Source organism: Heloderma suspectum, chromosome 6, assembly GCF_057233095.1.
Source record: "Heloderma suspectum isolate Gila_16-S chromosome 6, 16-S_ref, whole genome shotgun sequence".
Lineage (NCBI taxonomy): Eukaryota > Metazoa > Chordata > Lepidosauria > Squamata > Helodermatidae > Heloderma > Heloderma suspectum.
In genome coordinates, this window is record NC_139463.1 from 51,306,411 (window position 1) to 51,376,708 (window position 70,298).

Below are 70,298 nucleotides of genomic sequence, written 5' to 3' on the forward strand. Positions count from 1 at the left end.
AGCAGGAGAGAGAAAGAAAGAAAGGAAGGAAGGAAGGAAGGAAGGAAGGAAGGAAGGAGCCAGGGAGAAGGGCAAGGGGGGAGAAGAAAGAGGGTCTGGGGGCAGCGAGGAAGAATCATAGAATAGCAGGGTTGGAAGGGGCCTACAAGGCCATCGAGTCCAACCCCCTGCTTAATGCAGGAATCCAAGTCAGAGCATCCCTGACAGATGGCTGTCCAGCCTCGTCTTGAACGCCTCCAGCATGGGAGAGCCCACCCCCTCCCTAGGGAATGGGTCCCATTGTCGTACTGCTCTAACAGTCAGGAGGTTTTTCCTGATGTTCAGCCGGAATCTGTCTTCCTGTCACATGAGCCCATTATTCTGTGTCCTGCATTCTGGACTGATGGACAAGAGATCCTGGCCTTCCTCTCTAGGACAGCCTTTCAAGTACTTGAAGAGTGCTATCATATCTCCCCTCAGTCTTCTCCTCTCAAGACTAAACATGCCCAGTTCTTTCAGTGCTGAGTCTGACATCAGTCCCTGGGAAAATGCTGGAGCAGATGATAAAGCAATCTATCTGGAAGCACCTTGAAAACAATGCAGTGATTACTCGAAGCCAACATGGATTTGTCAAGAACAAATCCTGCCAGACAAATCTGATCTCATTTTTTGATCAAGTAACCTCCCTTGTGGACCGTGGGAATGCTGTAGACATAATATTCCTCGACTTCAGTAAAGCTTTCGACAAAGTGCCCCATGATATCCTGATGAGCAAACGAGCTCAAAGTGGGCTAGATGAAACAACAATCTGGTGGATCCACGGTTGGTTACAGAATCGGACTCAAAGAGTGCTTATCAATGGGACCTTCTCCAACTGGGGAGAGGTAACGAGTGGGGTACCGCAGGGCTCAGTCCTGGGCCCAGTGCTCTTCTTCATTTGTATTAATGACTTGGAGGAGGAGGTGCAGGGAATGCTGATCAGATTTGCAGATGACACAAAATTGGGCCGCATAGCTAATACCTTGGAAGACGGAAACAAAATTCAAAGTGATCTTGATAGACTGGAGTGCTGGGCTGAAAACAACAGAATGAAATTTAATAGGGATAAATGCCAAGCTCTGCACCTAGGAAAAAGAAACCAAATACACAGTTACAAAATGGGGATACATGGCTCAACAACACTACAAGCGAGAAGGATCTTGGAATTGTTCTAGATCACAAGCTGAATATGAGCCAACAATGTGACGTGGCTGCAAAAAAGGCCAATGCTATTTGGGGCTGCATTGGGGCTAGCATAGCTTCCATATCCCAGGAAGTACTAGTTGCCCTGTACTCAGCACTGGTTAGGATTCATCTGCAGTACAGTGTCCAGTTCTGGGCACCACACTTTAAGAAGGATGTAGACAAACTGGAAAGGGTTCAGAGGAGGGCAACAAAGATGATCAGGGGACTGGAATCAAAGCCCTGTGAGGAGAGACTGAAAGAAGTGGGCATGTTTAGCCTTGAGAAGAGAACACTGAGGGGAGATGTGATAGCGCTCTTCATGTCCTTGAAAGGTTGTCACAGAGAGGAAGGCCAGGATCTCTTTTTGATCATCCCAGAGTGCAGGACACAGAAGAATGGGCTCAAGTGACAGGAAGCCAGAGTTTGGCTGAACATCCGGAAAAACTTCCTGACTGTTAGAGCAAGACAAGAATGGAACCAATTACCTGGGGAGGTAGTGGGCTCTCCCACACTGGAGGCATTCAAGATGAGGCTGGACAGCCATTTGCTAGGGATGCTCTGACTTGGATTCCTGCATTGAGCAGGGGGGTGGACTCGATGGTCTTGTAGGCCTCTTCCAACCCTGCTATTCTATGATTCTATGAATCCAAATCTCTCTCGCCGGCACCACCTTCATAGCCAGTAATTCACCAGTGTATTTTTCTTTCCCTTTCTATCCCTCTTGTAACTACTGGAAGGATGGATGAGAAAACTATCTGGGCCCCAAAGTTCTTGAGTTTCTTTCCGAAAGCTTCAAAGTCTGACGTGATTTCTTCATAGCTCCGCTTGGCAGTATAATTTGTTCCCACATGGATGAGAAGAAAGGGTTACCTATCAGTGGGCTTTATGAGTGCAGGCAACCTTTCAGTCATGTCTTTAATCCGTCCTCCCAGGAGACAACATACCTGGCGAGTCCACGGGTCTTTGTGACATACTTGGGTCTCGATCCCACGCAGCAAGGAGTCTCCCACTCCTCCTCCTCTTCTCTTCTTGTTGTTGTAGGCCTTGGTTTCCTCACCTCTGTTTGACTGACCTTCAGCCTCTTGCTCACTCTCATGCAGGTTCCCCTGTGATTCTTCCTCTGCAGGCTGTCCTCCAGTCTCATCCGCAAGTACCTGGAAACGGTTCCATAGCTCCACTGCTTCCACTGGTGCAGAGTGTCTTCTAGTTCTTCTTCTCCTGTCACCCTTTTCCAAGGAGTATGCATTTTCCTCACCTCAGCATTTTCTTCTTCTGCCTCAGTTTGCTGCTGCTCTTCAAGCTTCTGTTCTTCACTTTGCTGCTGTAGTTCCCCCATTCTGTCCAAGAACTCTTTGTGTTCTCTTATTCCCCAGAGGGTCAACAGTCGCTGCTCCAGTCCACTTACTTTTTCTTCCAGCAGCGTGATCAACTTGCACTTGTTGCAGGTGTAGGCCATGTTGTTCTCAAGCAAGAAAACAAACATGGCACACACCTTGCAGGTCACCACCACTGGAGCATCTTGTCCTTCCATAGTCTCTTTTCCCTTTTTGTGTCTAGCTTTCTGATTGTACTAGAGTAGCCTGTGCTTGGTCCTCTACTCACTACAGGTTAAAAATAGAGCCCCACTGGTATGGAAGTGTGTGTTACAAGAAAAATAAAGTTTAAAAAATGTTTTAGTAATTTTTAAAAAAATGTTAGGGGCCTCCCCCTTGACCTCCCCTGCCAAGCTCCCCTGGCCAACTCCTGTTTGCTCCCCCTGTCCACTCGCTCTGATCGATCGTTCTCTGGGAGCTTGCTTGCTTCTATAGTCCCTGGACCAGCTGGAGCAGCTTCCTCTGCTCTGCTCAGCTGGGAGGCAGGAAACAGACTGAAACTTCCAGCCCTCACAGCTGCTGGGATTACTTAGACCACACCCCCTCAGTTCAGTTGGAGCTCTCAGGAGCAAGAGAGACCAAGAGAGGGAGAAACAAGAGAGAGAGAGAAGGCAGAGTGATGGAAGGAAGGAGAGCTAGAGAGAGAGAGGACCAAAAAGAGAGAGAGAAAGAGGAAGATAATCCAGAGAGGGGGAAGAGAGAGAGGCCAGACTGAGTAGTGGACACACATAGTGTGCGCATTCATGCACACACAAACACTGATAAGGGGATGCACTCCCAACATTTTTGTGATTGCCTCCTACCCCCTAGAGCAGCTAATTTGTGCTGGTGCCTAGAGCACTTTTCAAAATGCCAGACGTGCCCATGGGCCTGAAAAGGTTGGAGACCCCTCTGCTGATGGAACCTAGCCAGCAAACGGCTGCCTTGGTGGGAAGCTGCACCAGCCTATCTGAGGTGTTGTGAGGTGTCCATGGGCATTCATCTGAGGTGAGCCAGGAGCTGTGGAACCAGCCAGTAGTCCGGACCGAAGAGCAAGTCATGACCAAAGGACAAACCAAGAGGCAGGACAAGAGGAGCCCAGGAGGTAGGCAGATGATCCACAGGCAAGGGATTAGTCCTTAAAGCCTGTCTCTGGTTGTATAGTCCTGGGCTCAGATGTCGTTCTAGGCCTCAGTCTCTGTCATTTAGTGGGTTGTGGAGCAGCTGCTGGATGGTCTCTGTGGGAGGGCAGAAGGTGGCAGCAGCTGTTCCTGCTCCTGCCTCTCCTTCATGGTCTTCTCTGTTTTTACTTGACCTACCTCTCCCCTCTCTCAGTCCCTCTTTCCTTCAGAATCTCTTCCAACAACTTCCCTCAGAATCTCTCCTCTCCTCTCCCTCTCGCTCAGTCTCTCTCCCCCTCCCCTCCCCTCCCCTCCACGGAACCACCAACCTCCTGCCCCTTGGCAGTTCCTGAGGATCAGAGGGCGGAGCTCCACGCATCCCACGGGGCTGCACTGCACAGGGTTACACATGCATGGCTGGGGGCTGGCCAGGGGGTGGCAGTATTATTCACCTCTACGGTTGGGGTATGCTGGTGGTATTTCCAGAGACAGTGGTAGTGCGGCTCTGTGGTCTCCTGTTCACAGTGCTGTTTTCTTCGCGGTGCAAAGCTACACGGCTGTGCCACCGAGTACTGTAGAGGGACCACTGGAGCACTCTCTGCCTGAGGGCTAGTGAATGCCATTATTAAGAAGCTCAGTTCTATCCCCTGTGGCTTGAATAATGATAACAGGCCTTTAAACCACCACAGGAGTTAATTAGCTTCTTAATGCCGGGATGTTTGTGTTTTCATCAGCGCTCTTTCTGAACAGTCACTGTGGCTTACACATCCATTTAAGCTTTGACGTGATTGTCACAGTCTGTACTTCTTGAATTTAATTTTCCTCTAACTTTACTGCTTGCAACTGCCCCCTCCCCAACCTGCCAATATAAGGTAACACTTCCTGTGTCTGATGAAGTGGATACATCCACAAGAACCTATGCCATAATAAAAGTGTTACTTTTTAAGGAGGCTAAAGACTCTGTGTTGTTTCTGCAGCAACAGATTTAACACAGCTACGGCTGTGGAATGCGTTGTTTTAGTTGATGACAGGTTACCAGTGTGCCATTGTTCTATATTCTGTTGGGCTTCAGTCAAGACGTTATTTCTCTATGATTCCCATAGGGGTGGTCATGTTAGTCTGTTACAACAGAAATAATAAAGAAGTCTTGTGGCACCTTGAAGACTAATACATTTGTTATGATATGAGCTTTTGTGGACCACAGTCCACTTCATCAGATAGATGAAGTGTTATCCTGCATTCCAAGCGAGAAAGTTTCTGCGTTCCAAGAGAGAAAGTGCAGAAAGTACAGGCAGTGATACCTTATTAACAGTGGCCATTCAAAAAACTGTTGTTGGATGATAATACACAGACATCCTTGCACTGGTGAGCTGATTATGTGTAGTGTGATTTTTAATAAAAAACAAACAAAACCCATGTATTTGTAATGCGCCAGATCACTCATAAGATTGCACAGCCACAAGGAGACTTTTGCTCCCACTTTTCAAGGAAGGCAGAGCTGCCAGCCATCAAAGACCCCAATTATACACCAGGCTGGAATACACTTCCAGGTGCACCTAAACATAACATGGGCGGAACCAAAGCCACAGATATTTTAACTTTGGCTTAAAACTCCTCAGCTTCTTTGCTTATATTTGGTGACTCCTTCAAGACATTTGATTATTTTCATCAATTGTGTGCACAGTCCTTCTGTGATGTTTTGAAACCATTAGTGAATTTCCTTGTACATGCTCCAGGATTTCATCCTGTTGGGTAACAGATCCTTCGGTGGGAGCTCCCATCTTAAGTGCATCACCTGTATGGAATCATTCATGCCATGTCCATGGGAGTGGTGTTTGGAACAAGCTCCCTCCTCCTCTTGTTGCTGCTGCAGGGGAAATGGAAGCACAGCTGGTGACAGACTGCTTGGGTGAGACACCCAGCCACCAGCTGGGCCACTTCAAACACACACAGGTGAGGGCAGTCTGCTGCAGCAGGTGGTTGCAGGTTGGGCTGGAGAGCACCTTCTTTCCTAGGATCCCGAGTCAGGATGCATGCCAGTCCTCTCTCGCCCTCCACTTCCCGGTCTTTTTGCTGGAACTGGTTCCAGTCCCATCCTTCAGCTCCACAGCTCTGGCAAAGACCCGCGCAGGCTGTTGTGGCAGAGAAGGGCAGCTGGAAGAGGGCTGCTGTGCTTTTGCCTGGCCCACACTGCCTGCGTTGCTGCTAAACCTGTCCTGCCAGCTGGCAGGCTCCTCCCTGACGTAGCCAGATTTCTTTGTTTTCCTGTTAGCTCTGTCTTATGATGTTCGCTTCTCTCGGGGCCCTGACTTGCATGTGGCTGTTTCTGATGAGATCACAGCAGAATGGTCCGGCTGCTGCTGCTGCACTTCTATGGGGAGAATCAAAGGGCAGGGGCCTCTTTGCACTGACTGAGGCCAGCAATTAAATGGGTAAGGAGAGTGGGGCTGGGGGAAGGTCTGGTGGTGGAAGCCATGGGCCTGGTACACTTGCAGAGGAAGGAAGGAAGGAAGGAAGGAAGGAAGGAAGGAAGGAAGGAAGGAAGATCCCTATATAAGAACACCATAAGAGTCCTGCTGACCCCAGGGTCCATCTAGTCCAGCATTCTGTTCACACAGTGGGCAGCCAGCTACATGTGGGAAACCAAGCAGGACTCATTGTTACTATTATTGCTATTATTATTTAATATTGTCATTTATATCCCACCTTTTTTCCTCTTGCAAGGAACTCAATATAACACTCTCCCACTCATGTTTCCCAGCAACTGGTATATGCAGGCACACTGCCGCTGATATTGGAGGTATCATATAGCCATTTATTGCCTTGTCCTCCAGGAATTTGTCTAACCGCCTTTTAGAGCCATCCAAAATATAATGGATACTTTTCCATTTGTACAGCCCCAGGATGTGGACAGGATCCTTGGAGAAGTGAGGCCTGCCCTTGTGTGCTGGACGCTTGCCCTTTCTGGCTTATGAAAGCAGTGGGGGCTGAATACCTCTTTATGGCAACATGTGATTCCATCTTGCCTAAAAGAGGTGGTGGTAAGACCTTTGTTTAAAAACTCTCCTTGCACCCCACTGTATTGGATAATTTCTGTCCGGTCTCCGGTATCCCATTCTTGGGCAAGGTGCTGGAGTATGTGGTGGGACTGCTGGATGAGGTAGATTATCCAGGTACAGCAAATTGCATAAGTATTCACCTCCTTTGACTTTTCCACATTTGGTTGTGTTACAACCTGGAATTAAAATGGATTTAATTGGCATTTTTGCCAGTTGATTTACACAACATACTTAACACTTGGAAGGTACAAAATATTTTTATTGTGGCACAAAAGCTTATTAAAGCATTTGGGGTGGGTTACGGTATTTTTAGAAATATCTTTTAATGTAACATTTTATTCTTTTAAAACTGTTTGTATTGATGTTCATTGCCCAGAGAGGCTGGGTGAATGGCCAGATGGGCGATTAAGAAAATAAATAAATAATAAACAAAACCAAACAAACTGGCATTTGTTGGTTGCATACATATTCACCCCCGAGTGGTAGAAGCACCTTCGGCAGCAATTACAGTTGTATTTTGGGGTAGGTCTCTACCAGCTTTTCACATCTGGATCCAGCCATTTCTCCCATTCATCTTGGCAAAATTGCTCAAGCTCTGTCAGGTTGGATGGGGACCATTGGTGAACAGCAATTCTCAAGTCTTGCCACAGATTCTCCATCAGATTGAGGTCTGGGCTTTGACTGGGCTGTTTTAAGAAATTCACGTTCTTGTCTTTAAACCACTTCAGTGTAACTTTGGCTGTGTGTTTAGGGGTCATAGAATCAAAGACTAGTAGGGTTGGAAGGGGCCTAGCAAGACCATCAAGTCCAAACCCCTGCTCAATGCAGGAATCCAAGTCAAAGCATCCCTGACAGATGGCTGTCCAGCCTCATCTTGAATGCCTTCAGTGTGGGAGAGCCCACCACCTCCCTAGGTAATGGGTTCCATTGTCATCTTGCTCTAACAGTCTGGAAGTTTTTCCTGATGTTCAGCCAGAACCTGGCTTCCTGTCACTTGAGCCCATTATTCTGTGTCCTGCACTCTGGGATGATCAAGAAGAGATCCTGGCCTTCCTCTCTGGGACAACCTTTCAAGGACTTGAAGAGTGCTATCATCTCTCCCCTCAGTCTTGTCTTCTCCAGGCTAAACATGCCCAGTTCTTTCAGTCTCTCCTCATAGGGCTTTGTTTCCAGTCCCCTGATCGTCTTTGTTGCCTTCCTCTGAACCATCTCCAGTTTGTCTACATCCTTCTTCAAGTGTGGTGCCCAGAACTGGACACAGTACTCCAGATGAGGCCTAACCAGTGCTGAGTAGAGGGGAACTAGTACTTTCCGGGATTTGGAAGCGATGCTCCTATTAATGCAGCCCAGAAGAGCATTTGCCATTTTTGCAGTCACATCACATTGTTGGCTCATATTCAGCTTGTGATCGACAACAATTCCAAGATCCTTCTCGCTTGTAGTGTTGTTGAGCCAAGTATCCCCCATCTTGTAAGTGTGCATTTGGTTTCTTTTTCCTAAGTGCAGAACTTGGCATTTATCCCTATTAAATTTCATTCTGTTGTTTTCAGCCCAGTGCTCCACACTATTGAGATCACTTTGAATTCTGTTTCTGTCTTCCAAGGTATTAGCTATCCCACCCAATTATGTGTCATCTGCAAATTTTCTCAGCATTCCCTGCACCTCCTCCTCCAAGTCATTAATACGAATGTGGAAGAGCATCGGGCCCAGGACTGAGCCCTGCGGTTCCCCACTCGTTAACTCTCCCCAGTTTCAGAAGATCCCATTGATAAGCACTCTTGGAGTCTTTCTGTAGCCAACTGTGGATCCACCAGATCATTGTTTCATCTAGCCCACTTTGAGCTAGTTTGCTCATCAGGATATCATGGGGCACTTTGTCGAAAGCTTTACTGAAGTCGAGGAATATTATGTCTACATCATTCCCATGGTACACAAGGGAGGTGATGTGATCAAAAAATGAGATCAGATTTGTCTGGCAGGATTTGTTCTTGACAAATCCATGTTGGCCTTGAGTAATCACTGCATTGGTTTCAAGGTGCTTTCAGATGGATTGCTTTATCATCTGCTCCAGAATTTTCCCAGGGATTGATGTCAGACTGACTGATCTGTAGTTCCCAGGTTCCTCCTTTTTACCCTTTTTGAAGATAGGGACATTAGCCCTCCTCCAGTCATCTGGCACTTCCCTCATCCTCCATGATTTCTCAAAGAGAATAGACAGTGGTTCTGAGAGCTCTTCTGCCAGATCCTCTATTACTCTCGGATGCAGTTCATCTGGTCCTGGAGATTTGAACTCAAAGTAATGAGGTGTCCCTTGACCATATGCCTGTCGATCTCAAGCTGCAATCCTGCCCCTTCAGCCTGCACTTCGCCTTGGCCAGGGGGCTCATAGACCCTCTTTTGGGAGAAGACTGAGCCAAAGTAGGAATTGAGCACCTCTGCCTTTTCTTTGTCATTTGTTATCATTTTGCCATCCTTATTCAATAGCTGAACCACCATTTCTTTCCTCTGTCTTTTACTGTGCATGTAGCTGAAGAAAGCCTTTTTGTTGTTTTTAGCATCCCTCACTAATCTCAGCTCGTTCTCAGCTTTAGCCTTCCTGATGCCATCCCTGCAATTCTGTGCTACCTGCCTGTATTCTTCCTTTGTGGCTTGGCCTTCCTTCCACTTCCTATATGTGTGCTTTTTTGTTTTCAGGTCATCTCAACGTTTTTTTGAATCCACATTGGCTTCTTCTGTTGGCTTCCACCTTTTCTTCTTGTTGGAATTGTTTGTAATTGTGCCTTGAGAATTTCCTTTTTTAAAAGCTCCCACCCATCTTGGACTCCTTTTCTTGTTAGAGTCACTTGCCATAGGACCTTACTTATCATTGTTCTGAGGTTATTAAAATCAGCTTTCCTAAAATCCAGGGTACACATTTGACTACACTCAGCTTTTGCTTCCCTTAGAACCAAGATCTCAAGTATAACACAACAAAGTCCACAACAAAAATATACATAAAATTTTTCTCTGAAGCTTGATTTTTCTGCTGGCTGAAGAAGGAAATAGTCTCTATTCTGTTCACTCTAGTTCCGCAGCAATCTTCTCAAAATTAGATCAGGATACAGCAACACAGGAACTTTGTTAAACAGCCCTGTCTTAAGGGTTCAGGGTCTTACAGGGAGATGAAAGCAAGCTTATTCTACACTGCAATTTGGTAACTGCCTAAAATGGTGGCCACACCCAATTTCACTCCTTTACTGAGCATGTGCAGGAATATTTCCTCTCTGAATTCTTAAAGAAAAATATACCAGTGGGTTACAACAGCAAAGGGGGTGAATACTTATGCAATCCAGACTTTCCAATCTTTTATTGTAAATCATTTTGTAAAATATGTAGACTTTCCCCCCCACTTTGACATTATGGACTATTTTGTGTAGATCAGTGACAAGAAATCCTAATTAAATCCATTTTAATTCCAGGTCGTAGCACAACAAAATGTGGAAAAGTCAAACGGGGCTGAATATTACCACAAGGCACCACACATTTCAGTCTGGTTTCTGGCCTGGTTCTGGGACAAAGACTGCTTTGGTTACCTTGGTGGATGATCGGTGCTGGGAGCCAGACAGAGGAAGTGTGTCCCAGTTCATTTTGCTAGGCCATCGTGTGACTTCAGTGGTTAGTGTTGGACTGGGACTCGGGAGGTCTGGGTTCTAGTCTCCTGTAGGCGACTTTGGGCCAGTCACTGGCTCTCAGCTTAGTCTACCTCCTGGGGTCATTCCGAGGCTAGAATGGAGAGGAGGAGGACCAGGCAAGCTGCCTTGGGCCCCTTGCAAGCTTGTCCTTTTGCGGTACTTCTCCTTTTCTGCACCTTGATCCAGAGGAGGCGGCGCCCTAGGAAAGGCTCTCCTAAAGGAGGCCGCATGAGGTGGAGAGGGCTTCTTCGTTCTCTTCCTGTTTACTGGTTAGGGAATTTTCAAAGGAACATTGTAAAACACAAGGGCTGACTCTGAAGCAGGCCTGTCCAGCCTTTACTGCACTGGGACTGTCCTGGTGCCAGGGCTGAAGTGCTGTGGGACATCACAGTGCCACCCTTGCCTTTGCCATGTATAAGGATATTCATTCCCAGAGATCTCCAGATGAGGAATGGGGTAGGGTGACCCTCTAGGATCCCATTCTTCCCTCAGCTTAGGAAAAAAGCTCCCCAGCATGCCTCTTTTGGACTTTTCTCAACCCACCAGGAAAAGGGGCCCACTGTAGGGACTGGGAGAAACAGAAGCAACAGCAGTGCCGAAGCTAAGCAGTGTGGGCCAAGGCCACTGGGAGCCTCATGGAAGATCAGACAGGTTATTAACCATAATAAACATAACCAGGACATTAGCACTTACCAGACGCCCCCACCCCACACCTGGTCTGCAACTAACGGTGATGGATAAAAGCCTGGCAGTTTTAAAACAGGAAAAAGCAACGAACAGAACAGCAGAATGGGGAACTGTGGGGTGCAATCACCACCTTCCCTTGTACGCTGAGCCCCGTAACATTTGGCATATTCAGGCAGAATCTCTCTGAAGGGCTTTCTCTGGAAAGTTCAGTTTTCAGTGAAACCTGATTTTCTGTCTACTAGCAATATTGTGCTGTCCGTCTTTTTCACCCTTAATTTGATTATGAGGATAAGCGGTGAGTGATGTCACACAGGCGCACTAGAATTACTAGAGGCCGAAGGCTGGGGCCTTGCCATTTCCCCTGGTCTGGAGTTTCACCTTGCCTTGGAGGAGGCAGCTGCTGTGCTGCTCAGAAGGCAGAGGGATCGATCCACCCCCCAATCCTGCTCCCCACCTCTGCTTTCTCTTTCAGACTCACAGTTCACCTTCCTATTGAAATCAATGGGAGCAAAATTACTTGCACTGGTCCCAGACTAGTGTCTGGAAAATGAAGGGGTATGGAATTGGCATGACTGTGCCCCACCCATGCCCCTCCCACTGCTATGCCCCATGTGCTCCCACTTTGCTGGTGTAATTTCACAGGTGGGGCATCTGCAGCAGAGTTTTCCTCCACCATATCAGGGAGTTCCACTGACATAATGTCATACTGGCTGTGTAATTCTAGATGGGGTATAGGATCTGGGGTAGAGCACTATGTCTTAATTTAACTAATATTAACAAATCCCCCCCTTCATGGATCACTGCCTTGTTGTGGCGAAGGGGCTTGAGTAACTCAGTGAAGCCATAAGCTATGCTGTGCAGGGCCACCCAAGACGGACAGGTCATGGTGGAGAGTTCTGACAAAATGTGGTCCACTGGAGAAGGAAATGGCAACCCACTCCAGTATTCTTGCCAAGAAAACCCCATGGAACGTATCACAAGGCTAAAAGAGATGACGCCGGAAGATGAGCCCCTCAGGTCGGAAGGTGGCCAATATACTACTGGGGAAGAGCAGAGGGAATTTCCAAGTAGTGCCAGAAAGAGTGAAGCGGCTGGGCCAAAGCCGAAAGGACACTCAGCTGTGGATGTGTCTGGTGGTGAAAAGAAAGTCCGATGCTGTAAAGAACAATATTGTTTAGGAACCTGGAATGTAAGATCAATGAATCAAGGGAAGCTGGAGGTGGTCAAACATGAGATGGCAAGATTGAACATCAACATCTTCGGAATCAGCAAACTAAAATGGACAAGCATGGGCGAATTTAATTCAGGTGACCATTATACCTACTACTGTGGGCAACAATCCCTTCGAAGAAATGGAGTAGCACTCATAGTCAACAAAAGGGTGGGAAAAGCAGTACTGGGGTACAATCTCAAAAACGATAGAATCTCAGTACGAATTCAAGGCAAACCATTCAACATCACAGTAATTGAAGTCTATGCCCCAACCACTGAGGCCAAAGAAGCTGAGGTTGATTGGTTCTATGAAGACCTACAACACCTTCTAGAACTAACACCAAAAAAAGATGTCCTTTTCATCATAGGGGATTGGAATGCTAAAGTAGGAAGTCCAGAAATCACTGGGATAACAGGCAAGCATGGCCTTGGTGTACAAAATGAAGCAGGACAAAGGCTAATAGAGTTTTGCCAAGAGAACACGCTGATCATAGCAAACACTCTTTTCCAACAGCACAAGAGGCGACTCTACACATGGACATCACCAGATGGTCAATATCGAAATCAGATTGATTATGTCCTTTGCAGCCAAAGTTCTAGAAGCTCTATGCACTCAGTAAAAACAAAACCTGGAGCTGACTGTGGCTCAGATCATGAGCTTCTTGTTGCAAAATTTCGGCTTATATTGAAGAACGTTAGGAAAACCACTAAACCATTCAGGTATGACCTAAATCATATCCCTTATGAACACACTGTGGAGGTGAGGAATAGATTTAAGGGATTAGACCTGATAGACAGAGTGCCTGAGGAACTATGGAGGGAGGTCCGTAACACTGTTCAGGAGGCACCAACTCAATCCATCCCAAAGACAAAGAAATGCAAGAAAGCAAAGTGGCTGTCTGATGAGGCTTTACAAGTAGCTGAGGAAAGAAGGGAAGTGAAAAGCAAGGGAGAAAGGGGAAGATATACCCAACTGAATGCAGTGTTCCAGAGAATAGCAACGAGAGACAAGAAGGCTCTTTGAACAATGCAAAGAAATCGAGGAAAACAATAGAATGGGAAAGACTAGAGATCTTTTCAAGAAAATCGGAGATCTCAAGGGCACATTTTGTGCAAAGACAGGCATGATAAAGGACAAAGAAGGCAGGGACCTAACAGAAGCGGATGAGATTAAGAAGAGGTGGAAACAATACACAGAACTAACTATACAGGAAAGATCTGAATGTCCCTGATAGCCATGATAGTGCGCTCACTGAACTTGAGCCGGACATCCTTGACAGTGAAGTGGGCCTTAGGAGGCATTAGTAACAACAAAGCTAGCGGAGATGACAGTATTTCAGCTGAGCTATTTAAAATCCTAAAAGATGATGCTGTTAAAGTGCTGCACTCAATATGCCAACAAATTTGGAACACTCAACAATGGCCACAAGACTGGAAAAGGTCAGTTTACATTCCAATTCCAAAGAAGGGCAATGCCAAAGAGTGTTCAAACTACTGTACAATTGCGCTCATTTCACATGCCAGCAAGGTGATGCTCAAAACCCTACAAGCTAGGCTTCAGCAGTATGTGAACCGAGAACTACCGGAAGTACAAGCTGGGTTTCGAAGAGGCAGAGGAACTAGCGATCAAATCGCCAACTTTCGCTGCATCATGGAGCTATTCATGACTGCTTATTGGAAGGACAGATACTGGAGTTGAAGCTCAAATATTTTGGCCACCTAATGCAAAGGGAAAACTCCCTGGAAAAGACCCTGATGCTGAGAAAGATTGAAAGCAAAAGGAGAAGGGGACGGCAGAGGATGAGATGGCTAGATAGCATCACCGATGCAATGAACATGAACTTGAGCATGGTCCGGGAGAGAGCGTGCTTGAAAGTTAACTTTGCCAAAACCAACAGGATTTATTTCAGTGTAAATATGTTTGGGATGGGAGCTACACTGTAACGAGTAACAGATTTATTTCAGTGTAACGTTTTGCAGACTAGATACCCTCCCAGCAGAGGGAAGAAAGCTCTTGCCTCAATGAATCCGAGCCCTTAAGATGCCACGAGAGTCTTTGTCGGATTTGCTGCAACTCGGCACCCTTGTGCCGGGAGGGGCCTTGGGGGCCTCTGCAGGATGCAGGACCTCCAGCGCCAGCAGTGTCTGCCAGCTTACAGTCCTCCGGCGAGGGAGAACCTACCACCCCTCTAGGCCAGAGCTGGGCACCTTGTGGCCCTCCAAATGTTTTGGCCTACAGCTCCCTCACCCCTCACCATTGGCTACTGTGGCTAGGACTGAAGGAAGTTGTAGGCCGAAACACCTGGAGGGCCACCAGTTGCCCACCATCCCTTTAGACAATTGCTTCTATTGTTGAACTGCTCACCAAGAGGTCTCTCCTAATGTTAAACCCAAATCTACCCTCCTGTAAGACCATTAGATCTAGCGCTGCCCTCCGAGGCAGAAGAGGACAAATCTTTACGCACAGCAACCCCCCTGGAAGGTGAAATCTACCATTCTTTCTGAGAAATCTCACATGGGGCAGAAAGCTCATCTGTGCCCCATCCCAATATGTTTTTCTACCCCCAGGCCTCTTTGTGGCATACAAACTCTCCTGTCCTTACAACCTCCCTTTTTATTAGCTCAACTTGTTGTGTCCTGTTTTTTCTTTTCCTCTTATTCGTTCTCCTGCCTTGAGGAAGAGGGTATAATACTTTGGGGGAGTAGACTGGGGCTGGGGAGAGGGTTTGGAATTTAACTGCATTGGGGAATTAGGTGAACTGGCTGTGACAAAGAACTGCAGAATAACAAGGTCACTGTCCCAGATCTCCTTGAGTTTCTCAAAACCTTCAGCAGATCCAGAGTTCCCCTCTCTCAGTGCACCCCTGCAACAAACAAGACACAAAGCATGCTGCTGTTGTTGCGTCGGCAAACTGGCCTCCATTTCTTGTTGTGCAGGGAACTGCATCTGTTTCTGACAATCAAAAGGAGAGACTTCTCAGCCTTCCATGTCGTTCAGGACTTGCTCAAGAAAAGTTCCTATTCGTGTCCCTGGGGCTTGAGCCTGTTTAAGAGAGGCTCTGGCCACAATCCCCCCTCCACTGCTGGCCCACAGCTTTAATCTGTGTGCAGCACAGCCACAGTAAGCCTCTGGGGCAATCCAGAAACCTGTCTACAGGCCCAGGCCTCCAGCACTGCCCAGGCCACTCTCTGGCTGGCAAAAGCCACACCGAGAGTTCAGTTTCTGCTCTTCACAGCTTCCTCGAAGGCAGGACCAAAACTCGGATGGCAGGTTGCAATGGCGCCTGTGGTTTTCTGCTGCTCCCTCACAGTGGTGACTTCCTGTTAAGACAGCGAAAGCAGCAGCTGCAGCCATGTGTGGCGAGTGCAGCGCTCCTGCACGCGATCAGCACGTTTAAATGGCAGGAGAGACAGCCGACAACCTTCCTCAGGCTCGAACTCGCCTTTGGGGTCAGGGTGCTTGTTCTCTGCACGAGAGCAGCCCATTTCAGGGAGACAGTGAAGAGGACTGTTCACAAAGAACAAACATGACTGACAGAGCCTGACTCTGAGGGACCAGAGCACTTTGCTCCACCGGGCAAGTCTGCAAGTCTTGGGACAAAGTAAACTGGCTGAAGATAAAACGACCAAGTGGGAATCTGGCTGCCACCTCTGCCACAGATCTCCCTTTGTGCGCTTGGGAACATCTGCCTGATCCACTTGGACCGTAGAAGCCCAGGCAAGGGGAGTTTGGCCGACCAAACCGGAGGTGAGTAAAGACTAGATGAAAGGGAAGCAGCTGTAACTGGGGGGAGCGGTACAGCTCTAGGTGCCCCCTCCAACTCCCCCCTCCCCTTGCTGTGGTTGTAGAGCTTGAATACCCACATAAATGACAGGATTTGGAGGGAAAATGCAGCACCTCTTGGCAGTTCGATGGGTCCTTCAAAGTTACAACACAGGGAATTGCTTGGCCCACAACTTGGGGCGGTGTCTGAGCCGGGCCAGCGTTTGCACCAATTGCAGCTTTCCTCCTAGGATGAACAGCAGTTGCAACTACCCCAATCCATATCAGGACCATAATAGACAGCATTAAAGTGCCTTTCCCTGACACCACAGTTCTGACTGGGGTCTCCATTGCTATTATTTAGTAAAGAAAAACATGTGGGCAACCTGGCCAGTCACGTGGTCACACCACATTAACGTCAGCCCTGAGCAGGTAATACAATAAAAATCAGCACAATACTGGTTGCCTTGGACATCTAGGAGGCTCAGATTCAACTCAGCAGAATATTTGCCTCACCTTTTTCCTACTGAGTTGTCTGGATTTATTATTCCACCTGCATTTCACCTGTTGGAATAACTCCTTGTGCAAATCCTAGCATGAGAAGTGGCCGCTGGTGGCTTGCCAAAATTGCTTGACAACTCAGTGATGAAACAAAGGGTTAAATGCAGAGATATCCAGTCCCAAGTCCCACCCCAGTGTCTTTAGCACCACAGCACCCTTCCATCCAGGATGACCCCCCCCCCCCCGCCTTCACTGTGCCTTCACTGGAGTAAAATATGGTGTGGAAGTGTTAAGGAAGTTGTTGTTGTTCAGTCATGTCCGACTCATCGTGACCCCATGGACCATAGCACGCCAGGCCTTCCTGTCCTGCGCTCTCCCCCGGAGTGTGCTCAAGTCCATATTCATTGCATCGGTGACGCTATCTAGCCATCTCATCCTCTGCCGTCCCCTTCTCCTTTTGCCTTCAATCTTTCCCAGCATCAGGGTCTTTTCCAGGGAGTTTTCTCTTTGCATTAGGTGGCCAAAATATTTGAGCTTCAGCTTCACATTATGGTTTACTCTATTAAGGGTGCAATCTTATGCATGGTTAGACAGAAAAATGTCCTACAACTCCCAGCATTCCCCAGCCAGCCGCGCAGATAGCACAATGTCCACGTGGGTTTCTAGACAAGGCTTTTATTGGGCCATCATCCTGCCTCATTCACAGAGCTTTACAGGTGATCCAGACATCATCTTCCACTCATAACCCTCCTGTGTTTTCCCAAAGCTTCTTCAAAATCTGTTAAGGAAAACAAGAATTGCTGCATAATGCCTTTTGATTATCTAGAAGCGAAGAGGTCACCAGGCTGATTAATGAGCAGTGTCAAGGAAGCCATTAGAGAAAAGGCTTCCTTCAGAAACTGCAGGTCCTGACCAAACATGGAGGACAAAAAGGAGCACAAATTTGCACAAAGGAAATGCAAGCAGATAATAAGGGATGCAAAAAAGGATTTGGGGGAACATATTGCTAATAATGTAGGACCAACAATATATGTTTTTTAGAAGCAGGAAACTAGCTAGGGAGGCAGTTGGACTGTTGGATGACAATGGAGTTAAAGGAGTACTAAAGGAAGATAAGGAGACTGTGGAGAAGCTGAATGAATTATTTTCATGTCTTAATGGCAGAAGATGTAGGGCAGATTCTGCTGTGTCTCATTTCTGCTGCCCCACCTCCTACAGATCCTGTGGCATATTTCTCACAAAGCCATTCTGCCCCAGTCAGTCCTTCCTCTCTTGATATCCGCATTGTTTCCCTGGGATGTCTTCCTATTCTAATGCAGGGTGAGCTATAAAAACCCATAGGCATTGTTTCCATTATGATGGGAGGAAGGGGTGGAAACAGTGAATCAGTCCCCACCACCCCTTTCTTCCTGTCTTCACTCCTGTCCTTAAGGCCAATGATTCTGCCCCAGTAAGGCCTCCTCAGCCTCAGGAGCGCTCTACCTCTGCAGGCCCATTTCTTCCTGGCATGGCAGGGGCGGTGGGCGTAACCTTACAGACAAACAGGAAACAGTGTGTTTGCCCCATCTCACTTGCCCAGGAAATGGCACAGACCTAGCCAACAGAGAGCTGTTGGGTAAGTATGTGGTGAAACCTCCGAATCAGTTCTCTTGGGGAAGTAGCTCAGATGGGGCATAAGGCCGTCCCTGGATAATATCAGGACTGAGCTCCACTGTGGGAGCCTGGAAAGCTGAGACCAAGGCCAGGTTGGTACGATTGGGTCCGAATCAGCATGGCAGATCTTTCTGCTCTTCCCAGGGGGCCAGTCCTGCTGTGAACCGGCTAATATGCCAGCATGATCGCCCTGTGCCAGCTTCAGGGGGCCGAGCGAGGAGGGTCTAGCAGAGACCACAAAAAGCAAAGACAACTGCTTCTAAGGCCCAAGCAGCGGAGGGCTGGAAGCTCTGTTGGATCTAGTTCCAATGGAGCGGTAAGAATACATAACCCGATCAGAGCGACCTTCAGGAGCATGGAGCTCAGGCAGCTCAGGAGCATGACCTGCCCCAGAGGCCCACCTGGGGACCGGCACGGAGGTCTGCTCAGGCAGCCTGCCAAGGGAGTTGTCTGTCGAGCTCAGGTGGGAGAAGCCACAGCCGTGAGGTGCTGCAGGCCTCCCCAACATGCAGTTGGGTGAAGAAATTTTGTCCCAAGATCCAGAGGGACCTCTCAGAAAAGATTTCCGGGTGGTTCCACGATGTCCTCTGGCTGGCAACGTTCAAAGAAAGAAACTTGTCTCCAGGATTGCAGCGGGAGCGGGGAATTACGCCCTGTGAACAGGCCCTTGGAGGAGATGCTGGGCGGCTTGACTTTGGGCAGCGGAGGCTCCGTGGGCGCCTTTGGGGCGGGTGAAGGAGGCCACCTCCACAGCACAGGTGATGGTGGGCAGGGGACTGCTGTCTGGCGCAGGCCACAGGTGGCCAGGGAGGCCCGGTGGCGCTTTCTCCCAGGCAGAGGCTGGGTCCTGAGGCTGAGTGCGCCCTTCCCAGGCATGGGGCTTTGTTCTCAGGTCACAGCACAACTCGCTCCCAAATCAGCACTTGGCATCTCGTGTAAGGGCCGGCCGGCCGTCCGTGGAGCAGGAAGAGGCCTGCTGCAGGCAGCCCTGTTGCGGGCGAGGCGGGGGCACGCCGCCCGAGAAGCAGCGCCAGGGCTGCCGCCCCGCGGCAGGGCCCCACTTCGCACGCAGAAGGTGCCGGCTCCCTCTCCAGCACCTCCACGGCGGTCCGGGAAAGAGGCCTGCCCGACTGCAGCCCTGGAGAGCAGCTGCCCGGCACCACGGGCAAGTCCGCAGGGCCGCCCGCGCTGAGGAAGAGGGCGCGCGAGGGCAGCTCGCCCCCGGAGCCGCAGCCTAGCCGGGCTCCTGCCAGCGCTTCGCCAGGCCGCGGGCTCCGCGGGGAGGGAGGGCGCGCGCGGCAGGACAGCCGCTCCCTCCCCGCCTCCGGCGCGCTGAGCGGGGCTGCGGGCCCCGACGCGACTGGAGGCCCGCTCCGGCGGGGCAGGCCGGGGCAGGCCGGCGGGGCAGGCCAGGCCCCGGCCAGGCGCCCCGGCCCTTCCTGGGGGCGGGGCCGCCGCGCAGGCGGCGCTCGCGGGCCGGGGCTCCGCCTGGCCGGCAGCGAGCCGGCGGGCGATGGTGCTCCGCGGCTCAGGCGCCCGCGCGCGAGCTGGCGCGACCCGGCGCCGTCCCCTTCCCGTGGAGCTGCCGCGCGTGGGCCCGGGGAAGCCGCGGAGGAAGCGCGCCCGGCCGCTCCCCGGGAAGGCGGCGAGCCGGCCGGCGGACGGCCGGGTAAGTGGCGGGCCGGAGCGGCGCGCTCGCTCGCGCCCCCTCGCTGCGGGCGGCGCTCGGGAACGGGCCGGGCGGCGGGGGCGGCGGCGGCCCCGGAAGAACGGGGACCGGGCTCCGCTTGCCGCCGGCCTTCCTCGCCCCGCCCCCGCGCGCCTCCGGGGCCTCTGGCGGCGGGCCTTGTCGCGCGGGGAGGCGCCCCCAGCCGCCCCGCGGGCCTCCGGCGGGCTGCCTCCGCTCGCCGCCCCGCGGCCGGCGGCCTGTTGCTGGACGGGAGGCTGCGCCGCGGCAGCACCGCCGCCCAGACTGGCTTTGTCCGGTCCCCCGGCATCGCTTTCTCGGCGGGGAGCAGCCCGGCACCAAACCGAAACCCGAGCAGCGCCGAGTGGCCCCCCGGCTTCCGGGCGCGTCGCCCTCGCGATTTCTCCGGCGCGAGGGCAGCGCTGGTGCGGGTTGTGCGCCGTGCCGCGCTGGCCACCGATTTTGCGGCCATGCCTGGACCCTTCTTCCCTCCGCAAGCTTGGGGGGGCGACTGGGCAGATTCCCTCCGACTTTCGGAAGGGGCCTTTCCCGGAGGTGACCTCCGCGCACTCACGGTGTCTTCGCTTCCGTACGGGGCTATAAGCTTTGTCTTTAGCGCAAGGGTCTTTCAAGTTGTTTTGAAAATTTCTATGCTGCTATTTTTGTTGTTCAGTCGTTCAGTCGCGTCCGACTCTTCGTGACCCCGTGGACCATAGCACGCCAGGTCTTCCTGTCCTCCGCTCTCTCCCGGAGTGTGCTCAAGTCCATATTCATTGCATCGGTGATGCTATCTAGCCATCTCATCCTCTTCCGTCCCCTTCTGCTTTTGCCTTCAGTCTTTCCCAGCATCAGGGTCTTTTCCAGAGAGTTATATCTTCTCATTAGGTGGCCAAAATATTTGAGCTTCAGCTTCAGTATCTGCCCTTCCAAAGAGCAGTCAGGGCTGATTTCCTTTAGGATTGACTGATTTGACCTCCTTGCAGTCCACGGGACTCGAGAGAGTCTTCTCCAGCACCACAGTTCGAAAGCATCGATTCTTCGGCGCTCAGCCTTCCTTATAGTCCAGCTCTCACAGCCATACGTTACTACTGGGAAAACCATAGCTTTGATTAGACGGACCTTTGTCGGCAAGGTGATGTCTCTGCTTCTTACTATGCTGTCTAGGTTTGCCATAGCTTTCCTCCCCAGGAGCAAGTGTCTTTTAATTTCATGGCTACAGTCACCATCTGTGGTGATCTTGGAGCCCAAGAAAATACAATCTGTCACTGCTTCCATTTCTTCCCCTTCCATATGCCAGGAAGTGATGGGGCCAGATGCCATGATCTTAGTTTTTTTTAATGTTGAGTTTCAAACCAGCTTTTGCACTCTCCTCTTTTACCCTCAACAAGAGGCTCTTTAGATCGTCTTTGCTTTCTGCCATTAGGGTGGTATCGCCTGCATATCTGAGGTTGATAATTCTCCTGGCAATCTTAATTCTGACCTGTGATTCATCCAACTGGGCTTTCTCATGATGTACTCTGCATATAAATTAAATAAGCAGGGCGACAATATGAGGCCTTGTCGTACTCCTTTCCCAATTTTGAACCAATTGGTTGTTCCATGTGTGGTTCTTACTGTTGCTTCTTGACCCTCGTACAGGTTTCTCAGGAGACAGGTAAGGTGGTCTGGTATTCCCATCTCTTTAAGAATTTGCCACAGTTTGTTGTGATCCACACAATCAAAGGCTTTAGCGTAGTCAATGAAGCAGACATAGACGTTTTTCTGGAATTCTCTTGCTTTTTCCATGATCCAGCGAAAGTTGGCGATTTGATCGCTAGTTCCTCTGCCTCTTCGAAACCCTGCTTGTACTTCCGGTAGTTCTTGGTTCACATACTGCTGAAGCCTAGCTTGTAGGATTTTGAGCATAACCTTGCTGGCATGTGAAATGAGCGCAATTGTGCGGTAGTCTGAACACTCTTTGGCGTTGCCCTTCTTTGGAATTGGAATGTAAACTGACCTTTTCCAGTCTTGTGGCCACTGTTGAGTGTTCCAAATTTGTTGGCATATTGAGTGCAACACTTTAACAGCATCATCTTTCAGGATTTTAAATAGCTCAGCTGGAATACTGTCATCTCCGCTAGCTTTGTTGTTAGTAATGCTTCCTAAGGCCCACTTGACTTCACTCTCTAGGATGTCCGGCTCAAGTTCAGTGAGCGCACTGTCATGGCTATCAGGGACATTAAGATCTTTCCTGTATAGTTCTTCTGTGTATTCTTGCCACCTCTTCTTAATCTCATCTGCTTCTGTTAGGTCCCTGCCTTCTTTGTCCTTGATCATGCCTGTCTTTGCACAAAACGTTCCCTTGAGATCTCCGATTTTCTTGAAGAGATCTCTTGTCTTTCCCATTCTGTTGTTTTCCTCGATTTCTTTGCATTGTTCATTTTAGAAGGCCTTCTTGTCTCTCCTTGCTATTCTCTGGAACTCTGCATTCAGTTGGGTATATCTTCCCCTTTTTCCCTTGCTTTTCACTTCCCTTCTTTCCTCAGCTACTTGTAAAGCCTCATCAGACAGCCACTTGGCTTTCTTGCATTTCTTTTTCTTTGGGATGGATTGAGTTGCTGCCTCCTGAACAATGTTAGAGACCTCCGTCCATAGTTCCTCAGGCACTCTGTCTATCAGGTCTAATCCCTGAAATCTATTCCTCACCTCCACTGTATATTCATAAGGGATATGATTTAGGTCATACCTGAATGGTTTAGTGGTTTTCCCTATGTTCTTCAATTTTAGCTGAAATTTTGCAATAAGAATCTGAGCCACAGTCAGCTCAGGTCTTGTTTTTACTGACTGTATGGAGCTTCTCCATCTTTGGCTGCAAAGGACATAATCAATCTGATTTCGATATTGACCATCTGGTGACATCCATGTGTATAATCGCCTCTTGTGCTGTTGGAAAAGAGTGTTTGCTATGATCAGCGTGTTCTCTTGGCAAAACTCTATTAGCCTTTGTCCTGCTTCCTTTTGTACACCAAGGCCATGCTTGCCTCTTATCCCAGTGATTTCTGGACTTCCTACTTTAGCATTCCAATCCCCTATGATGAAGAGGACATCTTTTTTTGGTGTTAGTTCTAGAAGGTATTGTAGGTCTTCATAGAACCGATCAACCTCAGCTTCTTCGGCCTCCGTGGTTGGGGCATAGACTTGAATTACTGTGATGTTGAATGGTTTGCCTTGCATTCGTACTGAGATCATTCTGTCGTTTTTGAGATTGTACCCCAGTACTGCTTTTCCCACCCTTTTGTTGACTATGAGTGCTACTCCATTTCTTCCAAGGGATTCTTTCCCACAGTAGTAGATATGATGGTCACCTGAATTAAATTCACCCATGCTTGTCCATTTTAGTTTGCTGATTCCGAAGATGTTGATGTTCAATCTTGCCATCTCATGTTTGACCACCTCCAGCTTCCCTTGATTCATTGATCTTACATTCCAGGTTCCTAAACAATATTGTTCTTTACAGCAACGGACTTTCTTTTCACCACCAGACACATCCACAGCTGAGTGTCCTTTCAGCTTTGGCCCAGCCGCTTCCCTCTTTCTGGCGCTACTTGGAAATTCCCTCTGCTCTTCCCCAGTAGTATATTGGCCACCTTCCAACCTGAGGGGCTCATCTTCCGGTGTCATATCTTTTAGCCTTGTGATACATTCCATGGGGTTTTCTTGGCAAGAATATTGGAGTGGGTTGCCATTTCCTTCTCCAGTGGACCACATTTTGTCAGAACTCTCCACCATGACCTGTCCGTCTTGGGTGGCCCTGCATGGCATAGCTTTTGGGTTCACTGAGTTACGCAAGCCCCTTCGCCACAACAAGGCAGTGATCCATGAAGGGGATGCTGCTATTTTACTGTTCAGTAAAAAATTGGAGGGTAGTGTATAAAATAATAAAAAACGGTAAAGAATAATAAAACAATAAAAACGGTAAATGAATGAAACACCAAAAACATCAGCAGAATCAATAATTAGTAAATCAGCATAAAAGTCAGGTGAATTGCTTGCAAGGGGAGGAGAACTTACATTATATGCTGACGCATCTGGGCAAATAAAAAGGTCTTTGCCTGGTGTCAAACTAAGTTCCAGCCAGAGGCGCTCCTGGGCCCTGGCGTGTTCCGCAGCGGCCCCCATCGCCACCCGCCCAGCCTCAAATGGCTGAAGGAGGGTGTAGGAGGAGCTCAGGCAAGGGCCGCAGCGGTCCAGCAGGTGCTGTTCAGCTCCCAAGCTACTGGGGGGAGCCTTCCCCAGCCCAATGTCTTGGACTTCAACTCCCATCAGCCCAGCCAGCCTGACCAGTGGTCAGGAATGCTGGGCGTTGTAGTCCAAAACCTCTGGAGGGCACCAGTTGGGAAAAGGTTGGTTTAGGGCTTAATCACCAGCACTTTGAATCGTGCCTGGAAATGCCAGAATTAAGAATTGGCAAGACATGATCCATAGCTGGTTCTAGTTTGTAACCTTACAAAATGGCTGCTGCTAACTGGAGGCTTTCAGGACGTCTTCAGGGGCAGCCCCACATAGGTTACGTACACTGCCATGATGGCCTTTTAGGAGATAAGGTGGTATAGAAATATTAATAATAAAGTAAATAAATACTCCGATACAAGGCCCATTATCTTCAGTGAGGCTTACTCCTAGGTAAGTGTGTCTGGGAGTATGCTGCCGGAGATCTGTTTTGGAAGCCATGCAGGTTCTGGGGGGCTGTCTGAGAGTCCCATCCCACAATCAGGAAGGGAAAAGGAGCCGTTGCCCCGTGAGCTAACAGACTTCTAGCAGAAAACAACCCCACAGAGGAAGCATGTGCTCTTCTCTGCAGCTTGCTCCTTCTCGACTGATGTCCACTGGCATAGATGTGTGACGTCTGGCAGCGTAGGTTGCCAGAACTGCCTAATGGTAGAGGGGAGGGGGGTGGAAATGCTTGTGTGCACGTGCACGCCACTCCTATTTTGTGCATGATGCGCCACATACACACCGTTCTAGCCTCGGAAGGGTGTTCATGTTCTTCTGCTGAGGGCTCCTGCTTGCCTGTGCCACTCCACTGCTGCAGCTTTTGTGAAGCCAAGTGCCAGACACTAGGAAGGCTGCGCCGCCTCCGCCCCACGCCCCAACATTTCATTGACTTCTAATTTACTTTAAAAAAATTCTTTGCAGGGCAGTGTATAAAATAATACAAAACGGTAAAGAATAATAAAACAATAAAAATGGAAGTTTCGCTTCCTGCAGCTGGAGATTCCCCACCCCCATGTGTGCCTGGGATATAGCCCCTCTCTTGCAGGACTGGGACAACTGCTGCTATGGTGGGGTTGATCTGGGAAGCCTGTAGAATTCCAGGGGAAGCAGCGAGGATGATGGTGAGGGAGACAGAACCACCATCGCGCTGCCGTTGGGGAGAGTCTTGTGTGTGATGATGATTGGCGCGGTCGTGTGCATGCTGCTTGAGGCAAGAGCCATAAGATGAAATGGACCTTTCAGGGACAGACGAGTATGGACAGCTGTCCTGGCAGGGAGCGCTACACAATAGCGTGAGATGCTCCCAGCTAAGGAGGGCGGCTGTGGCAGGAGTCTGGGCAGGGCCCAGTTGCAACCTCTTGCTGCTTCTTGTGTTAGGCGTGGATGCTGCTGCCTCCAGCTCTGAACACCTGCTATGGGGTGGGGCACCTCCAGCCCCTTGGCCAAGTGCAGGCCTCTTAATCCAAACCTCTGGCCTCTCCACAGGCCATGTCCACTCGCAGCCCTGCTCTGGGTTAGTGATGTAATTTGCTCTGTCCCCGCTACAAAGCTGATGGAGAGCACCTTGCTTAAGTTAGGGAAGGTGAAAGCATGGTACAATGTCTCTCTTTCCTCTTGTATACTGAACAAATGTAAGAGTCACATTAGCAGCTCTGGCCACGCTCACTGCAGGAATGTGGACCCTGGCGGGTCACGCAGGTGGACCTGGACAGGGAAAGCTTCCCTACTCCTGGCCTGGTGTCCAAGGAAAGCACAGAATTTCTGCAGGCAGAGTTTTTCACTCCATGACTCTTCTGGGCCCTTCCTTCCAGCAGAAAGAGTCCCCAGTTGCAGAGCTGCAAAACTCCTAGCTTCTCCCCCAACTGTCGCTTCTTCCTACATTTCATCCTTTTGAAGTTGGATTCTGAGTGAGTCACATTGCTGATGGTTTGCTCTGAGCTCCAGCCACAAATGCTCTTGTAAGCGGCTGAGTTGCCTCTGAGTTTAAATCTCTCAGGAGATTTAAAGCACCAACTATGCAGCCAGAAGAAGAGTGGCTGACACAGCATCTCAAGCCTGGAAAAAGATCCCCCTTTTCATGCCAGCTGGACAGGAGCGGGGAGCCTTCGGGCTTCCCTTTCCTGGCCACAGCTCTTCCGCTGGACCACCAGTCATTTGGTGGGTTTCCAGCTTCTGAGCAGTTTTTTCCCTTTTCTCGGTGGCTGACAGCTTCACTGTTGGCAGCACGAGGTTTAGGCTCAAAGAGCCTGGCGGTTGTGCTATTTTGGCCCCACCTCTTTTGCTTCTGGCCCTGCCCACCACCAAAACACAGCCCCTGAGAGCTTCTCCAAAAAAGAATTCGGCCCTTGGGTGGAAAGAGCGCCCCCCGCCGCCCCCTCAGGAGGAGGGGGCAACTGGGGGCACAGGGCGTCCTGAACGGCTGGTGTTGGGAAGCAACTCTCCCTATGTGTACCAGGAATTGCAGTCGCTGTAGCCTTCCAGGCAGCGGCACGGTGCCCGGCGCCATCTCAGCCCTGGGTTGCAGCGCGTTCCGGTGGCAGAGTTGCCCTGTTACAGTTGGCTCTGCAGCTTTCACATCTCGGGCTGAAGTGCCCGTGATGAGCTGGGGCTTTCAGTCCTTGAAGCCTGCCTTTCCTTCCCCAGCTCCGTGGCTGGATCCCTTTCGTCCCACCTGCTCATGGCTCGTGCTTTCTGTTCTTCTCTTGTGCCCCACCCGCATTGTAATAATGGCTTCTGGATTTAGAGAGAACCCATTGGATCATTTGGATCAGGATATTCTCTGCAGAAAGCTCAGGCAGCTCTTTGTGCAGAACGGGTGTGCCCAAGAGGGGTGTCTGCGTTAGGAAGGGCTGACTCGGAAGGAGGAGCCTGGCCTTCTGCAGGGTGCTAAGCCAGCCAAAGCAGGCCTTTGAACTGCGCTGCCCAGGATTGGCCCCTCAGACCTTTGGCTGTGGTGCAGGGTTGCGGTTTGCTGCTCTTTCTTGCTGATCTGCCTCTCTCTGGAGCCCCAGGGCTGATGACCCCACCCGCGCCGCCTGGACGTTGCTCCTCCTTGGGAAGGGAGGGGGGTACTTCTGTTTTCATGCAAATAGTGAACTAGTTCTTCGGCCATTGAGGCACAGAGAATGGCCGAAAAACAGCTGAGATTATGCTTATTATTGCCATGATGTTTTTGTATGGCAGTATGTGGAGAGAAGAAGAGCATCATTTCCCCCATAAACCTGTGGGAAGAGATGTTGATGATCAATGAAATAACGGGTAGCAAGTGTTTGGATTCCGTCAGCGTGAGCCCTGGGTATAGTCATTGATCTTTGAATCTTTGTTAGAGTGGCCTTCCGACGTTTCATCTCAGTCTTTGCCAAAGGCTAAATGGCTCCTTCCATGGCTTAAGTGAATAAGCGCATAGAATTTAGAAACTTGTTTTGGACTTTTCTGACAGAGCAGATGTTTCTGATCCAAATAATTCCAAATGAAATAATTGCTTCAATTAATTTACATCCCACCCCCAGATCAGTTAGGGTGCAATCCTATGGGGATAGTTGGCTGCCTCCGAAGTTGGAGGCAAGCAGCTATCCAGTGCAGGGCGGGCAGAGCACACAGGGCATCTCCATGCTCCATCCACCCTGCATTTGTGGCTAGCCGGCCATTTTCAGCTGTCTGGCCGGGGCACCTCAGAGCAGGGGTGTGGGGAGAGGCTGGATGGCACAAAGGAACCGTCATAATGGTGTTTCTGCCATCCCCTCCCAGCCCAAGGAATTCTCGCTTTCCCCCCACTCCACAGGACTCTTTTGAGCACAGAGCCGGGGACGAACCATGCTGCCTTCAAGGCAGCAGGCAGGAGGCAGGGAAGCCGTTTTCTGGGAACTGACCTTGGAGCGCAGGCTCCGAGCTTGGTTCCCAGAAAATGAAAAATCCTGTGGCTGTCTAGCTGCTGTTTGGCGGCCATAGGATTGCACCCTTGAAGGTTCCCGTCCAATTAATTTGTCCCAAATTCATTCCATCCATAGATGGATCTGGTTCAAAATAATTTGTTCCTTTCAAGTAATCATTACCCCCACTTGTCAATCATCACTATTCCCCTCCAAATTGATTTCAGAATAAATTGAGTACCCAAATCTGGTGTGTGTATGTGATTTGCCACGAGGTGAGGTGGCTGGGCCGGAGGTGGGGATCTTCCTTGGTTATACTTCTCTTTTTTATCTAATTGTCTCTCCATGGCGGCAGCCAGCCCTGCTGCATGGTCTGAAGCCTTGAATCCGTGGTTCCATCCCTGTGTGCTTTGCTGTTTTCTCCCCAGTTTGCTCACTTCTGATGTTGGAGCTAGGCTAGCGGGAGGGGAAGGGGGGGGTGTTTTGAAACAGCAGAGCATGGAGAGATAAGGGGGGGGGGTTGCTCCTTGTACCCTCCATGCCTAATTTAGTTATAAAAGTAAGACGACTACAACTTCCCCTCTGCTGTATGCCCAGAGTCAGGTTTGGCCCTCAGGGGCTCAGGCTGTCTCCGGCAGGCAAGGGGATGGGGTGGACAGTTGGGCAATGGGGCAACAGACTGGGGCCATGAGCCCCTGGGCCCTCCTCTGATGATGCCCTTGCTGGGAGTTGGTCCTATTGAACTCAGCAGGATTTACTTCTGAGTAAACATGTAGAGGATTTCAGTATAACTTGGGAATCTTTTAAGGACCCTAACCATTCCCTTGGTTAGGGTCCACTGTGGCATTCCCTTGTCTTTGCTGCCCATTTGCCCAGAGGAAACCTGCTGAACTCTCTTGTTTTCTGTGCTGCTTTCCTGAACCTTAATGGGTCTCACTTGCGGGTCTGCATCTGAGAACAAAAGGAAGGTCTGTCTTGGCCCTGTGATGGACAGATGTGGCTGTGGGGGTCACAGTCAGCCTTTGCTAGATGAGACGATGGGATCTGCGATTGGGATCTCTTTACATTTCAGCAGCCATGGCAGGATGGGGATGGGAGGCAGGACCCGTCCGTGGCACTCGGAGGCTGAGCCCTCTTTCTCAGCACCATTTCCTTGACGAAATTCCCCCCTCCACACACACACACACACACCTGTTGTTTGTCCTGTTAGGGTAGGCCTACGCATGCATCCGCCTCAAATCCCTTTGCCAAGCTTCCATGCTCCATGTGCGCATGTTTTGGAACGGGTTCTAAAGTATTAATATCCAGACATTTCTGGAAATCTTGTAATGGTAGACCTCTGCTTGCCTTCAGTGAATTGCATGTGTTTCAAATAATTTAGTTTATTTTAAAATATTTATATTTAAATATTTTAAACTGTTATAAGGAGGCCTGCAATATACAGTATAATGAAGGAGAGTTTCTCACTGGGCTGCTAATGTGATGTCTCATGGCAGGCAGATATAAGAGGCGGAGGGGGGCAGGAGAGGTCCCCCCCCCCTGCAATATGGGGTTTGATATTTTAGCCCTTTGCTGCCCAGTTGCCCAGAGGGCAACATGTTACCTGCCAATGTGTGGCTTGGGAACACAGTGGAAGGAAAGCCCCGCCCCCTGCTCTGCATGTTTCTGGTGCATATTTACTCCTTTTCTGAGTAGCTTAAATGAAGAGAGTGGCTAAAGCTCCTTTTAACAAAAGGGGTCTTGTTCGAGTTGGGATGAGGGCTTGACACTGAAGTCTCCAGTTTGCCTGCTCGTGCCATTTCTTCTCAAATCTCTCCGTATCGCAGGCCCTCTTGGGTTCCAGCTGCATAGATGGTTCCCCTAGCCAAGTCACTGGCTGGTTGGTGGAATGGGCTGTAAGCAGCAGCAACAGCTCAGTAGCCCCTCACTCTGGCTATCAGGCAAGACCCTTCAGCCCAGACCCTTGATTCTTGTTTGATGCAGGGGGAACCCGAGGCCAGAGTGATGAAAAGGACGGCAGCTGAGAAGAGAATTCCCATTTGGTTCCCTTTTCCTTTCTCCTTCCCTCTTTTCCCCACCCTTTAACGCTTCCTTCTTATTTTCCTTTGTTTTTGTGGATATAAGCATTGGAAGAGATCCAGGTCTATCACCAGGGTGACCTGTGTTGCTCCTGCCACTCACAGTGGTGCTCGAGGCCCTTTGTGGGCAAGACGCAAATGCAGCAGGCCCAGGAGCCCCTGGTGGCATCTGCAGAGCGTCCCCTAAGCCACTGGCTGGCTTTTCAGCCTGGGCAGAAGCAGAGGGTTTCTGGCTTCCCTTTCGTTAAACGTTAACTCCCATGTGCGTGTTTGCTTTCTCTTTCAGGGTAAGCAGGAGATCAGTGGAACTTGCCTTTAGAAGAACTGTGTTGCTCAATCTTTTGCAAACAAGATGAGGGAAGGGTTTATCCTCAGCTTAGCTGTCCTGGCCCTTCATGAGAAGTTTCCATGGTGAGCCCTAGAATGGAGCACTCTGGACCCTCCAGCAGTCCTGACCTAATGGACTTCAGGGCTAATGACGGAAGAGGAGAGTTGAGCTCTGGCCCTGGAGAAAGCTTGGGAGGGGCTAAAGCCCTGCTTACACCTGCTGAAGCCTTGGCTCTCCCTTCCTTCTTAGGCCCAGAAAATGTTGATTCCTTGCAGGACAGGTTGGAGAGTGTTTGCAGCAGGACAGGAATATCCTCTGAGAACCCCTTTTCAGCATTAGCTCAGAGTCATGCTGAGCTGTTCCACACTGATGCATGCCGTCTTGTTTCGGAGAGACTGGACTTCTCCGAGAAGCTTGTACAGCCTCCGAGAGAAGATCTTGAGCAGCCAGAAAGACTGAAAAACCAGGACAAGAGTAGTAATGACACTACCCAGGCCCTCTTCTTGGCCAGTATCCTCCAAGCGCAGATGTGTGTCCTGGATCTTCAAGGGGAGATCGACAGGCAGAAGGAGCCACTGAAGATTTCCTCCCTATGTCCTGAGGGAGTGCCAGTAATGGCCATATCACGAGACTCAGCAGTCTCCCATGAGCCTCTGTTCCTGGACAGTGATAGTGGGGAGGAGCCAGAGGAGAGCTTACAGAGGCAGGAAGAAAATGAAGGCTCATCAGAGGAGGAGGTGGAATATATATTTTACAACAACCCACTCTTTCAGGAGAGTCCTCACCCAACAAGGACCATCCACTCTGAAGGATCAACCCAGGGCCATCCAGAGGCAAAGGCTACCACAGAAGAAGACGAGGGAATCTTTGATGGTAGTCTTGTCTCTAGGAACCATGGTGATGACCTGGTTTGCCAAACATGTGCAGCAACAAGTCCTGTGGCCAAGCATTTTTGCTCTGAGCCTGAGCCAGGTGCTAGCGATGACCTGCCCCCAGGCCCTTTCCCAAGCTACATTCCCCATTACCGCTCCTTGTCTCCCTTGGTGATCACAGAAGGGGATATGGAAGGTGCCTGTCCTTCAGCGGAGATCATGGAGGTAAGAGAGTTGCCCACATCAAGTGAGTCATGAGCATCCAAGACCTGCCTTGCTTGCTGCTCTTTCACACGAACCCTTTTGCATTCAGGTTCCTTTGGCTTGGCTACAAATAAAAGAGGGGTGGGGGGATGCAAGGCTCAGATCACAGTAACCCTGGGCCTGTCAAAAGCACCCATGTTGGCTCCATTCCTGCATCCAGCTGTTCATGTGCAGGCCTCATCCTTCTGCAGTCACTTGGCAAGCCCTGGCATCCAAAAGGCTTCCTTGGCAGGCAAAGCTGCTTCTCAGGGTATGGGCTGCCTCTGCCTTATGTGGTTCCCATGCTTTGTCTTCTAGGCCCAAGGCTGCTTCCCAGACCAGCTGGCCTGCAAACCCTCCAGAAGCCTTCCGCAAAGCAAGGCTCCAGGTGAGTCCTGCAGTTCAGGAGCATCAGGTGGTGCTCCCTGATCCCCCCCCCCCCAAGTCCACTCCCAAGAACAAAGGAGCTTTCCAGATCGCAGCGGGAGTGCCAGGACTGTGGAAGCTGGACCAGCGGGCCCCCTTCATGACCCTCCCCTCCCTTGTAGAGTCCCCTGCAGCTGCCTTCCCGAGGGGGGCGGGTGTGTGTATGTGGTGGGGGATTATTGAAGACACCTCTGCTGTGGCTGATTTTGGATCTGGTCATGGTAAGAGATTCAAGAGCTTTCAGAGCAAATCTGCACATTCAGGCATTCTCTGAACCTTGGGCTTTTCCTTTGTGCTTTGGGATGGTGTGTGGGGGGCCTCCTTGCTGTCAAGGCCCCTTGTTTGCAGATCCTGGTTCCAGGGGTGAGCCTGCTCCCCAGGCTTGAGCTTATGGGTTCCCATCCCAAGTACAGGCGCTCCTGGGGTGCAGGTGAGCCCCCTTTCCATTCTTTTTAGCTTCTGAAGCTTTAACCCCCAGCCAGGATTCTAGCTGGATCCTTGGTGCCCCTGCTGTGTGGCTCAAGGCCTGTGGAAGCCCCCTGGCCGTGTGGGCTGAGATCTGCCCTCATCCCTGGAGAGTGAGGTAATGCAGAGCTTTGGAGAAGGGCTAAAGAGGGCTGTGGGGCAGGGCCATCGCGCAACTGACTTTTCTCCCTGCTGCCCCAGGTTCAGGTGACTGTGCAGACTTGCCACCAGTGCAAGGCCTGCTGTTTTCCACCTCCAGCACCTCCCTCCTGTCTGCTTTGCTGCAAGAGCCTTGCAAGGCCTGCCCTCCTCACAAGCCTCCGTCTCCAGCAGAGACCAGCGGGACTCCTTGCAGCTTCCCAGCTGCTGCTGCAGAGCAGAGTCTGCGGCAGGAGAAATTCTGGCCACATGTCCCACTCTGTGGCCACCCAGCGCTCTCCTGCGCATGGGTAGCAGAGCCCGAGAGAGCTTCCTGGCTGCAGGAGGAAGTCGCGCTGCTAGATCTGCGCTCGGTCTCACTCGGTGGTGTAGACAGGAAACCGGAGAGCCCGACGGAGGGGCTCGAGATGGTGGACTTGCCCCCTGCGTGTGGCGATGGAGCCCTGCAAGATGAGGAGGGGAAGCCGGAGGAGCAGCCCCCATGGTAGGTTTGCCCAGTGCAGGGTCTCTTGGGGGTCTCCGCCACCTTCTATCTGCTACCCGCCCACAACATCCTCCTGCTGTGGTTAGAAGCTGGGCTTGGGTGAGAGAAAGCAGGCCCGGCCCGGCAGCCATTGGGGGAGGCTTCCTTTGAGTCAGGGAGCTGCTGCTGCCTCGCAGTTTCAGTGGGGCTTAGCTAGGCTGTGTTTTCTGCCTCCGTCCCCTCCCGCCAGAGCCTGCCCTTGTCCATGGCTCCCGGCCCTCGTGGGCTGCTGCAGCTCTCTGGTCTCTGCTGCCCTCGGGGCTGGCTGTTGGCGGGGCAACGAGGCAGTGGACCCCACAGATGCTCCGCTCCTCAGAAAGAGCGCGGGGTGCAGCCCAGCACGAGCCCCACGTGGCTCTGCTCCCGCAGGCGCCTGCAAGGGAGCGTCGCCCCGTCTGGCCAGGGCGGCTGGCAACCTCAGGGGTGCCCCAGCGGTCGCGCAGCAGAGTCAGGAGTCCCAGTCCAGGAGCTGGGCTTCCAAGGCTGATGCACCAGCAGCCCCTCCTCAGATGGTGACATAGGAAGCTGCCCCAGGCTGAGTCAGGTGCCCAAAGGACAGGATGCAGAAAAACACAGACCGAGTCAGTAGAACTCACAGACGGTGTACAGTGGGCACTGTTACTTATAGAAAACGGCAGTACAGTATATTTCAACAATGAGGCATGAGAAACAACTATTTTTGTTGTATTTTATTCATTTAACAGTTTGTAATCTGCCCAGAGAACACTTGTTATTGGGTGGATTAAAATATATATAAACAAGTAAAATGCATAATGGCCAAAAATCACTATATAGGCTGATCATATACAATTGTAAAGCTGAGTCTGAGGAAAGTATGGTAGAATTGTTGTTGTTGACAAGGTCTCTGGATTATATCTCGTTTCAGTACTTCATCAAAGTCAATTTAGGAATGGAATATTTCTCATGGATGGTAGCTGAAAATAACCCTCTGGTCTCTTGTACATCTTTTCCAAAATACTTATTTTCTTATAAAAGAATGTAAATACAACAAATTAATTTAGGCAGGAAGACTTTTTCTGGCAATGCACAAGACTGCCAGTACAAATGAAATACCTGAAGTAAAACATCCAGAATGTCTTAATTAGAAGAACTTCCCCAAAGGGGGTGCAATATTCCCCAGAAGCTGTAATACAGAATAAACTCTGGTGCCCTGAGCTGCCTCCCTCCCTTGGCTCCATCCTCATTTGGCTCCAGCTACCTCATTCTGCCAAGATTTATTGCAAATTCAGGCCTGACGTTCTGAAAGAGCAGGAACCTGCTGTTTTGTCTGGCTTTGGATTGCTGAAGGCCTCTGGATTAAAGACTGGCACCAGCGGTACTCAGTGGCATGAGCAATTAAGTGGAGACATTCCTCTGCGTGCCAGCCCCCCAGACGATGTCCTTGCATCTCTGCCAAGATGCCCCCCAGACGATGTCTGTGTGTTTCTGTGGATCGCAGCCCGAGGAGGCTGAGAATGCTGCCGCGCCTGTCCCAGCCTGCTGCTGATGCTGTGCGCTTTCTCTCCCTCTCCCCGGCAGCTGCCCGGACGAGCTCTCTGTGGAGCCCAGCAGCACGGGGGAGGCCCTGCATGCCAAGGAGCTGGCAGAGCCCGGCAGCGGGCTCTTCGCAAACGGTGCTTCTGGAGACCAGGCAGCAGCAGTGAGGCTGGCGACCCGTCTCTATCGCTTGGACGGGATCAGGAGGTCGCAGGTGGCCGCCTTTCTCCGGAAGAAGTAAGGGGGCAGAATGCCCATGCGCTCTGGAGGCCTCTCTCGGATGGGTCCTGCCATCCCCACCTCTCCTCAGAGACGGGAGCTGCGAGGTTGCCACCAGGACTGTTTAGTCTGGCCCAGCTCTCTCCCTCCTCCACTGGGTTCTTTAATTTCAGCCCTGCTGTCTCCTCTTCTCAGCTGGAAACACATGTCTCTGGAAGAGCTCAAAGGCAGGAGGGTCTTCAGACAAGCCGCATCTTCCTGACCTGGAGCTCTGAAGGACACATGGCCTCTCCAGGCTGAGCAGTAACAGTGCACAGTGCGCCTGTGTTTGCATAGACTGGTGTGGGTTTGCTTGTGCAAGTGAGCAGTGAGGGACCTTTTTTGCCTTGGGAAGAGCAGGCAGCCCTCACCACAAGATTTCCACACACCCCTCGCTGGTCCTCCATAGTCAAGTGTGAACTTTGGGGGAGGCCTGCTGCTACGGGACTTGGGAAGCCCATGAGGAGAATGAGACGACCCCCTGCAAGCCCTGGTGTGAGGCTGGGGAAAGTGAGGCTCCCTGCAAAGTGGCCTCCACAGTGCACGGTGGACCACCTTGTGGGCAAGCTGAGGTTTTCCTGTGTGTTTTCTGCAGCAATGACTTCTGCCAGATGGTAGCTGAGGCATACCTCTCCTTCTTCCATTTCCACAGACAGGCTCTGGACCAAGCCCTGAGGTAATGCTCCTTCAGTTGGATTGCTTTCTATTTTAAAAGTGGAATATCACAGAAGACTGTGGGAGCAAAAGAGGCCAGCCTTGCTTCTCCATGGGAAGGAGTGTGGCAGACATGCCTCCACCTGTGCCCATTCCCAAGCAAGGCCTTTCCTGGCTGTTCTAGTTCCAGCAGCCATTGCTGCAAGCCCTGGAATCCATCTTGGATCAGGCCATGGAGGTGGAGCTCTTTTCTCCAGGGCTTGGTTTGGCCAGCCCCTTCCCCAGGACGGAGCTGGAGCTGCTGGAGTGGGGAGGGGAGGGGGCAGAACTCGGACTCTTCTAGGGTATATTTTTCAGGGGCTACAGAATCAGGCAGAGCCCAGAGCTTCAGGAAAAAGTTCTTGTAACTGTTGGGCATACAACCTGCCCTCTCGACCCTCATCCATCCTGGCTTATTTGAGCTAGCCAGGAGGAATTGGCTGGGTGGATCCAGGGAATGGTGCATGCGTCTCTGCACAGTGGAGTCATGCCCACCGCCTTGAAGGAGGCGGTGGTGCATTCTCTCCTGAAAAAGCCCTCCCTGGAGCCGGAGGGTTACACCAACTACAGCCCAGTCACTGATGCCCCTCTTGGGGGGGAATTGCTTGAGAGGGTGTGGGCTGGGCCATTGCAGACATTCTTGGAGGATATGGATGATCTCGACCCATTTCAGTCTGGGTTCTGGGACAGAACCAGCTTTGGTCACCCTGATAGATGGCCTCTTGTGGGAGAGAGGCAGGGGGAGTGGTGGTACTCTGTTGATCTTGCTTGATCTCTCAGCAGGTTTTGATACCGTTGACAGCAGCATTCTTCTGGATTGTCTCCATGAGCTGGGAACCGGAGGCACTGTGCTGCAGTGGTTCTGCTCCTACTTGCAGGGACAGTTCCAGAAGGAAGCATTGGTGGGCTGTGTCTCGGCTCTCTGGCAATTCTGCTGCGAGGTGCTGGTACCACCTTGTTCCCCATGCTATTTAACATGAAGCTGTTTGGGGCCAGGAGTCACCAGTGTTACAGAGAAATGGAGCTGGGTGTAACATCTGGATCGGGAGAGGCTGTGCATGTTCTGAACCGGTGCCTGGACACAGTGATAAGTTGGATGAGGGCCAACAAACTGAGACTGAATTGTGACAAGACGGAGGCTCTGTGGGTGGGAGGTTTCCAGGTACAGGGGGTTTACCTGCTCTAGACAGGCTCGCACTGCCTCAGAAAGAACAAATCCATAGTTTGGGGGTTCTTCTGGATTCTGGATCATTGTCATCAGAGGCCCAAGTGGCTTCTGTGGCAAGGAGTGGCTATTACCAGCTCTTGTTGGTATGTGAGCTACACCCTTTTTAGGCCAGGGATAGCTTGGCCACCGAAGTCCATGCGTCGGCAATCTCACGTTTAGATTAGTGCAGTGTGCTTTATGAGGGGCTGCCCTCATGCTTGGTCCGGAAGCTGCAGCTGGTGTTGAAGCAACTGCACTGGCTACATGTCAGCTACCAAGCCAAGTCCAAGGTTTTGTTGTTGGCATATAAAGCTCTGAACAGCTTTGAGCCAGGTTGGCTGTCAGGTGGCCCTCCTCAGTAAAGATGGTTGGAGGAGGCCTTGCTGGTGGTGCCACGACCCACAGATCGCCATTGCAGCAGCCAGGAAGTGGGCCTTCTCTGTGGCGGCACCCGATCGGTGGAGTGACGTCTGCCCTGGTATTCCGGAGGCGCTGACTGCAGCAAGCTTCAGGCGCCAATTAAAGGCCCGCCTCTTCGCCCAGGCCTTCTGTGAGGGAGGGAGCTGCCAGTCTGTTTGTTAATTGTGGTACCTTCATCACTTGGTTTTCAAGTTTTTACAAATGATTTATTTCAAGATTTTTTCTTTGCAAACAGCTTAGATATATATTTTTGAATATAGTAAGCGGCATATACATTTATTAAGCAATAAATAATAAAGCGTGAGTGAGGCATGCTGGGGGAGGGGAGCAGACCTCCGTCTGGGTGTCCTGGGGCATGGCCAGGGAATCTCGGGGGAGGTGAGGGATTGCCCCTCTTTGTCCGCCCTCCTGGCTGTCTGTCAGCAGCTGTGGTCTCTCTGTGTGTGTTGAGCAAAGGACAATTTGCTGAGTGCTGGGAAGGATGCAGAGACCACTGTGAAGAGAGGGGGGCCGGGGGGCACCCCCAGCCCCACAACCTCAGCTGGCTTCTGTCTCTTCAGACTGATGTAAAGTAACTGGGAGATGGAAGCAGGCTGAGGGGGCCTCATCTCAGGATCAGAACTTCTGTATAGACCAGCCCTCAGGGGAAATGCGGCCCATGGAGGGCTCCCCAGCCACGTCCATCTCCGGCTCTCGCAGGCTTCTTTCCTACTGCAGGTCCTTCTTGAAGGCGTTTGTACTCACAGGGGAGACCCAGGAGCGGGAGCGGATCCTCCGGCATTTCTCCCGGCGCTATCACTGCTGCAACCCTGAGGCCTCCCTTAGCCCAGGTGAGGTGTCTGATGAGGTGGGCCTCCCCACTCGCGGCTACAGACTCCTTTTCGGGGCACGAGTGACGTTCGCCCTGGATCAGACCTGGAGGCAGCTTGTGCTTTCGCTTACAGCCCCCGTTACTTGGGAGTAAGCCCGAGTGAATATAGTGAGATTTACTTCTGAGTAAGTGTGCATAGGATCAGGCTGTAATTGCATATGAGTAGTTTTGTTTGTGTTTTGACAATGCATTCCCTCCTTCAGTGGTGAGGAATTGAAAGAAGGGATTTAAAGCTGTGATCCTGACCAAAAAGGCTTGCATATATCCATAAGACAGTAAAAGTGCAATTGTACTTTAGTGATGAAATGAAATAAAATAGGATTTTATAAAGTTTGTGTCACCATAAATGCACTAATATAAGTTTTTTAAGAACAAGAAAAAGGCAAGAGCTAATTAAATAATTGATTTAATGTTGATTGGGGCACACATAGGGTTTTAGGATCTTGCCTGTGGGAACAGTATTGCACAACAGTAGCTTACTATATGTTCTTCCTGCAGGTAGCAGAACAGCAGCTTCTCAGCAGTGTTTAAAGGCCCTAAGTGTGAAAGCGGTGTAGTGATCTGCTGTGGTCCACACTTTTCCTAGATGACACAGCTGTTACCTTCCTGAATGCTGCGTGGAATGTTGTGTTGTGTCCTGAGCTCCTGCTGGACATTGCTTGTGATGTGATGAATGACAAGCCACAGAACGTCTTGCAGCTGGATGCACTGTTACATGGTCGTTGTTTCCTAAGAGAGACAACCAGCACGGCTCTTGCCCCCCACAAAGGCGCAGTGGTGCCATTTCAGTGATGGGGCGTGTGGAAGTCCTGCTCTGTGTGTGAGTGGTGTGGCCAGTGAGAAAGCAGTCGCTGTATTTGCCCTTCTCCTTCCTCCAGGGTGATCCACCCCTCAGACTCACCTTTTCCCCACAGGGAGTGCAAGGAACCCCTTCCTCCAGTCTCTCCCCCCTCACACAGACTGCCGTGCAGCTTTTGACTCCCTTATAATGAATAAGCATTGGAGGGAAACTTGGTGGTAGGCAGTTAAAGGCAGTGTGTGTGTGCTCCATCTTTTCCAGGCAACAGGCTTGCATGACTTTGGGTTCTCTGAATTTTGAGGGGGAAAAGAAAATGCCCATCCTGGGCAAGAAGGGCCCTGCATGGAAAAGATCAGTTATGTCTATAATCCTGTCCAGTATATTGTGCTTTCTCCAGTAGAGATCATGGCACACAATGGGAATAGGTGGAAGCCCAACAGGTATATTTTCAGCCTGGGGAAACCCTCTCGGGTTGCCTCCTGTCCTACCTGCCACACCTCCTTCTGGACCAAGGGAGGCGTGACCTGCCTGCTGCGCCTCCCTGCTGCCCCCTCCTCTGAGTGCCTGGGCCTTCTTCTCCCTCCACAGACGCTGTGCACACGCTCACCTGCGCCATCATGCTCCTCAATACAGACCTGCACGGGCAGGTAAGGCCCTGGGAGGCCAGGCAGGGCTCCTGGCGTGCGGCGCGGGCTCTTCCAATGTCTGCGTGGAGAGGCTCAGGCTGTGCAGGCGGGAGAGGGCAGCTGGCCATCTAGGCAGGGGCTGCCTTGGAGAGGGTTCTCGCTTAGGCACGCTGGAGAGCGGATGGCCTCTAGGCCCCTTCCTGCCTGAGGATTGTTCACACTTCGTCTGTGTGTAGGGAAGGAAAAGTGGGGCAGTGGAGTATTGTTTGGGGAGCACAGGATAGATGTTGCAGCATCTGAGGCCTGATGTGCCCCCCTCTACCCCTGCCCCCATCTGCATGTGCCTCCCTTCCTCTCTCCTGCTTGTGGGAGCAGAATATTGGCCGGAGCATGACCTGCCAGAACTTCCTTGCCAACCTCGATGGCCTAAACGATGGCAAGAGCTTCCCCAAAGAGCTTTTGAAGGTATGTGCAGCACACATGTCCCTTCCGTGGCCGAGAGAGGCAGTGTCCTTGGATTGTTTTCTGACATGTGGGGGTGGGAGGGGAGGGGAGACTGACGAAGGCCGGCCCCCTTGTTCTCCTGGGGGTGCTCGGGCTGTCTGGGCTGAGCCTGTCAGCTCTGCCTTCCTCGGGCAAGCGATGGGACCAGATGGCCATCAGCTAGGCAAAGCACAACCTGCCAGTGAGGAGAACATTGGGAGAGCTGGATCAGAACCAGTAGATCCCCTCACGTCTGTGCCCCCCACAGTAGCCAATGAGATGCTGAACAAAAGTGCTCCCAGCTCTTTCCCACAGCAGTGGAGGGAGGGAGGTGTAAACTGACGCATCTCCCTCTCTCCGCCCCCAGTGGTCCCTCATCCCAGTACTCTGTTCCTTGACTGGCAGTAACTCGACCAGAGGCCTTCTGTGAGTTTCCTTCACTGGAAATGACAGAGACTGAAATGGGACCAGCCTCTGGTGGTATTTCAGGTTTACTGTGCTAGCGTGGGATCTCGGAGAGAATGCTGATTTTGTGGCATTTTGTAGGACCCCCATTTATTTTTCAGGAAACCTGAGGCCTTCCCCCCCAGTTTCAAAGCCAGAGCCTGCAGCATTTGGCAGGCTCTGGATCAGGGGCATGTTTGCTCTCCCGACAGGCCATCTGGCCCTGGCCTCCCCTCCCAAAGACTGTGGATTCTTTGGGAACTTAAGGCTTGATACATCCTGCATGCAACTTTGGGGTTCCTGTCCTGTGGCACACTCCCTGTGGCTCACACAAAGTTTCCTCATAGACTCCTCTACTGGAGTGTCCTGGATCTGAGGCCCCTTGGGAGAGGCAGGGGTCTAAAGTCCCCTTTGAGCCCTCCTCAGCCTGGAAGCTTTTAAATAATGAGGGCTGGATATTTCTTCTAGACAGTGAAAGCATAAAAGGCTGGATGTGGGTGGGTGGGAGATGCCCTTGAGGCTGGGCTCTCAGGTGAACTGCTTGCTGCTCTAGCGGGAGGCAGCTCCAAGGTGGGAGTGGGCAGGGGGGGCTTGGGGGTGGGGCAGGAATCCTCTAACATCTTGGCTCTTTTGCTGTCTGTCCAGGCATTGTATTACTCCATCCGCCACGAGAAACTGGAATGGGCTGAGTAAGTAATGGCGACATGCAGGGAGCCTCTGAGGGGGCAGGAGGGAGGACCAAGGCCAGAGGGGGAGGCCAGCACTTTACCTGCCCTCTCTGTTGTTAAGAGGGGGTGGAGTTTTTGAGATCTCTCTCACCATTGGGTGAGTTGCTGTGATGTCATGGGATGGCTCAGCAACATCCCAATGGCTAAAGTGTTTTAAATGTCAAGCCTGGAGGGAGGAGGCTAGCGGATTGCCATACTTGATGCACTGATGCACAGGGTGTCCTTGTTGGCTCCCACATGGGAGATGCCATGTCCCAGGCTACCACGAAGGTTGCACTATGCTGTCACAAGAAAGAAGTAATTCAGACATCCCAGAAGCCATGAAAAGCTCAGGTGAGAGGATGCGTTTGTCCTCCTGGGGCTTCTGTCATCCAGTGGATAAAAGTTAGATATGATTTCCAGATAAAAATGAGCTTCCCCTGTGGGAATCCCATATTCTGATGTGGATTCTCCAGTGGCTGCTGAGCTGTATAGGTTCTTGTGTCATGGAGGCAGTAGAAATCTCCTGCAGCGCCACCTCCTCATTGAGGGGCCTCAGAGCACCAGTTAGTCGGTCTGTTCATTGCAGCAGGGTGGGTGTTTCTGGCCTGAAGGCCACAGTGCTTCGGGGGAAACCTGTTGGGGGTGCGTGGCAGCGGTGGGCTGGGCCAGAGCCCAGAGTGGGTGAAGCTGCAGTTTTTTACTTCAAGCCCCCCCTACCTGTAGCATCCAGACACAAATATACACTTCTTTCTCCCTGTTTCCATTTTCCCTTGCTCATCTTCCCTCTACAGTATCTACACACACTTAATGCTTGTGCGTGCACACACACACACATTTAGTGAGCACACATGGTGCATGCACATGCTTACAGAGGGCACAGAATTTGGCAGCGAGATTGGTTAATGGTACTATTTGTAGATCATGTAACACCTGTCTTATACCACCTACATTTTTTCCCAATTTGTTTCCATGTGCAATTCAAGGTCCTGGTTCTTAAACGTATAACACCTTAAATGGTATACACCTGACAGGCCACCTCCTGCCATGTGAACCTGCCTCTGATTTGTAGTCTTCTTCAAAGGCCTTGTTTTGTGTGCCACTACCAAGAGAGGTTAGGTTCACAACAGGGCCTTTTCAGCACCACAGTACTCCCTCCCTAAGGAGGACAGATTGGCTTCATCCTTTCATAGAATAGCAGGGTTGGAAGGGGCCTACTAGGCCATCGAGTCCAGCCCCCTGCTCAATGCAGGAATCCAAGTCAGAGTATCCCTGACAGGTGGCTGTCCAGCCTCGTCTTGAAGACCCAGTGTGGGAGAGCCCACCACCTCCCTAGGTCATGGCTTCCATTGTCGTATTGCTCTAACAGTCAGGACATTTCTCATTATTTTCAGCCGGAATCTGGCTTCCTGTCACTTGAGCCCATGATTCCGTGTCCTGCACTCTGGGATGATCGAGAAGAGATCCTGGCCTTCCTCTCTGTGACAGCCTTTCAAGGACTTGAAGAGCGCTATCATCTCTCCCCTCAGTCTTCTCTTCTCCAGGCTAAACATGCCCAGTTCTTTCATTCTCTCTTCATAGGGCTTTGTTTCCAGTCCCCTGATCATCTTTGTTGCCCTCCTCTGTACCCTCTTCAGCTTGTCTGCATCCTTCTTAAAATGTGGTGTCCAAAACTGGACACAGTACTCCAGATGAGGCCTAACCAGTGCTGAGTAGAGGGGAACTAGTACTTCACATGATTTGGAAGCTATGCTTCTATTAACGCAGCCCCAAATAGCATTGGCCTTTTTGCAGCCACATCACATTGTTGGCTCATATTCAGCTTGTGATCGACAACAATTCCAAGATCCTTCTCGCTTGTAGTGTGGTTGAGCCACGTATCCCCCATCTTGTCACTGTGTATTTGGTTTCTTTTTCCTAGGTGCAGAACTTGGCATTTATCCCTATTAAATGTCATTCTGTTGTTTTCTGCCAAGCACTCCAGCCTATCAAGATCACTTTGAATTTTGTTTCTGTCTTCCAGAGTATTAGCTATCCCACCCAATTTTGTGTCATCTGGAAATTTTCTCAGCATTCCCTGCACCTCCTCCTCCAAGTCATTAATACAAATGTTGAAGAGCACTGGGCCCAGGACTGAGCCCTGCGGTACCCCACTCGTTACCTCTCCCCAGTTTGAGAAGGTCCCATTGATAAGCACTCTTGGAGTCCGATTCTGTAGCCAACTGTGGATCCACCGGATCGTTGTTTCATCTAGCCCACTTTGAGCTAGTTTGCCCATCAGGATCTCATGGAGCACTTTGTCGAACGCTTTGCTGAAGCCGAGGTATATGATGTCCACAGCATTCCCACATTCCACAAGGGAAGTGACGTGATCCAAAAATGAGATCAGATTCGTCTGGCAGGATTTGTTCTTGACAAATCTATGTTGGCTTCAAGTAATCACTGCATTGTTTTCAAGGTGCTTGCGGATAGATTGCTTTATCATCTTCTCCAGCCTGGACCCTTCAGCCTGGACTTCGCCTTGGCCAGGGGAGTCATAGACCCTCTTTCTGGAGAAGACTGAGCCAAAGTAGGAATTGAGCACTTCTGCCTTCTCTTTGTCATCTGTTATCATTTTGCCATCGTTTAATAGCTGAACCACCATTTCTTTCCTCTGTCTTTTACTATGCACATATCTGAAGAAAAGCCTTGTTGTTGCCTTTAGCATCCCCTACTAACCTCAGCTCGTTCACAGCTTTAGCTTTCCTGACACCATCCCCGCCTTTGTAGCTTGGCCTTCCCTTCACTGCCTATATGTGTCCTTTTTTGTTTTCAGGTCATCTCTAAGCTTTCTGTGAAGCCACATTGGCTTCTTCTGTTGTCTTCCACCTTTTCTTCTTGTTGGAATGGTTTGTAATTGTGCCTTGAGAATTTCCTTTTTTAAAAGCTCCCACCCATCTGGGACTCCTTTTCTCGTTAGCGTCGCTTGCCATGGGACCTTACTGATCATTGTTCTGAGTTTATTAAAATCAGCCTTCCTAAATTCCAGGGTACGTGTTTGGCTACACTTGGCTTTTGCTTCCTTTAGAACCAAGAACTCAAGTACATCATGGTCGCTTTCCCCCAGAGTTCCTGTAACTGCATCTTTATCCATTAAGTCATCTCTGTTGGTTAGGATCAAGTCAAGGAAAGCCAATCCTCTAGTTCCTTCCTCTGCTTTCTGTAGGAGAAAGTTATCCTCCACACAAGTCAGGAATTTTCTGGAGGGGCCATGTTTTCCTAGCTTTAGGCAGGGCTGTAAAGACTGTTTTATTTCAGCTGCCTTTTGATGGGTTTTAAAGTTTTATTCTACTGTCTGAGTGTTTTAAAAATGCCTTGCTTTATTCCTAATTTGATCGTTCTGTTTTAAAGTTGCATGTTTCCTTGGGGACCTTTTTGGGCAGAAAGGTGACTTGTAAATATTGTAATAAATAAATAAAATAAATATATAATGCCATGGTAGAACCCCCCCAATACTATTTTCTGAAACCACAGTGCTGGTAAAAGTGAAAGCACCATCCAGCCCACAGAACCAGTCTAGGAAGATACCATGGCTGCTGGTATCAAAGGCGGCTGCAAAATCAAGCAGAATCAACAGGGTTGCACTCCCCGCCATCCCCCCCAGACAGACCAGTGTCAAACCCATATCTCATCTTTGACTATGTTACTATTATTGCTATATTCAAGTATTTGCCATTTCTGTGATGATTAAGAGCTCTATACATAACAACATAACATTACAGAAGGCATTAATTTGTGTTAATCCGGTATGTAAAATCTGATAATTTGAAAAAATTGTCAGTATCCTAAAAAATACTGTAGCCAGTGTAGTGTAGCAGTTAGAGTGCTGGACTGTGTCTGAGGAGACCTGGATTCAAGTCCCCACTTCGCCATGAAGCTCGCTTGGGGGCCTTGGGCCTAGTAACGGACTCTCTGACCTCCCTCCTGGGATTAAGTGGGAGGATAAAATGGAGAGGAGGAGGACCATGGCAGCCGCCTGGCGTTCCTTGAAAGAAGGGGATATAAAGGTAACAACAACAACAACAATAAATCATCCTCACCATCATCATTCTGAGCCATTTCGGAACCAATGCCATTATTTTGGATTTTGGCAACAATACTGCTCATTTTTTTTCTTCCATCAAAGGCAGGCTGCAAACAGTATAAATTGGCACTAGAAACACCAAATACTACATGTTTGGTTAGTTTAGTTTTCCTAAATAACTGGGCCCAAAGGGTCATTATGTGTCATTATGGACCTCCTAGGGCCACACCTGCCCAGTTATTTGGAAGTATGAGAGAAGGCGCCTTTGATGACAAGAAAAACCTGAGCTACCAGACTGCAGTGGAGTTGATAAACTTGCTGTATGAACCTGTCTGTGCAGGGACCTGAGCAAGTCTCCCACTTGCTTGCCTACCCAGAGAATAAAAGTTGTCGCCCTTTTCGTTGTTGCTGCCTCCCCCTTTTTTGAGAGTCTTGTCCACATAGATCTTCTTTGCCTTGTATTCCTCCTCCTTCCTCCCTGTGTATTCGTGAGGGGTGAGAAAGGCCAGGGGATGGTTTTAGTTATTTGCTGGCTTGTGGCAGTTTCCCTTGTTAACCATTTTGTAGGTTGTTGTTTTTATTCGTAATGTTTTATGTTCTACACTGAGTATATATTATTTTTAATAATCGGTTCAGAAATACTTCAAATGAATAAATATTTTTATTTATTTATGGTATTTCTCTACTGCCTTTCTGAAGTTCACAAACAATTCAGAAGATAAAATAATCAAATAAAACATAGTAAAACACTAAAAGCAACCTTAAAAAACTTAATAACAATTTTAGGAGCCTAGTTCCAAAGTATCTCAACTCCCTTTCTGAATGCAGGGAATGTAGAGTGGAGTCCCAGCTCCACAGAGAGTGCATGCCAGAGTTTGGGAGCAACCTAGGAGAAGGCCCTTTCCCACACGCCTGACATGTTGGGCCTCTCTGCAAGCAAGGCTGCCAGAGGGCTTCCCCTGCTGATCTTGGTAACTGAGCAAATTCATACTGAGACATGTGGTTCCTCAGATAGCCAGGCCCTAAGCTGTTTAGAGCTTTAAAGGTTGAAACCAACACCTTAATTTGAGCCTGGAAAACAATTGGCAGCCAGTGCAGATCTTTCAGTATTGGGGTGATGTGGCCATGATCCTGTGCACCAGTTAGCAGCCTAGTTCTGCACCAATCCAAGCTTCCGGATGCTCTTCCAAGGCAGCCCCACTTCGAGCACACTGAAAGCGGCCTCTCTCTTTGGATGGGCCCATGCAGTCTCTCGCTCCCCCCTGCAGGGACGAGGAAGAGTCCCTCGGCAGCAAGATGCTCCAGCCCTCTGCGTCCAGGAGCAGCTTATCCGGCCAGAAGAAAAACAACCCCTTTCTGAGCTTGCTGCACGACCCTGGCGCGAAGACGTACCGGCAGGGCCTGCTTGCTCGCAAGGTGCACGCCGAGGCCGATGGCAAAAAGAGTGAGTGCCGGTGCCTGGCCATGGACTAGCAGCCCTGCAACAGATGTGCAAGATGTGGGCCCCTGGGGGGCTGTGTCGGTGGCCTAGATGGGGGGAGGAGGATCTTTTAGTCTCGCAATCCGTGGTTCTCCTGTGGGAAGTGCTGGGTTCCCACAGGTACGATGCCCTGGGGCCAACGGGCCAGATCAGTTGCAGGGCTTCTTGTCTCAAGGGCCTCTTCTGTGCCAAGGCCCCAAACAGCTGCAGTGGGAGGAGGGCAAAAGCTCGCCTGACCCCCTCCCCTCTGTCCCTCCTCCGCAGCACCCTGGGGCAAGAGAGGCTGGAAGATGTTCCACACCGTGCTGAAGGGGACCGTTCTCTACTTCCTCAAGGTAACAGAGGGCTGGATCCGGGAGACCTACGAGATCCTCGGGCCCCAGGTGCCTCCACTGAGGGGCGTCCACCATGTCGGGGCCAGAGCCACAGTGTCTCCTGGGGGAGCCGTGAGGGGCTGTACAGGAGACGGGCCCACGTGGAGCCCGGGCAGCACCAAGGTGTGGCCTGCATCCATAGCTCTGTCCACCCCCTCAGCAGCGTGAGGGCTTACAAAGGCCTGTGCTGGGCCTGGACTGGCTCTTGTTCCAGTTTCCTCCGTTCTGTTCTGAGCTACCAGGCTGTGGCGCCCCCGTCCGCCCCGCCCGCATCCACCGGAGCCCAAGAATGTCACCTACTCCAGGGATGTTTCCGTGCCGGCTGACCCTTGGTCCTGGCTTCTAGGCACCACCTGGCGGCACACATGCTGTCCCCGAGGCCCCCTGGCTCTGGTCTGCTAGGACTGGCTGCGGTCCCTGGGGGTCGTCTGCCTCCAGCCTCTCTGTCTGACCCTGGCGGCTCTGGGCCTGTCCTTTCAGTTTGCCTCTGTCCACACAGGATGAGGGTCGGCCGGAGGCCTCTGGTGCAGACGAGCCCATTGGGGTGCATCACGCCCTGGCAGAGAAGGCCAGTCAGTACACCAAGCGGCTGCACGTCTTCCGGCTCCAGACTGCCGACTGGCGCGTCTTCCTCTTCCAAGCCCCGTGCGTATCTGCAAAGCTCTGGCCCTGCCACGCGTTCAGGACACGTGCCTGCTCCCTAGCTGGGGCTCCGGCTCCCACCGCCTTGGGCAGGAAGGGGAGTGTGCCGAACCGTCCGGGCCAAAAGGTGGCAGCCCTCTCTCCGCCTCCGGCCTCTCTGTCCAGGGCCCCCCTCTGTCCAGCCCAGGGGGCAGCTTCACAGGACAAAAACGACGACTAGTTTGGAGAGTAGCGTGGACAATGTTGTTATTAAAACTGAAGACGTAGAGCTGCGTGGCCTCTCACAGAGAACCACTGAACTAAACTGTCACACCATTAACTAGCCGTAATGATCCAGCTAGTTCAGCCCGCGTAGGCAAACGCTTCAATAGTTTGGATGCATGTTCTGAATGGAGAGATGTGCTTGATCTCTGGCACGCCTCTGCCGTTCTGACAAATGGCTGTCCTCATGGATCCGTTATAGCGCAAATTAAATGTTCAGGCAGGTCCAGCCCTTGTGCGCTGCCCTCTCAGTGACTCTGTGGGGCAGCGGTTGCAGCTGGTCCCATTTTACAGATTGGCGCGGTGGTAAATTCATTCCCTGGCAGAGGGTAGGGGCAGTAGTGAACCCAGTTCTGCTGGGTCAAAACCCAGCTGTGCCCACTGGAGCATGCATCAGGGGCTGTTGTTGTGTGTAGAACGTGCCTTATTATTCGACAGCCAGAGTTATATTTCTTAATTGCAATTTGCAGTGAAGCTACGCTTAACCGTGTGCACTTACTGCTTGCTTGCGGGGCCCCAAATGCTGTGTCTGTGTCTGCGTGTGGCCCTTCCCACTAGCGTGCCGGGCCAGCTCCTCCGAGCATCCCGCCGCTGCACCTGGATCTTCCTCAGTAGCTCCGTCAGACTGAATGCTGCTGCCACAAGGGAAGCGCAGCCCTGCCGCAGGAGGGGTCCTGGGGGGGGCAGCCATGAGGCAACCTGGGCTCACTAAGCAGAAATGGCTCTGCACCATGCTCTTGGTTCTGGGTGAACGAGCTCTGTGCCCTCCCCTCCCCGTCTTTAGCACCTCCGAGGAAATGAGCTCGTGGATTTCCCGCATCAACCTCGTGGCTGCCATGTTCTCCTCCCCACCCTTCCCAGCAGCTGTGGGCTCCCAACGGAAGTTCATTCGGCCAATCCTCCCGACTGCGCCCTGCAAGAACTCCCTGGTGAGATGGAGAGTCATGGGGGTGGGGTGGGGTCTCTCTCGGGCTTCTCAGCAGCTGCATCTGTAGAGAAGCCAGAGTGAAATAGCAGGACAGTTAAGAAGGAGCGAGAGCCCACCAGCCACAGCTCCCACCCCCAAAGCGTTCTGAATGTGGCCTCAGGCACAGCCCCTGGGCCTCTGCTCACGGCAGCTGCGTGAGAAAATCGGGGCACAAGTTGTTTCCCTTGTTGCAGGAGGACCAGCACCTTGCCCATGAGGGCTGCATGGACAGGGTGTCAGATGATCTCCTGCAGCACCAGCGGAACCTTCCGGACAAACGTGGCCGTGGCCGGGACCTGGAGGAGTATCAGCTCAAGAAGGAGTACTTGCTCTATGAGGTGCACAAAGTGGGCGGTGGGCACTGTCTCTCGCAGCAGCAGAGCTTTACGAATTGTGCTCTGTGGGGTGGGGGGAAGAAACTGTCCCCAGGAGTGGACTAGCACTGCTTCCCCCACAGTGGGGGAGGGGAATATGTGAAATTCCCCACATTCAATTTGCAAAAGTGGATATATAGCACTTTATGGGGCAAGGTTTTGTAAATGGTTGGTTGGCATGCAGTTTTGGATTGTAGGTAACCACTTTTGCATCGCCAAAACATAAATCATGGAGATTTATTCCATCTTTACTCTTGGGGTAAGTGTGTGTGTGTGTGTGTGTGTGTGTGAGGGACAGAGAGAGTCGGGGAGGGATCTGTCACAGGGGAAAACCTCCCCCACCCCCCAGCCCTGGCCAGGGACGTCACTCCGCCGTGTCAGCCGCAGACAGCACGTCTCCCTCTTCCCTTGTGCAGAAGCGCCGGTACGAGACGTATGTGAGGCTCCTGGAGGCGAGGCTCAGCAGTGCCACGGAGGACCTTGACCAGTGGGAGACTCAGCTGGGAGAAGCTGCGGAGAGCTGCCCGGGCCTGCAGAAGTCCCACTCCAGCCCCGCCCTGAACGTGGAGGCGCTGCCCGCGGGCGTCAAGGTGAAGCGGAACGTCTCCGAGCGCAGGACGGTTCGCAGAGTCATCCCCAGGCGCAACAAGCATTTACTGTGACAGCCTCGGGACTCGCGCCTGGCCAGGCTGATGAGGGGCACGACGGGGAGGCGCTGCGCTTTCCGACGAAGGCGGCAAGCGGCACTCGCGGGATGCGGGCACCAGGCGGCGCCACCTCACAGCGAGCCGGAGGCCGCAGCCCCTCCTGGTCCAGCCGTGTGGACGCCACGCGCTGCGGCTGGCGCGCCTGCGCGGGACGTCCCAGGTGCTCCGCGTCGGGCCTTGGCCAGATCAGCCTCCAGCCGGGAGGCTCGGGAATGTGCCTTGCCCGGGGCTGGGCTCCGCTTCTGGGGCTCAGCCCCGCTGGCCTTCTGACCCGAATGCTCAGCTGCTGCTGGTGCAGCTGGGGCCGTTGTGCAATAAACGGAGGCAGAATCTGGACGGCGTGGTGGGGCTGTTGGAACTCCCCCCGATGGCGCGCACAGGCGGGGATCGCCCAGGGCAGCCCGGGCGCTGTCCCCGGTCCCCGCCCAGCCAGCCCGGGCTGCCCCCGGGAAGGATCCTGCTCCTCCCACGCAGTAGCAATAGAGGGCGGCGAGCGGGCCAGAGGCGCAGCAAGCGCGTGGGGCCGGGAGCGGGGGGAGCCCTGCCGGCTTCCGTGAGGAGGCCGGGAGCGGCAGCGCTCCAGCAGCAGCATGGAGGCCCCTCCCCATCCCCAGAGTTCGACCCCATCCCTGCTTGGCTGCCCTTACCGTCAGCGGCAGGCCAGCCTCCCAGCAGGCCCCAGGGCGCACGGTGGTGTGTGGCCGGCTGGCCTGGGCCTGGCCGTGCTCTGCGAGGGGCTCTGCAGGGGAGCAAGGCTGCCGAGCAGTGTCCTGCGAAGCCTGGAAGGAGCCAGGAGGCCTTGTGCAGAACGGGCCGGCTGAGGGTGTGCGGCTCCCCGTCCCAGTGGCCGTCTGTGGGAGGGCAGGTCTGCTGCCAGCCTGGGCTCCCTCCTGCCCCTTAGAACGGGGGGGGGGGGGGCAAGGCTTGTGCCCCTGGCCAGAGGCAGCATGAGGCCGGGAGGGAGCGCTGGCGGGGGTCCCCTCTGTGCCCGCGGCTCCGCCGTCCCAGGGCACGGGCGGCTGCTCGGGGACCTTCCGCCTGGACTTGCGGTGGCTTTGGGGATGCACGGGAGAGCCCCTGCGAGGGCCGCTGCGGGAGAGGGGCAACCCCGCTGGCCCAACCGGGGCTGCCAGGCGTGTGCGTCCGCACGGCCCGAAGGCGGATCCCAGGCCCTCTCCGCCCCCGCGTCCCCACCACCGCCCGCTCCGCAGCGCGGACGGCGAGGCAGCGGCTCCAGCAGAGGCACCGACGGAACTCGGCTGGCCACGAGCGGCGGCAGGGCGAGCACGGCCTCACCCTTCCTCCGGAGGGGCCGCGCGGGCAGGCCGTGAGGGCGTCGCGGCCGCCGCGGGCCCCGTGCAGCAGCGGCAGGCAGGCCAGCGGGGGCGCCATGCGCAAACAAGACAGGCGGCCGCTGGCTCCCGCCACCCGGGCGCCCCCGCCGCCGCGCGTCTGCTCTCCGCCAGGGCGAGCTGGGCCGGCGGCAGCGGTGGGCCTGGCTGGGCGACTGCCGAGGGCCCGCCCCGGCAGGTGCGCCAGCCGTGCGCCTCGGCGGCTCCTGCCTCGCTCCGGCGCGGCCGGGCGGCGGCGCAGCAGGTGCCGCGGTCTCCCGGCTGCCTGGCAAGCGAGTGCTGCCGGGAGCGGGACAGGCGCCGCGGCGACCGTTCCGGCGCGACGGGAGCCTCGAGGGAGGGCGCCAGGGGCCCAGCCGCGGAGCCCCCGAGGGAGGCGCCGCCGCAGCCCGCGTGACAGCCGCGAGCCAGTTTCCGGGCTGCCCCCGGGAGGGCGCGCGCGCCTCCGTGCCTGGGCGGGCTGCTTGCGGCCTTCTGGGCACGGCGGGCCCCCCCGCCCTTCGCGCGCTGGGGAGGCGGCCGTGGGGCTCGCCGGCGCTGGGGGGCCCTTCGCGGCCGCTGCGGGTGGGCGCCGTTCTCGACGCCGCGCGCCGCCCCTGTGCCCGGTCTTCCCGCCCGAAGGGCCGGGCCCGCGGGGAGCGCCGCGCCTCCCCTCGGCGCGCGGCCCGGCTCTCGCGGGCGGGGAGGGCCGGGCCGGCTCCTCGGAGCTCGACCGGGCTCGAGCCGCTCCCGCGGCCACTGCTGCGTGGGGGGCTCGCGCCGGGCGCAGGCCCAGGGGCGCGCGCGTCGAGGCCGGGCGCGCCGCTTCCCAGCCCGAGGCGGGCGGCTTGGCGCCCAGATGCTGCAGGGCGGGAGGGCAGAGGCCACGATCCTTTAGATGGCCACATCTGTGTAATCCGCCTTTTACTTTCCGCCCCACGGAGTTTTATTTCCTGCTGTCCTGCCACCTCCTCTGCTTGACAGCTGGGGCGCGCACAGAACTGCTTGCTTGGCGGCGGGCAGAAGCCGGTCAGGCAAAGGGGGCCTTCAGGCGGTCTGCGACCCGGCCGTTGGGTGGGCGAGCCGGGAGCAGAGGCGTGTCGCAGGCGGGGGGCCTGCTGCCTGCTTTTCCCTCGGACCGCAGCTTGGCCGCTGACGTCGGCTGCTCCACGGACAGCCTGGAGTGCTCTGCAGGCTGGCCCAGGCCCTGCGGCCACCCAGATTCCCAGAGCGAGAGGCCGCCCTCCCCCCGCCCTTCAAGGTTCTCTGGGCAGAACGCAAGCATCTCCCTACTCTCATTTTAGCTCTGGAAGATAGGTCAGGTTGCAGTGGCCCCAGGGTCACCCAGTCGGCCTTTGAACCAGGGTCTCCTCGGCCCTCACCATTGCTCTTTACCACACAGGCTCTCGAAACAGCCTAGGATCCTACCATTTGCACAGGAAGACAAAGCACCCCCCCCCCAAATTAGGGGCCATTCTGCCCAAGGGCAGCCAGGCCCTGCCCTGAGCATTAAGCAATAGCCCCCAGCAGGCTGCAGGAGGTTGACCCTACAGGAGGAAGGGCTCGGAGCTCCTTGGCTCCTTCATGCGCATGCCGGACAGCAGGGAGGCAGAAGGGAGCCTTTGGCATCCTCTCACTCCTGCCTCGCCCTGTTTTAGTCCTACATAGCCTGGCACTCTTAGGCCCCTGACAGCAAGAATGTGGCTGAAGTTTTCCTGGAGGACCACAGACAGGGACAGAGATGAACTTGGGGGTGGGACACCTCAACCAGCCACCCCCAATCCTCTTTGTTGTGGAAGTCATCCCTGGATACCTCTTTTGCCTGCAGGTTGGCAAAACTGCTCTCCCTCCTTGTGGGACGGTAGTTCGAGGCAAGAGCCTGGATGTGGCCCAGCAGCCTCCAGTTGCAGACCCCACCCTTCGCTCGCGAAAAGGTCTGCCATAGCAAGGCGCCCGGTGGAGAGTGTGAGCCCCCCCCAGGCCTGCTGGCCAGAGCGTGTGTGCGGGAGCAAGAGAGGCAGAGTGTGCCCAGGCAGCCCAAGGCCTTGCGCCTCCCGGATGGGTCCTGCTTCTCGTCTCATTAACTGCAGGGAAATGACCCTGTTGTTTCTCCATCGTGTAGAAGCAAGCATGCTCGTTAAGGCTTGATTGGCTTTGGCTGGTAACGTCTCCAGTGGCTTTACGAGGCTTGACCCGAGGCTGAGGTTTGGATTGAGGGTTTTGAACATGAAATGAGGTGCAGCAGGAAAACGTATGAGAGAGGAAAAGCCAGGAGCAGGCAGCTCCTGAAGTGTAACTAACTCTCTGCTTTTTTAAAAAAATCAGCTTATTTCCTCATTTATGAGCTGGAGTTTGCCAAACCCTCTTCAAGCATTTTATCACCCACATGAGCATAGCCAAGGCTGCTTAATGAGATGTATGGATTGCTGCATTTCCTTGCCAGGAAAAGGGAATAAAATACATTTCAAAATCTAGACTATCCAAACCACGGCATCACCTTTGCAATCGCTTCTGGAGTGGATTGCGACTGTATCGCAGTGTTGAACTAGGCTAACAGACTGGGAGGTGGCGAGACCTTTCGGGTGCCCAGATCTGGCAGGAGGAGTTGGGTTTCAGGTTCAAAGAGTTTGCCTCCAGATGGGACTCGTCTAGCACCGGCCAGTCGTTGCTGTTCTGCTTTTGGTTGCATGTAGGTTTGCAACACCATTTCTACACCAGGGGAGAGCAACACTCAGCTCTCCATGGTCTGGATGAAGGCAGAGGTGTGGCGTTGCCCCTCGATGGCCATAGGGGTGCGGCCGCATCCCCTGACATCATTTGGCTCCTGGCATAGCAGCACCCAAGAGGGCTTGCCCTGGCACTCACAAAGCCTTTGCTATCCTCTGAACAGTCACCACCTACCCCAGAAATGGGAAGGGAGTAATCCCAGCCTTGGAAAGAATATAGAGCTGGCAGAGGACATGAGAGTGACATTCATTCTTACGTCCTCTCTCAGTTCTAGGTATTTTTCAAGGCTGTGATCAGCATTTGAGTAGACCAACAGAAAGCAGAGTGACCAGGGAGCTGTACTCACAGGGGATTTGCTGCGAGTTGGGAGCATTTTGAGGTCGTTGGCAGTAGATGACGTCATGGCCAATCTGCAGCCACCCTGGAGATTTCTAGTGGAAAAGCTGGATTTCTGAGACTACTTTTACTCCATTTTATTTCTTTAATTCATGTTCTCCGTGCTTCCTCCGCATTTACTTTGGCATGATAACCCTGCCCAAGGGTGTGTCTTTCACCCAGCTGTGACCTCACTGAGCCCTTCCAGTCGTCAGAATTGCCCAGCTCTCCCATTTCACCAGTAATAATCTTCCATGATGATGCACTTCTCTGATGTTTGCATTATTTCGTTTCTCCATTATTGTGTTAAATTGTGTCTCCAATATTGTGTAAAATCAATTTTTTTATGTTATGTAAAGTCGCTTCTCCAATATGGTGAGGGCTCTGAAACCTGTCATTGCAAGCAGGGAGAAAGTGCCCAGAGAAGGAGAAAGGTGACGTGTGTGTGTAAGCAATAACTCAAAATAGTGTGTGTGGGGGATGCTCTCAGGGAGAACCTTCAGATGCTACCCTGGGAATCAGGGATTTTGGCTTCTTCATTGAAAAGTATTTTGGGGAAACTGGGGGGGGAGCAATAACTGCAATAGCTTTTCAGAATGGGGTGAAATGGGGGGGCTCTCATAGGGAGCCTTCAGATGCTGCACTTGAGAATCGGGGATTTTGGCTTCTGGCAAAAGGGGGAGGGGAAGCCTGGACAGGGGCAGGAAACAAGCTTCTCTCATTGGTTAAGCAGCCCCTGCCAGGTTGATAATGTTCCATTTTACTCCCCTTTGCCCAAATCTGGAAGTATGTTCCTGTGTGACCCCTGAAAATTGGATTTGAAAGGTATGGTACACTTGGCTTATCTTGCTTCATGTGTCCTTGATGGACCAAAGCCAATTCCATGAACATCTGGATAATACTCCAACGTGCTTCTCATTATGTTGTCGTGAAGACCCCCCAGGAGGAAAAGTGGGGAAGCATCAGCTTAAAATGTTTAAAGAGAGGCAGACAGAAGAAGGTAAGCGGTGGGTAGAAGAGCAAAGTGGCCCAATTGGTTGGGTTGACAAATGTATGTCAAGGGTGAAAGAGACCAGGAGTCCCATGCTGCCAGGCTCGAGAGCGCTGTGTGCGCCGTTCGAGGGAGGTCAGCGGAGCCTGCAGCAGTCTCAGAATGCACTGGGACGCGGTGATGATTGCAGAGATGAATGAGCCCAAAGTAACATAAGATTCCATCCCACCCCCCCTTGCGGTGTACTCAGTTCAGTTGTGTGGATACAACTCAAATACCTTCAAAAAACAAAATTATTTTAAATATTCTAGTTCCACAACGATCATGACAACCAATAACAATTGCTTAAAACATTTGTTTGTACCCCTTTTAAAAAACAGAATTTATAGGAGAGTGCATTGGTATTGTGGGCACAACTTCTGAACTTATTTTTACCAGGTGTCTGCCATTTTACCTGCTGATACTGTTGAGATTGAAATGTAATGGTCACAACATTTCCTATCAAATTTAATATTTCTTATCTGTGACAGATCATGGATGGTTTGGAAAGATAAAGCTCCCTCGTTCTGTCATTGATGGGACATATCTGCTCGTACTTGCCCCTAAAGGACAGACGAACAAGCTTGTTAATGGCGTGAATCAAAATGTTCAGACTAGAAAACATTGGAGAGTCACAATAGAGCGCTGGCACACAGAACACCGGCTGTGATTTCCCCAGAGCCCTGCGGCAAACCAGGCCCCCTCCCCCATCCACAGAGAGGCAGCAAATGCGGTGGCCCTGCAGTGCGGTTGCTCCAGGCCTCACTGCCTTTCTAAATACCGCCCTAGCAGCAGTGAGGTGGGGTGGCCTGTGGGCCACTCTCGGCTTCCCTCCATGCGCTTCCTAGGACCGTTCGCTTCCCCAACCCAGGTGTCCGGTGTCCCTTTTGACTCCTTGATCAAGCTGCTGCCGTGAGGAGAAAGAACAGATGAGCAGGAAGGCAGCGAGGCACTCTTACGGATTTGGGAATCAAACGATGGCCTGGTGGAGCGGTCATGGACCAGCCACACCCTGTTCCACATGCGGAAGAGAAGTCAGGCGAAATGGGTGGCCCAAGGGCAGCTGAGATTTCCACGCCCACAACAGGGATGCTTGTGTAGCCAGACCTCCTCCTCTGCCTGCCTCTGCAAACAGAGAGGGAGTGCCACTCTATCCCATGGCTCCTGGAATTCCCAGGGTCCATAGGACTGCAGCCTCTTGACACGTCCTACATCCACTTTCCTCTGTGTACTTGCTTTTATAACCTTCCCTGGGTGAGATCAAGCTTTTCATCAACTAAAAAGGGTGTCCCTTGTTAATTGGGCAGGAGATTAAATAATTACTATTAAAAATAATTATTAATACAAATGCTTCAGATCGCTGCAGATGGTAAGCACCACCTTCAAAGAGGCATTGCTCCCTTTCACCCTTTTCTGTCTGTCACAGACCAGCAACTCCCTGTTCCGTGTGTGGAAGGGAGACCAGGCAAAGCGGTGGGGGCCTTTGCTCCTTTTTGCCCTTTCCTTTCTATGGCCTCTGTCATCACCAGGTGGGACTCTCCCCTGCCCCTCTGCCCTCCAGGCTCCAGCTGCCTCCATCAAACCATCCTTAGACCCCAGGTATCTCCTTGGTGGTGTGGGGTGTTGGTTATTAGATGTGGTGTGGATAACCCAAAAAGAAAAGAGGCCACAATGTTTCCAACAACGAAGTTTAAAATGTTACTGGGAAAATGTTAATGGGAAAAAAGGTTTAAAATCTGAATAGATACACACACACACCACACACAAAAAACCACACGAGCAATAGGGTACTAAAATAACCAGGAATAAATGCATCCAGCATCTTCGGCTCTGTCCCTATTTTATCCAAACCACATATCCAAGCAATACTGTGTTGCCCTAAGTCCAGCTCTCTCAACCAGTTCTCCACTTCCAGCAGCATTGACCCTTTCATCTAGCACTCTGGGTTCCTTTCCTTTTCTCTTTCTGCCTGCTTCTTCCTTAATCTTTCATCTTAAATATTTTCCCTCCCCAACTCTAACAGATCAGGAGGGTAGTTGGCCCTCTATTCAGTACCTTTGCCCTATACTCGGTTTGCCCTCTATTTGGTTTCCAGGGTGGTGTACAAGGAAGCATCCATGTCGTGGGTTGGTGGGGTCTGACCCACAACACAAGTCCCTGCTGTGGCCAGTCTGCCCAGAAGTGGACACAGATGGGCCGAGTTGGATGGGCAGGGAGGTGGTAGATGGAACAACTGCTTTGGCTTCATGTAAGAGGTGGAGGGAGCTACGGACGTGGAGGAGGGGGAAGGCCAGCAATGCACAGCCTCGGGACACCCGATGATGGCAGGCACAGCGGACCCGAGGCGTGCCCCCTCCCTGAAGTGGGAAGCAGCAGTGGAAAGAGCGCCTGGAGTCGCTCCCTGGGGCAAGGAGGGCTGCTCTCTCTTACGGAACACAGAGCAGGGTTTCAGGGCAGTGCTTTCCAACAAGAGAAAATGCAAACAGCTCTGAGACTTTGCTGGCAATGGCAGATGGATGATAGAGGATAAATTACTGTGGTAGCGAACAGTCCTGTTTTTGCATGGTTGGAATATCCTGAAGCTTAATACAGGGAAGTCTTGAAACAAACTTACCCAGCTGTCAGATTTGGACACTGTGCCCACCCTGTCCAAGTGGAGGATGCATCCAACCCTTGACAGCTGGGTAATGCTGCTTGAAGATTTCACTGTATCAAACAAAGGGTGATCCCAACCTATGCAAAGCAATAAAAACCATGGCAATGCCTGGGTAAAAAGCGAAGCCTCCGCCTGGCGCCAAAGCAGTCCATATTCCAACGGCCACTGCGCAGCTGGTCCTGGATTTTCTACTCTCACAGAACATCCAAGGTTTCCTGCTGCTGCCATGAAAGGCCTCAACCACTGCTGTCCCCTGCATGACCAGCCATTGAATAAAATAAAGGGGGGGGGGATTATCAAAATGCTAATGCGAAAAAGCAACCCATGCCTGGCCAATGGTGGTGACTAAAAACAAGATGGCAAGGCAAATGTTAAAGTGCAGAACTGCCAGAAATGAAGAAATGTGGTGCCAAGATGGCTCAGCCTCTAGGGAATGTCACTGCACACATCAAAACCATGTACCCCTCAAAGGCAAGAGAAGCACCATCCACAGGGATTAGGCTATTCTTTCAAAAAAATATATATTTTCTGTGATAGGAAACAAATGTTTTACTTATGGTGGCTACTAGGGTGGCTACTAGGAGGAGGGCTTTTTCTGCTGTAGCACCCCAGCTGTGGAATGACATCCCTAGTGAGGTTCGCCTGGCACCTACATTGTGTTCCTTCCCCCGCCAGGTGCCTTTTTATTTTCCCAGGCATTTTAGCATTTTAGCTTTCTAAACTTTTAGCTTTGCTGTTTTAAATCTGTATTTTAAACTTCTGCACTGCTGCAAGGTTTTATTGTGGTTGTATTGTTATATTGTGGTTTTAATGTTCTATATATTTTAAATTGTTTTATTGTGTGCTCCTTGGTTTTAGTTTTTGTGAACCGCCCAGAGAGCTTCGGCTATTGGGCGGTATGGAAATGAAATAAATAAAATTATGGGTGGGGGAGTGCCAACCCTGTTGGTTCTTCTGGACCTCTCTGCAGCTTTCAGTAGCATCAACCATGGTAAACGTCTGGATCATTTATCTGGGTTGGGCTTAGGAGGCATGGTGTTAAAGTGGAGCGGTCTCAGAAGGTGTTGGTGTGGGACATTTGTTCCACTCCATGGCCTATGGGGTACTGCAGGGTTTCATCTTGTCCCCCATGTTTTTTAACATCTACATGAAAACGCTGGAAGACATCATCCAGAGGTTTGGGCTGAAGTGTCATCAGTATGCTCTACCTCTCATTTTTATCCACGCACCCTAGGGAGGCTGTCAAACTCTTAAACCAGGGTCTGGAGTCTGATGAGGGTGAAGAACCTGAGACTTAATCTAGACAAGATAGCAATACTATGAGATAGGAAACCAACAATTCTGGATAGAACTTTACAAGTAGCCTTAGGGCTTCTTCACATTTAGCGAAGCCCCCGCAGCCTTACCTGAATCTTCTGGAATCTTCACAGGTTTAATGATCAGCAAAATACATACATCCCCCCCCCCACCGATTTTGCCTGTTTCCTCCCATATGTTTCATTTATTGCGTGATTTTGGTTTAATTCTGCATTTTTGGTGACTTTTAAAATGGTGGATTCTCCCTTGAAAACAATGCAAGAGGCATTGGAGGTTGATGACGTCATAAAAAGCACCCGTGAACTTCCATGAGTGAACAGTCACAAGTGCATGATATATTCCTTGTGCAGAGGTGCTCTGAGACAGGGTTTCACTCTCCTCAGGAGAGACCACGCACATAGTCTGGGAGACCCCCCAGAATCTGTGTTGACTGGGGAAGCTCAGGAGGCTGCAGTGTCCAGGAGTGGATTTTACTGACTCAGTCTGGTACGCCAGCTGAAGAGGATGGGCCTTGACTTGGTTATCCATGCTCTAATGATGTCCAGGATAGACTAATGTGCTCTGTGTGGGGCTGCCTTTGAAGTTCAGTCAGAAACTTCAGCTGGTGCAGAATGCACGGCCCAGGTGTTTTGGGGGGTGAGGCAGTCAGATCATGTATGGCCTATACTGCATCAGCTGCACTGGGTACCAGCGCTTTTCCATGCCCAATTTAAGTTGGTAGTTTTGACCTTTAAAGCCTTAAACTGGGACCAAATTACTTGGAAGAACTGCCTTCACCCTTATCAGCCTGCCAGCACTTTAAGATCAGCAACAGAGGTCCTTCTCACTTGCCCACCTTTGAGGACAGTTAGGTAGGCAGGTTCACAAAAAAGGGCCTTTTCCACAGTGGCCCCACACCTCTGGAATGGGTTGCCATTGAGAATCCATCAGGCCCCATCATTTCAGGCTTTTAGGAAGGCCCTGAAAACCCACTTGTTTACTTTGGTCTTCCCCTGATTATGTGTGTGTATTTATTGTTTATATATATATATATATATATATATATATATATATATATATATTTAGTTATTTTATGAAATTATATCACTCTATTTAATGTAAGTTACCTTGGGAGGAATCCTGCCCTAAAAGGTGGCCTAGAAATATTGTAAAAATAAAATAAAAATATGGAAGGATCACTGGGAAAACATAGAGGAATGCAGGCAGCTAATAATGTTGTGCCATGCCCCTGAGTGAATGATGCATGGCAATTTCATTTATTTATTTATATTTATTGTCCAATGGCCGAAGTTCTCTTGACAGTTGTGAAGGTTTGGGGCCTACAGAGGCAAAAGGTAAAACGGTCTGGCTTAGAGGCCTGGAGCTTTCTGTTGGGAGGGGTAACCCCGAGAGGTTTCATTTCTCCACTTAAGTTTCATTTCTTCAGGTTTGAAGTAGTACTTTCAGTTTTGAGGGAGGAGGGTATATCAAGAGGGGGAGATCAACTGAGAAATCAAGGTGTATCTGAAAGAGAAAGATTTCGCAGGAAAAAGTCTGAGAGATGGACTGAGTTAACACAGAAAGAATGAAATCACAAACTAACCTTGAAGCTGAGTCACTCCACTCCACACCAAAGAAAAACACATCAGTTCATTTCCTATTCCCAAGCAGCGACACCGTAGAACTAAGAGAAATGGAAGACGGCAAGATTTATTGAAACACTCAAAAGAACTCAATGATATGGAACTCAGTGGAACCCCAAAGCACAGTGATTGGATCCCTGGTAAAACTTACCATTAGAAGGTTAGTCAACTGCACTCTCTCCACTTCCCCTCTCTGTTCACTCCCCAACCCCCAACAGTGGACATTATATTTTTCCAGAAGACAAAAAAAGTCTCCACATCTCTGAAATCCGAGTTGCTAACAAACTCTCATTCTGGAGTGGGGTTGGTTGTTTCCTTCTGATGGAAGTCTGCTTCAAATCAGGAAGCAACAGAACCAAATTGAAATGGCTTGATTCGGCTTGGGCTTTGTTCAAGACTGATGCACATCCCTATAATAGAGGTGTATAAGATTATGTATGGTGCAGAGAACGTTGTGGACAGATTTATAGATTTATAGAATCATAGAATAGTAGGGTTGGAAGGGGCCTACAAGGCCATCAAGTCCAACCCCCTGCTCAATGCAGGAATCCAAGTCAGAGCATCCCTGACAGATGGCTGTCCAGCCTCGTCTTGAACGCCTCCAGGGTGGGAGAGCCCACCACCTCCCTAGGGAATTGGTTCCATTGTTGTATTGCTCTAACACAGGACTTTTTCCTGACGTTCAGCCAGAATCTGGCTTCCTGTCACTTGAGCCCGTTATTCCGTGTCCTGCACTCTGGGATGATCGAGAAGAGATCCTGGCCTTCCTCTCTGTGACAACCTTTCAAGGACTTGAAGAGCGCTATCATATCTCCCCTCAGTCTTCTCCAGGCTAAACATGCCCGGTTCTTTCAGTCTCCCTTCATAGGGCTTTGTTTCCAGTCCCCTGATCATCTTTATTGCCCTCCTCTGAACCATCTCCAGTTTGTCTGCATCCAAAGTGTGGTGCCCAGAACTGGACACAGTACCCCAGATGAGTCCTAACCAGTGCTGAGTAGAGAGGGACTAGTACTTCACATGATTTGGAAGCGATGCTTCCATTATTAGAAGCTATGCTTCCAATGCAGCCCCAAATAGCATTTGCCTTTTTTGCAGCCACATCACATTGTTGGCTCAGATTTAGGGATGTCAGAGAATTCCGCCACGGATCTCGGTGAGGCCGAATGCCAGTGCATTCGCCCCCCCCGAAATCTGTGGCGGAACAGCCTGCTGCCCCCCCGCGGATCCCCCCCGGGACGAGACTTACCTGGGGCAGATTTTCCGGGCAGCGGCGGCTCTAGCAGCGGCGGCGGCTGGTCTTCCGACCGGCTGCCGCCACTGGCATTTGCAGTCTGGAGGTTTGGTTTTTTTTTACAGAAACGTGATAGGCTATGTAAAGATTTACGTAGCCTATCACGGCTGGATTAAAAAAAATCCCGCGTATACAAATGGTGGCGGCTATGGCCGCCGCCATTTGCGTTCCTTATTTTTGGCCGTCTTAGTCTACGTAAATATTTACGTAGACTATTACGGTGAAAATAAAGGGGAACGCAAATAGCGTAGCGGGCACTATTTGCGTTCCCCTTTATTTTCGCCGTAATAGTCTACGTAAATATTTACATAGACTAAGACGGCCAAAAATAAGGAACGCATTTGCGTACGCGGTGTTTTGTTTTGTTTTTTACCCAGAGCCCTCCGCGGCCGGAAATCCGGCTGCGGGCGGCTCTGGCCTGGGCCTGGCTGGCTGCTCTGTGGAGCCGCTGTGGAGCACAGCCGGCCATCAAGGATTCCGGGGGGGAGGAACGGAACGCCTCCCCGCCCACCATAAACATAATCTATGGAAAGGTCAGTACATTTCGTACATCCCTACTCATATTCAGCTTGTGATTGACAACAATTCCAAGATCCTTCTCACTTGTAGTGTGGTTGAGCCACGTATCCCCCATCTTGTCACTGTGCATTTGGTTTCTTTTTCCTAGGTGCAGAACTTGGCATTTATCCCTATTAAATGTCATTCTGTTGTTTTCAGCCCCGTGCACCAGACTATCAAGATCACTTTGAATTTTGTTTCTGTCTTCCAAAGTATTAGCTATCCTGCCCAATTTTGTGTCATCTGCAAATCTGATCAGCATTCCCTGCACCTCCTCCTCCAAGTCATTAATACAAATGTTGAAGAGCACTGGGCCCAGGACTGAGCCCTGCGGTACCCCACTCATTACCTCTCCCAAGTTTGAGAAAGTCCCATTAATAAGCACTCTTTGAGTCCGATTCTGTAGCCAACTGTGGATCCACCGGATCGTTGTTTCTTCTAGCCCACTTTGAGCTAGTTTGCTCATCAGGATATCATGGGGCACTTTGTCGAAAGCTTTGCTGAAGTCGAGGTATATGGTGTCCACAGCATTCCCACAGTCCACAAGGGAGGTTACTTGATCAAAAAATGAGATCTGATTCATCTGGCAGGATTTGTTCTTGGCAAATCCATGTTAACTTGGAGGAATCCCTGCATTGTTTTCAAGGTGCTTCTAGATGGATTGCTTTATCATCTGCTCCAGAGTTTTCCCAGGGATTGATGTCAGACTGACTGGTCTGTAGTCCCCAGGTTCCTCCTTTTTACTCTGTTTGAAGATAGGGACAACATTAGCCCTCCTCCAGTCATCTGGCACTTCCCCCGTCCTCCATGATTTCTGAAAGATAATAGACAGTGGTTCTGAGAGCTCTTCTGCCAGTTCCCTTATTACTCTAGGATGCAGTTCATCTGGCCCTGGAGATTTGAACTCAAAGTAATGAGGTGTCCCTTGACCATATGCCTGTCGATCTCAAGCTGCAATCCTGCCCCTTCAGCCTGTACTTCGCCTTTGCCAGGGGCGTCATAGACCCTCTTTCGGGAGAAGACTGAGCCAAAGTAGGAATTGAGCACTTCTGCCTTTTCCTGGTCATCTGCTATCATTTTGCCATCCTTATTTAATAGCTGAACCACCATTTATTTCCTCTCTCTTTTAGTTTGCATGTAGCTGAAGAAAGCCTTTTTGTTGTTTTTAGCATCCCTCGGTAACCTCAGCTCGTTCTCAGCTTTAGCCTTCCTGATGCCATCCCTGCAATTCTGTGCTACCTGCCTCTTCCTTTGTAGCTTGGCCTTCCTTCTACTTCCTATATGTGTCCTTTTTTGTTTTCAGGTCATCCCTAAGCTTTTTGTGAAGTCACATTGGCTTCTTCTGTTGTCTTCCGCTTTTTTTTCTTGTTGGAATTGTTTGTAATTGTGCCTTTAGAATTTCCTTTTTAAAAGCTCCCACCCATCTGGGACTCCTTTTCTCGTTAGCGTCGCTTGCCATGGGACCTTACTGATCATTGTTCTGAGTTTATTAAAATCAGCTTTCCTAAAATCCAGGGTACGCGTTTGACTACACTCGGCTTTTGCTTCCCTTAGGACCAAGAACTCAAGTACAACATGGTCGCTTTCCCCCAGAGTTCCTGTAAGTGCTACTTTATCCACTAAGTCATCTCTGTTGGTGAGGATCAAGCCAAGGATAGCTGATCCTCTAGTTCCTTCCTCTACTTTCTGTAGGAGGAAGTTATCTGCCACACAAGTCAGGAATTTCCTGGAGGGGCCATGTTTTGCAGAATTTGTCTCCCAGTGAATATTGGGGAAATCAAGCCCCCCATCATACTTCCTTGAAACATTGGCTATTTGCCAATCCTCATCCTCATCCTCTTCTTAATTGGGTGGCTGGTAGCAGACTCCGACCACCATGTTCCTTTTATTCTTTGCTCCATTTATTTTGATCCAGATGCTCTCGATGGGGCTACCAAGCTCATCCTCCTGTATTTCTGTGCAGAGATATGTATTTTTCACATACAGTGCAACCCCACCTCCCTTTCTGTTCCTCCTGTTATATCCTTCAATTGCTGTATTCCAGTCATGAAAGTCATCCCACCAAGTCTCAGTTACACCTATCAAGTCATAATTTCCCTCCTGTATTCAGAGTTCCCTTCAACAAAGGAGATCGTTACCTTGTCCTGGTGCTGGAGCTTGAGCACCTCAATGATGTCATAAGCTAAACTGTGAAGGGACACCCAAGATGGGAAGGTCATGGCGGAGAGGTCAGACTAAATACGATCCCTGGGGAAGGAAACGGCAACCCACCCCAGTATTCTTGCCAGGAAAACTAAATGGATCAGTACAACCAGAGATATGTCGGTATACCATCAGAAGATGGGACTCCCAGGTCAGAAGATGGTCAAAACGCTACTGGGGAGGAACAGAGGATAAGTTCAACTAGCCCCAGATGTGATGACGCAGCTAGCTCAAAGCCGAAAGGACGGCTAGCAGCCGATGGTTCTGGTGGTGAACGAAGAATCCGATGTTCTAAAGATCAACACACCATAGGAACCTGGAATGTAAGATCTATGAGCCAGGGCAAATTGGATGTGGTTATTGGGGAGATGTCAAGATTAAATTAAGAGCCTCGTGTGGCGCAGAGTGGTAGGCAGCAGTATTGCAACCGAAACTCTCCCCACGACCTTAGTTCGATCCCAGCGGAAGCCAGGTCTCGGGTAGCCGGCTCAGGTCGACTCAGCCTTCCATCCTTCCGAGGTCGGTAAAATGAGTACCTAGCTTGCTGGGGGGAAAGGTAGTCACGACTGGGGAAGGCAATGGCAAACCACCCCGCAATAGTCTGCCATGAAAATGCCAGCGCAAGCAGCGTCCCTCTAGGGGTCAGTAATGACCCAATGCTTGCACAGGAGGAACCTTTCCTTTCCTTTCCTTTCCTTCCAAGATTAAAAATAGACATTTTGGGTGTCAGTGAACTGAAATGGACTGGAATGGGCCACTTCACATCAAATGACCACCAGATCTACTACTGTGGACAAGAGGACCACAGAAGAAATGGAGTAGCCTTCATAATTAATAACAAAGTGGCTAAAGCAGTGCTTGGATACAATCCAAAAAATGACAGAATGATCTCAATTTGAATTCAGGATAAGCCATTTAACATCACAGTGATCCAAATATACGCCCCAACCACAGATGCTGAAGAAGCAGAAGTAGATCAGTTCTATGTGGATCTGCAGCACCTACTGGATAGTATGCCAAAAAAAGATGTTATTTTCATTACAGGAGACTGGAATGCTAAGGTGGGTAGTCAAACGACATCTGGAATTACAGGCAAGCATGGTCTGGGAGAACAAAATGAAGCAGGACATAGGCTGATAGAATTTTGCCAAGACAACTCACTGTGCATAGCAAACACTCTCTTCCAACAACCTAAGAGACGACTTTATACATGGACTTCACCAGATGGTCGACACCGAAATCAGATTGACTACATCCTTTGTAGCCAAAGGTGGCGGACATCTATGCAGTCAGTAAAAACAAGACCTGGAGCTGATTGTAGTTCAGATCACGAACTTCTTATTGCACAATTTAGAATCAGACTAAAGAGAATAGGGAAGACTCACAGATCAGTTAGATATGAACTCACTAATATTCCTAATGAATATGCAGTGGAGGTGAAGAATAGATTTAAGGGACTAGATTTAGTAGATAGGGTCCCAGAAGAACTATGGACAGAAGTTAGCAACATTGTTCAGGAGGCGGCAACAAAAAACGTCCCAAAGAAAAAGAAAACCAAGAAGGCAAGATGGCTGTCTGCTGAGACACTGGAAGCAGCCCAAGAAAGAAGGAAAGCAAAAGGCAACAGTGATAGGGGGAGAGATGCCCAATTAAATGCAAAATTCCAGAGGTTAGCCAGAAGAGATAAGGAATTATTTTTAAACAAGCAATGCTTGTTTAAAAAGAAGCAGAAGAAGATAATAGAATAGGAAGGACAAGAGACCTCTTCCAGAAAATTAGAAACATCGGAGGTAAATTCCAGGCAAAAATGGGTATGATCAAAAACAAAGATGAGAAGGACCTAACAGAAGCAGAAGAGATCAAAAAAAGGTGGCAAGGATATACAGAAGATCTGTATAGGAAGGATAATAATATTGGGGATAGATTTGACGGTGTGGTCAGTGAGCTAGAGCCAGACATCCTGAAGAGTGAGGTTGAATGGGCCTCAAGAAGCATTGCTAATAACAAGGCAGCAGGAGACGACGGTATCCCAGCTGAACTGTTTAAAATCTTGCAAGATGATGCTGTCATGGTGATGCATGCCATCTGCCAGCAAATTTGGAAAACACAAGAATGGCCAACAGATTGGAGAAAATCAACTTATATCCCCATACCAAAAAAGGGGAGCACCAAAGAATGTTCAAACTATCCAACAGTGGCACTTATTTCACATGCCAATAAGGTAATGCTCAAGATCTTGCAAGGTAGACTCCAGCAATTCATGGAACGAGAATTGCCAGATGTACAAGCTGGGTTTCGAAAAGGCAGAGGAACTAGAGACCAAATTGCCAATATCCGCTGGATAATGGAGAAAGCCAGGGAGTTTCAGAAAAACATCTATTTCTGTTTTATTGACTATTCTAAAGCCTTTTCACTGTGTGGATCATCACAAATTGTGGCAAGTTCTTGGTGGTATGGGGATACCAAGTCATCTTGTCTGCCTCCTGAGGCATCTGTATAACGACCAAGTAGCAACGGTAAGAACAGACCATGGAACAACGGACTGGTTTAAGACTGGGAAAGGAGTACGGCAGGGTTGTATACTCTCACCCTACCTATTCAACCTGTACGTGGAACGCATCATGCGATGTCCTGGGCTTGATGAAGCCAAGGCTGGAGTTAAAATCGCTGGAAGAAACATTAACAATCTCAGATATGCAGATGATACCACTTTGATGGCTGAAAGCGAGGAGGAGCTGAGGAACCTCATGACGAAGGTGAAAGAAGAAAGTGCAAAAGCTGGGTTGCGGTTAAACCTCAAAAAACCAAGATTATGGCAACCAGCTTGATTGATAACTGGCAAATAGAGGGAGAAAACATGGAGGCAGTGACAGACTTTGTCTTTCTAGGAACAAAGATTACTGCAGACGCTGACTGCAGCCAGGAAATCAGAAGATGTATACTTCTTGGGAGGAGAGCAATGACAAATCTTGATAAAATAGTTAAGAGCAGAGACATCACACTGACAACAAAGGTCCGCATAGTTAAAGCAACGGTATTCCCTGTAGTAACCTATGGCTGCGAGAGCTGGACCATAAGGAAGGCTGAGCGAAGGAAGATAGATGCTTTTGAACTGTGGTGCTGAAGGAAAATTCTGAGAGTGCCTTGGACTGCAAGAAGATCAAACCAGTCCATATTCCAGGAAATAAAGCCAGACTGCTTACTTGAGGGAATGATATGAAAGGCAAAACTGAAGTACTTTGGCCACATAGTGAGAAGACAGGATACCCTGGAGAAGATGCTGATGCTAGGGAAAGTGGAAAGCAAAGGGAAGAGGGGCCGACCAAGGGCAAGGTGGATGGATGATATTCTGGAGTCGACCTTGGGGGACTCGACCTTGGGGGAGCTGGGGGTGGCGACAGCCGACAGGAAGCTCTGGCGTGGGCTGGTCCATGAAGTCACAAAGAGTCGGAAGCGAATGACCGAATAAACAACAATTCAGAGTTCCAGTTTGTTCTGTTTGTTTCCTACACTCTGGGCATTAGTATATAGACATCGAAGGCCATGTGCTTCATGATCTGGCATTCTTTCCACAAGTTTCTGAAGACTGTTATTGGGCGCTATTAGAGCTGTTCTCTCCATTGCAGTGCATGCGCCTACGTCCATTGTTACCCCCAACGTTACGTCTCCCTTCCCCGTAGGATTCAGTTTAAAGCTGTCCTGATGAAGTTCTTCATGCTGTGGCCAAACACATTCTTCCCATTCTTTGTGAGGTGCAACCCATCCCTTGCCAACAGCCCATCTTCCAGGAAGTATAGGCCGTGGTCCCAGAATCCAAATCTCTCTCATTGGCACCACCTTCGTAGCCAGTCATTCACCCGGAGTATTTTTCGTTCCCTTTCTATCCCTCTTTTCACTACTGGAAGGATGGATGAGAAAACTATCTGGGCCCCAAAGTTCTTGAGTTTCCTTCCCAAGCTTCAAAGTCTGACGTGATTTCTTCGTAGCTCCGCTTGGTGGTATAATTTGTTCTCACATGGATGAAAAGAAAGGGATACCTGTCAGTGGGCTTTATGAGTGCAAGCAACCTTTCAGTCACGTCTCTAATCCGTCCTCTCGGGAGACAACATACCTGGTGAGTCCACGAGTCTTCGCGACATACTTGGGTTTCGATCCCAAGCAGCAAGGAGTCATAGAAAAATAGAATCATAGAATCATAGAATAGTAGGGTTGGAAGGGGCCTACAAGGCCATCGAGTCCAACCCCCTGCTCAATGCAGGAATCCAAGTCACAGCATCCCTGACAGATGGCTGTCCAGCCTCGTCTTGAACGCCTCCAGGGTGGGAGAGCCCACCACCTCCCTAGGGAATTGGTTCCATTGTTGTATTGCTCTAACACAGGACTTTTTCCTGACATTCAGCCAGAATCTGGCTTCCTGTCACTTGAGCCCGTTATTCCGTGTCCTGCACTCTGGGATGATCGAGAAGAGATCCTGGCCTTCCTCTCTGTGACAACCTTTCAAGGACTTGAAGAGCGCTATCATATCTCCCCTCAGTCTTCTCCAGGCTAAACATGCCCGGTTCTTTCAGTCTCTCTTCATAGGGCTTTGTTTCCAGTCCCCTGATCATCTTTGTTGCCCTCCTCTGAACCCTCTCCAGTTTGTCTGCATCCTACTTAAAGTGTGGTGCCCAGAACTGGACACAGTACTCCAGATGAAGCCTAACCAGTTCTGAGTAGAGGGGAACTAGTACTCCCCGGGGTTTGGAAGCGATGCTTCTATTAATGCAGCCCAACAGAGCATTTGCCTTTTTGGCAGCCACATCACATTGTTGGCTCATATTCAGCCTGTGATCGACAACAATTCCAAGATCCTTCTCGCTTGTCGTGTTGTTGAGCCACGTATCCCCATCTTGTAACTGTGCATTTGGTTTCTTTTTCCTAGGTGCAGAACTTGGCATTTTTCCCTATTGCATTTCATTTTGTTGTCTGCCCAGCGCTCCAGCCTACCAAGATCACTTTGAATTCTGTTTCTGCCTTCCAGGGTATTAGCTATCCCGCCCAATTTTGTGTCATCTGCAAATTTGATCAGCATTCCCTGCACCTCCTCCTCCAAGTCATTAATAAAAACGTTGAAGAGCGCTGGGCCCAGGACTGAGCCCTGCGGTACCCCACTCATTACCTCTCCCCAGTTTGAGAAGATCCCATTGATAA

General features: G+C 51.0%; 1 protein-coding gene across 2 annotated transcripts; it reads left to right on the forward strand.

Moving 5' to 3' along the window:
• The first annotated feature begins 19,414 nt into the window (after positions 1-19,414).
• Positions 19,415-51,476, forward strand: LOC146340845 (PH and SEC7 domain-containing protein 4-like). Of its 2 annotated transcripts, XM_084804273.1 has the most exons (17): positions 19,415-19,891; positions 30,397-30,521; positions 30,688-31,535; positions 31,872-31,941; positions 32,646-33,087; positions 34,666-34,860; positions 35,477-35,557; positions 37,919-38,031; positions 39,460-39,518; positions 39,873-39,962; positions 41,070-41,113; positions 46,463-46,638; positions 46,939-47,009; positions 47,548-47,693; positions 48,736-48,880; positions 49,113-49,256; positions 49,709-51,476. In XM_084804273.1, the coding sequence occupies exons 2-17, from the start codon at positions 30,506-30,508 to the stop codon at positions 49,952-49,954; spliced, it is 2,886 nt and encodes a 961-aa protein (XP_084660399.1). In that variant the 5' UTR covers positions 19,415-19,891; positions 30,397-30,505; the 3' UTR covers positions 49,955-51,476. The 2 variants fall into 2 exon arrangements, with proteins under 2 accessions (XP_084660399.1, XP_084660398.1); XM_084804272.1 differs by having other exon boundaries at positions 30,397-31,535.
• Positions 51,477-70,298: the final 18,822 nt, after the last annotated feature.

Excerpts from the sequence above, each read along its gene's own strand:
- LOC146340845 (XM_084804272.1), top strand. The coding sequence starts at position 30,519 with ATGGTGAGCCCTAGAATGGAGCACTCTGGACCCTCCAGCAGTCCTGAC. Across the intron at positions 41,114-46,462 it reads GAGAAACTGGAATGGGCTGA|GGACGAGGAAGAGTCCCTCG; the intron begins GTAAGTAATGGC and ends TCCCCCCTGCAG. Across the intron at positions 46,639-46,938 it reads CGAGGCCGATGGCAAAAAGA|CACCCTGGGGCAAGAGAGGC; the intron begins GTGAGTGCCGGT and ends CCTCCTCCGCAG.